Here is a 72,089-nt window from a genome sequence, read left to right on the forward strand (position 1 = left end):
AACATCAGCAGGTCCAAATGAGAGCTTCAATAATATATGAAAGCAGAATTTCCTCTGGTGGTAAATTATACATGAAAACTGATGGTGAAATGCAGAGCCACTGTGTAGAGGTACACACTGAAACAACTCCTTCTGGCTGACTGCACCTCTCCAAGAGGAAGATTTGTGTTCATGCTCCATGGCCATGCAAGCAGGGGTTGAATCAGGACATCGGTAAAAACGGCTGGATTTTCTGAGCGGTATGGAGATTTGTCAAGAGCAGAGTTGGCAACTCTCTATATGTGCATGTATTTTGATTAAGCAGACAACCTATGCTGTCATTTTTATCTGGCACTGTGCTTGGAGTTTGTCTTTGAGGTGTTGCTATACACTTTACCTCACAGCTGGCCTTGGATAGAGCTGCCTGAGGTGAGCCATTCATTGTGTCTCTCATCCTTGGCCTTTAAAATGAAGTCATAAGTTGAGCAGATGTTCAGCATCACTGCAGACTTAATAGGGCCCCCTACAGGTAGAGTAAAACAACCCGTTTTGACTCTTGGTGCAATAACAAAAATGTCCCTTATAAAACTACAGCCACAAAAAAGTGTATATTATTCTATATATATACAGTTTGATTCATGATAATCATGGCAACATATTTGTGTATAATGTCATGAATATCCATCTTAAGTTTCACTGACTTCTTTGAAGTTCAAAGTGGTGCATTTCCTCCCTGGTCTACTCTGGGAGGTGCCAGATGTGACCTGAGCAGAACTGTTGGCGAGCACACCTTTCATGGTAATGAGGTACGAGTTATGGGTTGCCCTGGAGCCAAAAGGTCTGCCTGGAACACAAAGAGAAGAGCACCTTGGAAAACTTGACTTAACCGCAATGCAAACTTTGATGGTCAAAATAACCTTTCTTATTAAAACAGCATGTGTTGGAAAAAAGTTTCACTTTAAATAAATTCATAATCTTCCAATCTGAAACTGATTGGCACTGTGTATAAATTAAATATATATGTACTCAAAGAGTTAAGCCTGCTCTTACTAAAACAACTGAGGACAGTTATTTCTACCAATATTTTCTGTAATCAGAGTGGTTCCAGGAAGAAGTATTCAGTGTTTGCTTAGTTATTCTCTGGTTAAAACCTGCAGCAGCACATCAACCTCTTGCACAGTGCAGGTGAAATTATTGAAAAATCACAACATTAACTTATATTTCAGAGTCCCACTGTCACGTCTTCTCAGACGTGACACTGAAACATTGTTTGACCTTTTTGTCAGCACCCCTGTGAAGATGGCACCACCTTCAGGCACAAGCTTGTACACACACAATTTATAGAAAATAACATCTCCTGACACTGGGAGGAGGTGTTGCATCACATGAAGGTTTTTAAGGCAATCAGATTGTAAACATTTTTTAGATAAAAGTTGTGAATTAAATAGTCTGTATGAATCACAACAAATAGCAAAGAGAAATAAGTTAAGTTAAGTTAAGTTAAGTTTAGTTAAGATAAGATAAGATAAGATAAGATAAGATAAGATAAGATAAGATAAGATAAGATAAGATGAGATTACAGGCAAAATTTATTGAAATTAAAATGCCACAGCTGAAAGTGCATTAAAACAAAGGAAATATAAAGATACAAAGACTGATTACAGTTTTACAATAAAAACTAGTATAAAATGTTTTAAAATGTTGTGTCATAAATAAACAATAAATAATAAAACCTATATATCAGATTCTAAATTTGCACCTATACGAAACTGCTGCACAAACTTCAACCCTCTAAGGGAAATATTCCTGACGTGTGCTTGTTGAGTGTTCTGACAGCCCGGACATAAAAACTCTTCTTTAATCTGTTTATGTGATTCCTGGTGCTTTGTACCATCTTCCCAAAGGAAGCAGGCTGAATAGGTGGTGGCCAGGATGAAGGTGGTCTTTGGCTATCTCTTCTGCTTTGGATCTTGTGGTGACAATGACATACATTGAGGGCAAAGGACAGCCAACTATCTTCCCAACTGTCTTTATCACCATCTCCAGCTTCTTCCTCTCAGCCACAGAGCCGCCAGCATACCAGAGAGTGTAACAATACACCAGCACACATTCAGTGGTGTAATGGTGGAAGGTCAGCTTCTCCTTCAGTCCTTTCTTCTGAGGAATCTCAAGAGGTGTAATTGCTGCTGGGCCTTCTTCACAGCTGCATTTGTGTGTGCTGCTCAGGAAAGATCTTCAGAGATATGAGTCCCTTGGAATTTAAAGGTGGGAACTGTCTCCACATACTCCTTCAAGGCTTATTAGGGATTTGTGGAATGCAGTGGAAGGCAGTGGGTGTTAACTCAGAACAAAATAAACTAAAACACTATTAGAGCATGTGAACCTCGTTCCTTTGATCAGTTTGGTAACACCCTTACATGTTTGATAAATTTCCTGATTGTACAGGAAAGTGTATGTAAGTGTGCAAACACAGTACTGTTTAAAATATTTAAGCTCTCAAGGTTCCTCTTATTTTTTCTAAATATTATTAAGGAAAACTAAAATAGGGTAAAGAAATGTGAAAAAAAAGAAAAAAAACGTAAAAGACAGTATATAAAGAAAAAAGTGTATGTTTAACCCTTTTACACTTTGCCCATTAAAAGAATAAGATAAAGTGTAAAGTAAGTTTTGAAGTTAAGTTGCTTTTTTTTTTTTTAATGAAGTTCCTTTAACAAAATTGACTTTTTTTTGTTTTTTAAAAAAAAGTTTTTTGGAGGATATTTTTACCATTTAAAACTATGTGTCAAAACGTTCTGTTTGATTTAATGGGAATGTGTGTCCAAACTTATATCTCTTGAAGGCACATATTTAGAACCACAGGGGAGAAAAGTCCAATTTGATCAAATCTAAAGTTTTTATTATTCATTTAACAAAATCTTTAAACAAAAGTAACCATTTATTTTTTTGTATTTTCACCATTTCTTCAAAATTATTGCAATGTAATCTTCTGTTGTCCGGTGTCCATTAGGGGGCAGGAGACCAGTATTAGGTGGGACACACCCTGGACAGGTCACTTGCAGGGTTAGCTTAATGAACAAACAAACTAAAAAGAGCATTTTCCTCTGTAAATTGTAAGATACAAGGAACCGACTGAAAAAGAGTAACAACAAAAAGCAGTAAATGCCAAAACAAGAAGTTTAAAAAACACTGGAGAACTTTTGCTCAAGGTCCATCTTAAAAATTTCCAAAATGATGGGTGGATCGAGACTTGCTGTTTGCAAGAAAAGGATTGATTCCATGTGTGATTTTACTCTAGGCAGAAGCAGAATATAATTCTTGGTCATTTAACAAAATGGTTGGTTGTTACAGTGTATGTCAACTGCAGGAAGCTGCTGAAATCATTGAAGCTACTCTGGTTATGTAGATTCTGAGCAGCCACCAAATTATGCTGGAGACATTGCAATGTGTGGATTACTGTCTGATCAGTAGCACGTCACGACCACATGGCCATGATTATATGTGTTTGTCTTAATGTAATATGACTGAAATAAGTCCCTACGGAAACCAGTGTTCTGCAAAAGCTATATTATACTTATTAAGCATATAATGTGATTTGGGATTGGTTTGAGCAGTGACATTTGCAAAGGATAAGAGGAAACGGGCTGGACAATGAAGGAGACAGAAGAGGGAAACAGAGGAAGAGCTTGACATCATCCAGATGCTTCGGCTCAACATCAGGTGTGACTGTTAGCCTGGAGAATCCTCAAATAACCACCTCTGCTCAGGATGCGGTATTAAAGTCATCAAAATATTTTGCCTGAGTCTCTGCTGAGAGACATGCTGTCAGAGCCATCATCATTTGCAGAGATTATCCCAGGTAGCATCAGGTCACCATTTGTTTTTCCAGGTTGAACTCCAGATCCCCACTGGCTTCTCGTCACAAAACCAAAAGGTGACAGCACTGGATCCTGCAGCTAGCCTCTAAAGAAAAGTCATTTAGCAGTAAGCTCGGACCGAAAAGTGACGCTGGCAGTTTCTCAGCAGCAGACTGAGGAAAACTGTCGGCTAATAAACTGTTTTATAAACAGGGTGGGAGACAGATTAATTTCATGTGAATAGGCAATGTTTAGAAAAGATATAAAGTCTCCATTTTCCCCGTGTTAACTTGTTTGTGCTGCATGCACCTCTATATATTTATTTGTTTAGGCTAAAGGGTTTTTAGAGTGGGGTCTTTTATTCCTAAGTAAAACAAACATGGAAAGAAACAAGGAATGAAAGAAAGAGAGAAAACTTCTTTTTTTAATTTGTTTTGAACGCCAGTGGAAATAGTAAAAACTGCAACCAGCCTTTTTCTTGGCTTGTTTTGCTCCACATTGAGTGGCTTGTGGGAAGAAGACAGAGATGAACTCCAGATAAACAAAGAAAACTGAGACTTCAGAACACACATATAAACCAGTTTTGGGTCAGAGTGAGCTGGCTGGTTTTATGACATACAACTGTGTAATTGCACAGTTCATAGAAGAAAATAGGACTTCTGTGAACTTTCTTTAGTTGCAAGAATATAAGAGAAAACCTTCCAAAGGCAAAAGCAAAGAAACTTTGGACATCTGGCTTAGTCACCAAAGTTCAATAAAAATGTTTTGCTTGATGTTGGATAAATAAAGCTTTCTGTGTATAGCTCCTTTGGCTCCAGGCAGTTTTTTTTTTTAATTCATCATTGATCAAATGTAAATCTTTGACCTCAGCGGCCCTTACTGTGCTGAACCCAGAGGGCGATCCATTCATATGGCCTTGAAACACATAATCTATGTGATATAAGCAGTTTCAGCATGAATTTGATTGGCTGAGTGTGTGTTTAGTTCTAACATCCAGAGTATTTTTCCTCATATCCGCTGCCCACAGCACTGAGCCTGCTATTATTTTCTTCAGGAATTTGATGCGGTTTGTAATCATTTGGGTTTAGACAACAAAACTCTTGGCAACACAATGTTACCACAACTGAGCTGACGTGGGTTGATATGAATGAATAAAAAAGCAAGACCACGCCAAGTTCTATTGCAAAATGTGATATTACTAAATGCAACAACTAAATTAAAGGGGAATTGAGTCTGAAATCTTTTTCTGCTGTTTTATCAACACAACCGGAAAACACAACACGGCCAGAATACATAAATATAGCAAATAAAGTAAACAAAATTAAATGAAAATAGAATAAACACACACAAATAGGCGAGTAATAAACACAAATTGTGTATTAAGCCTGCACTGTGGGATTTTAGACTCTCCCTCATGGCAGCGGAAGTAATTACAGAAAGAATTTAAGTTAATCCACAACATTGTTCACTTTTTTCTTTCTTTCTTTTTTTTTTTTTTTTTTAAAGAGGATAATTCTCCCTCTGAACATCTCTTCGCTGGCTGCTTGTCAAATATTTCTTTAATCCTTGCCATTATCCAAAACATTTCTGGGATGCTTCCCAGGTTTTTGACCATGGACACCAGCTGAATCAGTCACTGGTACCAAACCCATTTCCACCACTAAGGCAATGTATATCAGAAGCTGGAGCACTTTCCTGCCATGTTGCAGGGCAATGGAGTATGTTAAAATTGTAATGGGCCAACAAGAAGAAAAATTGGAGATACACACTTACAGTTATATTCAATTTAGATAAACATACTTTTGATTAAAGCAGAAACTTAGCGATTAAAGCAAAAAAAATTACCCACAGAAAACCCACACAACAATGAGAACATGTGAAGAGAGGGACCCAGCCAAAGTTTGATTAAGGAACCTTCCTTTATGAGGTCACAGTGCTGCCTTGGGAAAAAAATAAATAAATAAATAAATAAATAAATAAAAAAACAAAAACAATATATTATATTTATATGTATATTCTGCTAAATACGGGAATTTTTTTTTACCAGTAAACAGATTAGAAAGATTTGAACTGAATATTATCAGTGTAAAAGTCTATTTGAATCAAGAAATAGTTAGATCAATGTCAAGATTTTTTTTCTTTTAGTTTAATTTATGTATTGTTCCTGATGTTAATTTTGCGGTGATAGGTGCCAGCTTCCTGTGACCCTGAATTGGACTTATTAGGAAAATGGATGGATGAATTATTCCTGTTGTAATGATGTTTTGTTTGTTGACCTCCCCTCCTCCAGGCAGACCAGCAGTCCTGGGCCTTGTCAGCACACCTGCATTCAATAGCCACCGCCATCAGCATTTACGGTCTGGTGTCACACTCAGTCAGATGCCAGACGGTTGCAGAACTTTCATCTGTTTCAGACATCTGACTGTCCAGGACTGCTGCCTGTTTTTTCCCTTCTGTTTGGATTTTTATTCCCTGATATTCTTTATCAATTTGCTCAGTCTGTCTAGAGGAATAAATACTTTATTGACCCAAGTTTTGTTCTTTATGGGTTGGCATTTTGGGTCTTGGTTTCGATCTAACACAATCTCTCCACAACTGACACGGAAACAAAGCTACTAGCAAGCTTAAAGCAATCCTCGAAAACATGACAAACTTTTGAATGTGAGTTTCTGTTGATGGAAACAGCTTTCTAAAATTTACAAAGTAAATTGGTGTAGTAGTCACAGCAAAATATATAAACAGCCAACAATTCAACTTGCAAATGAATAAAGACAAATTATTACACCTCTAAGACTGAGCCTAAATCTGACTGACTCTTTGATAAATATATTATTTGTACCTGTACTTATTTCTACCATGATGTTTAAAAAGATTCACCTGTGAAAAAGTCCTGTAAAAGTGCATGTGAGAGATGAAACATACTTATTTGTGGCCAAAATCACTTTTAACTGAGGTTTGTCTCAAGCCTGATTTCAGTAATGACAACAATATAACGCTGTAAAACATAAAAAAGCCATAAAGAGTGATAAAGACATTGGGAGATACATAACAAATGCCACAGACTCTTTGTCACCTCAATGTTAGCTTAAACAGAGTTTTTGTAAATGAGTTATATACAGCACACTGTTATCAGCTCTGACCAGACCTTATTAATTATGCACCCTAGATGATTCTGACTGACTAGACGTTATCTCATCCACTTTGTTTGTAAGGTTTGCCACAAAAAAAAAAAACATGTGATTTTCACTGCTCAATTTAATGCCTAAAAACTCAGAAAGCAGCTATGTGAGACCATATTCATTATACCCAAGCTATATCTGGTTTCTTTTCTTTTTTCAGTGGTGATTTTACAAGTATAGGCTAACATTTTTATATGTGTTCTATGTCTACTGTCTCATTATCAATAAATCAGTCAGATTTTCTCAGGTTAAGTGCAGTTTTCCTCATACACACACAGTTGTCCATGTGCTGCTTCTGGATTAAATTGACATATCAAGAAACATGACTAGTTTCATTGATATGTCACATAAACACAACTCTTGTAAAACAATTGGGGCGGCTGTGATGATCGCTTTTGCAATTGGGGAAATTAGATGTTACTAATGTGGAAGGTGTACTAGGAAATGTACCGCACTGAGTCACAAATTCAAACTTGTATTGCAAGAAGCTCTTAAGGCCACTCCCACAGACACAGACTGTTAATGAGCTTTACTGAATCCGCTTCAGAGACTTGAACAACTGGATTGAGGGTCAGTGATCTGAAACTGAGACTGGCCTCTCACATAATGCAATGGCAAGTCATTGTTTTGCATGCAACCCTAATTCACCCACACACCATTGCTCACAATTTTAGATCACATCATGCTTTGTTAGTTTTCAGTATAATAAGCTGATATCTTCAGGCATAATTTCGAATAAGGCACAGCATACTGTGGTTATATCAGCAGAATCAAAGACTCAGATTTTACATCTGAACAAACATGTAAAAGTTAGACTTTATCAGAAATACTGCCTTTGGTCACATGAAACCACAAAGCTATGAAACACAGATCCCATATATCTATAACACTCAGAAAAGTGGCTTTTGCATACAGGCTCGTAAAATGTCCCAGATGTCTCAGATAGACCCTACTACAAATTAACTACAAACACAACTCTTTGCAATTGTTTTTCTTGTATTTATGTTTATAAATGTTTATATGCAACAATTACATTCCTGTCTTAGCAAATTTTGAATTTATTTTGAGTTAATAGTGTTGCAGTTAGTGTTGCAACAGGAAGTTGTTACAAATGTCCATAAAATACCAGTTTGTTAATCAGGAAGTGATTGTAAATAAACAAACATTGTAAAAGGAGATTATGGCAGGTCATTCCTTACAAAATGGCAATCATATTCCAGCATGCAACAGAGCATGGCCCTAAACTTTATATTCAGTGTCATTTGTTTTTGTAATATTTTTAAATTACCATAAGAATTTTTTTTTAAGTCGAACAACTTTAAATTATCGCATGAAATTGGATTTGCATGTTCCACCCTTTTTGCAGCCTGTGCCTATCCTTTGGCCCCCAAAACTAAATTTTCTATACTCGTCCCTGAACAGAGCCGCCAACTGAGCGTACCCTCTTTTGCCATATCCCCCCCCCCCCCAAAGGCATCCTCCATTCCTATAGGTGTCACTAGAGTCGAACATCCTCCTCCCCTTTCCACTCCACTCCTCTTCCTCCTCCCATCCAGTGAACCTCCGCGAAAGGGTGTGCATTTTGAAGGTTGTATGAAGCTATATGACCACTGCAGACCTGACTTGTCGCCACTCGGCTGGATAATCCAAGACAAGTCTGAAGAAGGAAGAAGGAACGGAGCACAGCGCATCCCTGCCGGCTAAAACGCCCCGCGATCAAGGTCTTTCCCACCTCGAGCGCACGCTGTGGAGATGCCGCATACTCGGAAATTAACATTAAAAAGTTAAAATACACATGGAAAAATGGGATGTTGGAGCTGTGCGGGGTTTCCTCAAGGTCAGCGTCTGAGATCCTCTGCCTCACAGAAGAGTTTGTTGGGTCGTCGGAAAAGAAGAAGTGGCGACGGGGGGGGGGGAGATGCTGCTGTTTCTCCGCCTTCAGCATCAAGAGTGACATCTTTCACCGGCTAAAGGACATGGATAGTCACTGACGCAGAAGTATGGAAACTTGTGAAACACCCCTGTGATAAACAACCAGGTTGTCTGCTTCTGCAAACTGTTGTCTGAGTCTTAGAAATAAACCCCTTTCCAGCATCTTGGCTTTCCTCGCTTTCCATCAACAACGGCCTGTGTCGGTGTGGCTTTACCTGACTACGAACTGCGCTGAAATCAAGCTAGCCAACAGCGCGTGACAGAACCGGCAGTTGGTTCGGTTAAAGGAGGAGAACCGACCGTTGAAGTTGGTCGTTCAACGGCTGAAAAGTTAGCGACCTGTCATAACACTACAAACTTTGAACCAAAATTAACTTCCTTCAACTTGCTTCGTGTTAGACTTTTTTTTTTTTTTTTTTTTTTTTTAAAATTATTGCTTTATTTGCCTTTATTGTAAACAACAATGCCCCTGAGAATAGGCTCACACTGCCCGAGCGGCTTCGGAAGGAGTTTACCGGAGCGGGGACTACTCCTGCTGGCGGTACTTGTGCTGCTGGAGGGCTCCGTGCTTTCTTTCGGAGCTGCCAGCTCCCCGGACACCAGCCATCGTGAAAACGCGCACGACACACACGCGGATCAGAGTCATAACATCACCGAGAAGAAGGCTTTCCCTGTACTCAGCTTCGAGTACGCACACCTCAGACTCCCATTTGAAATCTCACTATGGGTGCTTCTTGCCTCTTTAATGAAATTAGGTAAGTATTCTGCGGATGACGTTTGTTTTACAAGCTGCCAGTAGCTCAGCAGATTTCAGGTCAGCCCTTCCAGGAAGTACTTGAATCATGTCGTGTTATGTTGTACTGCCTAAAGATGTTTTCTTTGTATTGCTTTATAATAACAGAAAAACTGACTAACACAGCTTCGGGCACTCTTTGGACGCAGAATTAGGATTTCTTATGTAAAAATGTTAAAGAATAAAATTCCTAAATACCTAACATATGAAAGAAAACAAGCTAAGAAGTTGATTAAGATAAGGCAGCGTCTTAAGCTGCCATTGGCTCACAAAGGGATGAAACCTATTTGCTCGTGATCTGCATAAGATGTCAGGGTAATTATTAGGGAACGAGTTTGACTTGACTGGTTCAGTTCAGTCAGTGAGAGGTCAACCCGACAATGCTGGTCAAGCAGATTTCTCACCAGATCTGCCCAGACTCTTTTAGAGCTGTTCTTGTCAGAGTAATGACTAAGCAGCTTGATGCAGCAGTCTGAATGAGGGAGAGTGACTACTTGATGGGGGAAATACATGGGGGACCTCCTTTTATTCTGTCACAAGGCACCACCTTCTGTCATGTTTCAAAAGCAAAAAGCTCTCTGAGATAACCAACTTAAAAGATGAGTGCTCTTGTCTGTTTGCCTCACTTTAGCTTTTTGTGTCTTCTGTTTCCGAAGTCGCCTAATCTCTTTTCCTGTCTTTCTCCTCAGTCATCAGTTCCTTCTTGTGTTTTCAGCAGAACACTGCATTGTCCTCAGCTTTTTTTCTTTTCTGTCTCTTTCTTTCTCTGAGAGCCAGCACTCTGTCATTTGCCTGTGACATCAGAGGCCTGACTGGGCAGCAGCCTGCAGCCAGGGAGGGTACTGCCTCACTGTCTGGGCAAAAAGCCCAGCGTCTCAGGGGAAAGGACAAGCAGTGATGGGCCACCTGGCTCAGCTGGTTCACTTGTTCGATGCATCTCAAGGACATTAAGAAAATAGGAAAGTATAAAGAGAGGAAATTTGAAGGAGTTCAAAAGGTAAAGGAACTAGAAGGGAAGCAGGAAAGGAAATGGCTGATGGCAGCATACAATGTGGAGGTAAAGCCTCTGATTATCCCGGGGCTGCTGAAAATAGGCTCTTGGTAATTTAATGTGACTGCTACATGGCTCAGTCTTGGTTATTTTACTGATTCACAATGACAGACTTTTGATCTACTGTTGTCAAAGAAAATCCACAGTTCATTTATCTCTTAAACAGCTTTAGGAGCCTTGCTCTTGCACTCTGCCTTTTTATTCTTGTTTCTCACGCAGGTATTTTTATTGAATTGATTATACAAGGCCAATCTCTTCATATAAATCAAAATACAATGTAATTAAAATGATTATTTGTCATAAAGAGGCAAACTTTATTATTATTACACATTTAATTTTATTATTACACACATTTTATATATATATATATATATATATATATATATATATATATATATATATATATATATATATATATATATATATATATATATTGTGTGTGTGTGTGTGTGTGTATGTACAGACACACAGACAAGTATAGCGCAGAAATGAACAAATGTTCTCAATCTGTGCCTCAAAAACTAACTACCAGTTGAATTGTACTGTATAATCTTCATAAAATGAAAGGTGTACTTGGAAATCTAACTTCAGTTCCACTCAGGAAGACAAAACTACCTTTCAGAATCATGTTGTCTGTAATATATCACATATTAAAGCAGTACACTACATGAACACTGTCATTGGATAATTAGAAATCTAAGTTTAGTTCCCTCAGGAAGATAAAACAACCCTTTAGATGCATGTTGTCTGTAATATATCACATATTAAACCAATACACTACATGAATACTATCATTGGATAATTACTCTAGTTGTTCATTGTCTCATGAAGGGTGCACCACGGGCTGTCCCAGTGACCTTCTGTATTTCATTCTGACAACATAAACTAGTAATGCACTAGTAGACACACTTTGCGATAATTACATTGATATCTGTGAAGCTGTTTCTCCTGGTAACCCTCCCTCAGCAGAAGTTCTTCTAACACATCTGACAAATCCAGTTAGTCTCACCCCCCACCCTTTATAATCGCAGTTTACCAAACAGTTTGAAGAGTTGCTTCAGTGTGACACTCAAACGACATGCAGTACCTGACATCTGAATGTTGTAATGTTGGACTGCCACCCATTTAAAGCGTCAGAAAGAAGGGAGTGAACATCTTTAAATATGGATTCCTTTATAAGATATCGTCCCATTCCTCATTTCTTCTTTCTGTTTTGACCACAAGGAGCTGACTGTTTAATTTGAGCAACTGTTCTCATGATGTTTTAAAGATCTTTCAAAATCTTCCTTAAAGATAAATGACATTTTCTCTCTCTTTTTTGTATTCTTTAGTTTTGTTTGTTGAAGCAACTTAACACTGACCTTCAATTATTACATTAGAAAAACCTCAAATAACCCATTTAAAAAAGTATTTTTAGGCATCTTGGTACCAGCAGCCTGTTGCAAAGACAATTATTATAATTAAAATATTTTGATAGGAATAGAAAATTTTTGCACCAACAAGATTATTTACAAGTTGCTGCCTAAAAATAAAAAAAAATAAAAAACTGATGGAAGTGGATAATATTTTTGTTTGTAGCAATGGTTTTGTGATCTGTTCAAGTTAGAATTACTTTAGTAGCCTGATGGATTACAAATTTCTTACAAAATTAGTCTTAAATGTTAAGTCCGGTTTAATTCTGTTATTTCAAGCCTTGGAATTTTCAAAGATTTATTATGTCCTGATCAATACAGTTTAAGGAATATTCAGTGAACTTGTGTTTGCATAGTAGGACTCACCCTAAAAGACCTTCTCATACCTGATATGATAACATAATAGTTATCCAGGATGTTGTGTGTTCTTTGAAAGATAGACAGTTTATATCTGTCATCTGACAATCTTGAGGGTGGATTCACACTTTTCATTTACAGTAATTGTCAACATGAGTAATACATCACTCCAAGGCAAATTAACTGCAGTGCTTGAATCAGATATTCGATACTGTCACTGTGCTGTTCACAAGTCAGCACTTATAATAGAAGGTGGCATTTTGAATTATTGGAAGGATCAACACAGCTGTTGGTTTGTTAACGTCACAACTATTGCCATCTAACACAGATAACACAAGGGATCACCCTAAACACACTAGCGCTAGGCCTTGATGAATAATTTAGGCCACATAGTTTGCTGGTCTTGCACAACTGGAGCTGCACAATAGTTTTCATCAAACAATTATATGATGACTCAGCACTCAGAACATGACCTTGGTTTTTTAAGTTATTGTGCTTCATGTCCTTTCTTTGAAATCCAATATACTCCAACTTAAACAAATGTATCATTATTCACATCATCATCTTTAAAGAAAAATAGTTATTTTTTAATGGTTTCTGTCTGTCATGCTTGCTCAGTCCAGCTGATGTGGATGAGTGATGTGCAATTAGTCACCTGGCAACCGGACACCTTCTCTGGCTTTGGAAATTATGTGTGGCAAGTACCTCGCTGTGTCGACACAGGGTGCTCTTGCAGAATTGAGAGCTGTTACCCTTTGCTGCTTTTCAATATCACTGCTGTATAAAGACTCTCAGAAGGGAATTTGGCTCTCACACAGCAGCTACTGCTGTTGAGTCACCAGGATGAACTGACTGATCTTTTTCCAATGAATGAGGCATAAAATAACTTGTATGTTTATCTTACTTTCTCCATGTATCTACTTTATATGCATCTTGATTGCACTGCAGGTGTACACCAGGAGTTATTCTCAGGAGTTCATTTCCCTCCTTTACTCTATCTAATCTTCTATGATTTAGCTCTTCACTTAATGATGGCTGAGAGCTATGACTGTAGTACATTGGACTGAAGCCATAACTGCAGCAGAGTTTTAAGAACATGCTAAATGCTCTCATTAATCCTGGGTTGGATGCTTCAGGCTTCTTCCATTGAGCCTCTTGTCTCAGGTCTAAGATGTCTGTAGAGTCTTTACACTGAAAGGAATCAGTATTTGTGCTCAAATGCTTTTTTGTCTTTGTGCATCCTTATCCTCCACTTGTCCCTTTTGGTCAGCCATGAATGATACTGGGCAATTTGGAGTTCACGGCTTTGACCCTTCATTGAATTTGTGCCACCTTAAGACACAAGCTGTGTTCCATTTATACCCTGTGGCCCTGATGTTTGCTTGTTCTTCTTCATTTTCCAACAGTATCAGAGGTTTTGCTTTCCAAGAAGAATGGCTCACAGAAGGGATCATAGGACTGCTTGTATTCTAATACCATCGCTTGCTTTCCCATGCCACTCTCTGGGTTCACTTAAAGTTTTGTCTTTATGCTAGAGATTTGTAGTCAACATGTTGTGTTGAAAGATGAAGTAAGCTGCTGTCTGTAGCACCAGACTGCTTCTTCATGTGTTAGAGTGAATTTCTAAAACACTGACTGTAAAATGTCCCAGTGGGTAATGCTCAAAGTAGTTAGTTATAGCAATTTTAATCACTCTTAGTGCAGATACTGTCTTCTTTAACACAAAAAACCAGAAGCACATTAAACTGAGGTGGACTCCCACTTGCTTTTACTACGCTACTCTAGAGGTATTCTATCCGAGGAAGGCCTGTCACTAATATATTTTGTTCACCTGAGAGCCAATTCACTTTTCTAGGATAGTGAAGGCCCACTTGTGTAATCTGATGTCCCCACACCAACCGAGATGTCTCTAACACATTTAGACATGACTTTGTAATTGTGTAACACTCTCTTTGGAAGCTGAGATGCTGTGAATAGTAATGTGCTAATTTATCTTCCATTTTGAAGCCTGCAGTGAACACATTGGTGCTTGCTTCTGACAAAATGTAATGCATCTCAGGACAAGATGTGGAATTTTACAACGTGCTCATCAGACACACCTTTTTGAGAAGCCACTTAAGGTTTCTAGTTACCATGTGAGGGATCTCAGGACAGCTTTGTTCAGACACCTGGCTACTCAAATTCTGGGAGTTTGGGGAGGTTCCTGCTTTTTGTAGAGTTTTTTGAATGAATAGCCTTCAGACCAAGACATCCCTTTTTAATCTATGTTTCAGATAATGCCTCCCTCCTTGTCATTCGGCTGGAACCAAATTCCTACAGCTGCATGCAGCTGTGTAGGTTTCAGATGCTGGACTTTTACGCAGTGTCCAGATAAAGGCACATCAAATTAAAATAGAAAAATGAAGCGGACCTGTTAAAGATGTTTTTTGTGGATGTTTCAAACTTGAATGCCGGCAGAATCCCTGTAAGTCCAAGCAAGTACATAAAGAACTGTATTACTATTGAGTATAGATTAGTTGGAGCAGGCCTGAGCTATTCATTGGCACACACCCGCCAGCTATGGTGCTGCTGTACCTTGATCTTTCATCCATCTTGTTTCAAAAGGATTAAACTTTGTCGTTAATGTTAGCTCGACATGCTGTGGATATCATGTCATCTTCTTATAGGATCACAGGTTAAAATTTTGTTGTAGTGCCCTAAACAGCACAGAAGCTGAGAATAAAGATTGGCTTTCTGGACTGGTTAGCAGCATTGAAAAGTTGATTTGTTATGACACAGCTCCATACCAAAATAATCTTTAATCAGCACAGGGTGAACTCAGTGCTATAACATGTCATCTTTTTTTTTTTTTATTCATTTATTATTGTATTTGCATTTGTTTGGATTCAGACCTGGCTGCACAGCTTTGTGATGCAGTCTGATTAGCACAGAAAATACTTGGTATGTTGCTTCATGTTGTATGAGCAGTTGTGGCGTGTAAGTACCTGCTCAATGAGTATGTTTGTTCTCCAACAATCAGCTAAAAATATTCTGGTTTTTTTTGGATATATCCATGTAGAGCAAATATATTAGATAGTATCAAACTCTGGTTTATACAAAAATGAAAATGCATTTAAGAGCCCTTAAAAAGTGCAAGTTGTCACATACAGGTATTCTTTAGATGAGTGAATAATGTCAGTGCTTTCCTTTTTTAAAAAGCAGAAAAAACTGCAGCACGGCAATGCTACAACAAATACCTGTGCAGCTGTGTCAGAGACTCTGCTTCCCAGAGTTTTACAAAAATTGCTAAATGTTTCAAAAGAGTGTCAAAGTGATATAATAGTGTCAGTGATGGCAGATAACTGTTACAAGTGGGGAACATCTGATTCACTGATAGCCAGTATTATATTATCCGTACATGATTGTTAGCCCTCATGTGAGCTTTCCGCCTCACTCAGGTTATACTTGTGTGTATGTTTTCTGTTGCACTGTCAATGCTCCGTGGGGATATTTGTTACATTGTGACCTAGAGCTTGACACATTCCCATACTGCAGTTGTGTACAGTAAATATAGCTGGGAATGGACGGCACATTGCTATCCCTTTGAAGTCCTCTTTCTCTTTTTGTTTGTCATTGTTGTAAAGGCCGCCTGTCTGCCCACCTCATTGTGTATTTGTAGCTTTGACTGTGCTTTTGGAATTACTGGGTAACTTATTCTGTTGTGTTGAGTCTGAAAGATGGATTTTCTTCTGAAACGAAGGAGATTGTGTTTGTTTCTGAGGTCTAACAGCTTGTGAAGACATTAGTAACTCGCTTGTGCAGAGCTTTGTGCTGCACTGCCTCAAGCAACTATGGCAGATTGCAAAAAGAAATTATATTATGTGGAACTCCAAAACCAGATTAACTTTTAATTCAGAATGAGAATAGTTTTTACTTTTGTTTTAAACTTGCTGATGTCAGTTTTTTTCCTTTATGTAAGGTGAGTGTGGTTTAATTAATGACGAATTGATTAAAAAAGTGATATGTCTACAGTAAATATTGTGAATCTTTAAATATTTATTTAAAAAATCCTGCAATTTCTGCAGACTGAATGATAAAACTCCAAGACTAGAGGGTTAGTTTGCGAGATATAAACTGAAATGAGCAAATGTGGACAGGCACGCTCTGACATGTCTACATACTGCAGTAAAACAAATAACAGGACTTTTCATGCTTTACGTGTTTCAGGAACATTATCAGAGCTGACTGCTAATGTTTGCACTTAAAAGTAAAATTGATTTGTGTGTGCAGTAGTTTGTGCATGCTTTTTAACCTGGGAGCTCTGCATCTTCAAACTTAAATCTATAAATCCTAGATTAGATTCTGTTCTGTCACCAAGGTGTGACATGTCACAATTGATTGTCTTTGGAATGTTGTGTTCACACTTTGGGGTTATCTTTAGCAGTGTTGACCTTCACAAAGTGTGAAGACCAGTAAGAGCACTTCCAGGTAATGTGTGCGTGTGTGTCTACTCAGAAAGATTTCCAGGCACAAATTTAATTTATTCATTTATTCAATTGAACCCTGTAATGTTGTGTGTTTGTGTGTATATATGTATATATATATATATAATGGAAACTGCTTTGATTTTATATTCTGCTCAATACTTAAGTTTGTCCCCTGCTTTGACAAACATAATTGACACACACCAAGGTAATTCACCTATTTTTGATGTTTTTTGGTCCATTTTCCCAGGTTTCCATGTGGTTCCTCGTCTGTCCAGTATTGTTCCAGAGAGCTGCCTATTGATCGTACTTGGCCTGTTGATTGGAGGGCTGATCAAACTAGCAGGAGAGCAATTCCCACCTGTGCTGACCTCAAATTTGTTCTTCCTCTACCTTCTACCCCCCATTATCCTGGATGCTGGCTATTTCCTGCCCATTCGTCCTTTTATGGAGAATCTTGGTACAATCCTGATGTTTGCTGTGGTGGGAACTGTGTGGAATGCCTTTTTTATCGGTGGCTTGCTATTCGCTGTGTGTCAGATCAAGACAGCTGGCCTCATTCACATTAAACTTCTGCCTTGCCTGCTGTTTGGCTCCATCATCTCAGCTGTGGATCCTGTGGCTGTGCTTGCTGTGTTTGAGGAGATTCACATCAATGAGCTGCTTCACATTCTGGTATTTGGTGAATCACTGCTCAATGATGCAGTAACTGTGGTAAGTAATCAAAACTGGTGACTTTACGTTTATTAAGTATTCTATTTTTTTTTTTAAATTTGTTTGTCATTGCCATGGTACTATTTTTTAAAATAATTTCTTGCCTCCTTTTTAAGTTGTTTTTTCTTCTCTTCTCACCTCTGCTTCCTTTCTTAAAGGTCCTATACCACCTTTTTGAGGAGTTTGCTGGCATTGGTACAGTGACAGTGTTGGACTGCATTCTTGGAGTCATTTCCTTCCTTGTTGTTGCATTGGGAGGTGTTCTAGTGGGGACCATCTATGGAATCTTGGCTGCCTTCACTTCACGTTTCACCTACCACATGCGTGTCATCGAGCCACTTTTTGTCTTCGTGTACAGCTACATGGCCTACTTGTCAGCCGAAGTTTTCCACCTATCTGGCATCATGGCGTAAGTTTGAACTGATCTTACAGACATGTGCAAAGAGACTTTCAAAGCACAGAATGGGAATTGACCCAACATAGATGATTGAATACTGTTGTCATGATGCTGATATCCATCCATCCATCCATATATCTATCCACCCACCCATCCATCCATCCATCCATCCATCCATCCATCCATCCATCCATCCACCTATCCATCCATCCATCCATCCATCCATTATCCTATCTGTTTAGTCCAATCAAGGGTTGTGGGGAAGCTAGAGCCTATCCCAGCAGTCTTTGAGCTATTATTGCTGGCAGTATTTAACCTTCCAGTGTGTGATGTTAAAGACAGATATTCTCACAAATTGAATGTCATATTATTAAATATTATTAATATAATATGATAATATAATATTCATGAACCTGAAAGTTGTAGCCTTGTGGTTACAGAGGTGGGCTTAGGTCTGGAGACCTAAGGTGGGTCTTTCAGCAAGGCACTTAATTTCCTAAAACCCCCTCTACATGCACTAACATGACAGCTCACTGCTCTATTGGGATGGATTAAATGCAGAGCCAAATTTCCCAGTTGGGATCAATATTATTTATTATTTATGAATGTTTATTGATAGTAAAGAATAACATTGAAACAAGAATCAACATGTTCATGATATACCATTTTTTGTGACATGTTTTCACCTGTCACAACATCCCAAACACTTAACTTCCAGCTGAAAGGACATTAGATGCTTGTTAGAACAACCAATGTAAATCACAGACTGTATATTTAAATGATTATCTCATTAGATCCGCTAGCTATATGATGCATTTATATTGTTTCAGAAAGAAATAATGATCCTGAAATAATTGGATTGTTTTTGATGTGGGTTGTGACTGTTTCACTGATTTTTTTCCCCCCACATTGAGTTTTAATGGGTGCTGTCTCCAAAATCTCTTTTCACTCGCTCTGATCAGTGATGCTGATGGTCAGGCTGAAAGCATGATTAAGCTAATAGGAACCCTCAAAGACATATATTTCATCCAATCAGGCTTCAAGGATCACACTCCAGCTCCACCATCTTTTCCTGGTTGACACAAACCCTAACTGGGAACCATATTAGTCTTTTGTTTACCCTGTAACGTGATGCAATTAAGGATTTATATATGAATGTGTTATGTCTGTTTTGTAGCAGCTTTAAAGTGATTCCTTTTGTATATCATGTCTTTTTACATATGGATTTTTCTACAGTGATTAGTCATCTTGGTTTATAAACAACCTTTGAGCTGCAGCAAAATTATGTTTCAGTGTTGCATCATGGCAAACAGCACACAGTATACCCAGTGGCATAATGAATCACTCTGATCTAATACTGCCAATACCAAGACTGAATTTATTGGCACCTCAACATTGTCTGAGGTAGTATTTCATCAGCTCCTCCAGTACACAGTAATCTATTTTTCTGGTTAAGGTTGTTGATGATGCTGACAGTAGTTGCTGATATATCAAGTCCTTCTCCTGTGTCAGGGCCAGTGCAGTTTCAAGGATAATGAATTTTGGTGCCTGGTGTCGGTGCCTTGTTTCACTTCACATAAAATATTGTTTTGTTTTGTTTTTTTGTTTTTCATCTCATTCAGTATGAAGGTGGAAACAAACAGTACCTTTAAAGCTAAACCATAATAGCTTTGAAAAAGACATGGGAGTAAATATTGAGCAGCTGCTGCAGCTTAGGACATATATAACAGCTGGTTTTGACCTCTGCATGAGGCTTGTCTAAAGCAGTAAAAAGGCTCCTAAGCAGGCACTTAACTTTCTCATGTTTTCATTTCAGTGTCCTGAAGTTGGTCCCTTTTTAGCTCCATTGTTATAATGTGTTTAAAATAAAATGATTTTTGCAATTCACATTTGGAAAGATGCAAATGATTAAAATAAATTCATGAATTTTATACATTTATCCAGTTTAGTGTCTAAGTTAACGTGTACCTTTTTCTCCATTCAGGTTAATAGCATGCGGAGCGGTGATGCGACCCTATGTGGAGGCTAACATATCCCACAAGTCCCACACCACCATAAAGTACTTCCTGAAAATGTGGAGCAGCGTCAGTGAGACATTAATCTTCATCTTTCTTGGTGTAGCCACAGTGGAAGGACATCACTCCTGGAATTGGACCTTTGTCATATGCACAGTCATCCTGTGTCTGGTTGCACGAGTTATAGGTCAGCCTCACCAAACTCTTTCACATAACTTCCTCACATAAATGCAACATTTCACAAAGGTTCATTTTACTTCTGTAATTAGTATTAAAATAAGATTTTTATGTTAAATGGTTCTTTTGGTTTAGTCATCTCTCTGGATTAGGAAAATTGTTTCCTTATTTTCAGTGAATGTAGAACTTTGTAATGACTTGTTAATAACATTTTCTCAGGAAGGCAACTAATTTCACTTACTGGACTAAATGTTTTGTTGTGTTGCATCAAACTACTGTCTCTTTGTAAAAGGAAGTGCTGCTGAGGATTTTCTTGTTGACTTGAGGATGTCACAAGTCTCTGGGGGATTTACCAAACTTACGGTCTGGTGTTGCGCTATAGGAATGTTAAAACCGAAAGAAACAAGGCCTGCTCTGTTATGTCATCCACAATTCCTGATAACAGAAGGGCTTGTGATAAAAAAAACAACAAAAAAAACCAACTAGGTCAAATACTTTGGTGATATACAAAACCAGATGCTGTGTAACATGTAAATAAAAAAAGATACAGTGATTTGTGAATCTTATAAACCCATATTTAATTCCCAACAAAAGCTAAACAGCAGAAGCATTTCATGAAAAATATAAACTCATTTTGAATTTAATTGCTGGAGAATTTATCAAAAGAGTTGGAATAGGGTGATGTCTATCATTTTGAAACATTCCCTCTTCTTTAACTGTCTGTAAACATCTGGAAGGTGAGGAGACCAATTGCTAAATTTCTGGGAGAAGAACTTTGTCCCGTTCTTGTCTGATGCAGAATTCAAGCTGCTCTACCGTCATGGGTTTTTGTGCTTGATTTTTTTTTGTTTTGTTTTGTTTTGTTTTGTTTTATGTTTTCTGTGTGAAAGTCCTGGTCTGCAGAAAGGCCAGTTTAGCTCCTAGTGTTGTTCCATGATGTTGGAAACAGTATGTAGTTTGCAACAGTCTTTCATTCCCAGTCATGTTACTGACCTTTTGCCTGTTAACCTAATTGCTAGTCTAATTCTCCTCTAGCGGTTTTTTTTTTTTTTTTTTTTTTTTTTTTGTGCCTGTACTTCTCCAGTCTCTTATAATTCCTTTTCCAACTGTTTTTAAATGTGTAAATTTAAAAAAATGATCAAAAACTTTCTTTCGGTATAAAATAAGGGTTCATGAGACTTGCAAACTGCTGGATTATCTTTTGCTTTCATGCTTTTACTGTAGTGAAATACCTCAATTCTGAGGGAAAGTAAAAAAAAAAAAAAAGTCAGCAATCCATTACACTGAAACAAAATGTATATTTGACTGTTTATGTCCTTGGAGTGGATTTTTCGATACTTTGTATGAAAGATGGAACGTCACAAATCATTCTTTCTGTACTTTCAATTAAACAATTTAGAAAGGACCAAGATATGATATGAAAACTTATAAATGATCCATATTGTGTCTTTTTTTTCTCAGGTGTTGTAGGACTGACCTATATTATCAACAAGTTCCGCATCGTCAAGTTGACCACCAAGGATCAGTTCATTGTGGCCTATGGTGGACTTCGAGGTGCCATTGCCTTCTCCCTCGGTTTCCTATTAGATGAGAAACACTTTGAAATGAAACAGATTTTCCTCACTGCCATAATCACAGTTATCTTCTTCACTGTCTTTGTTCAGGTAAGAAAGAAACGTTTTTGTTGACGCTTGTTTAAACTTTGCACAGAGATTGTTCCAGTTCCCGTTTTATTCCTCTCATGCATCTCGTTTAGTCACTCACCTAAATTTGTCTTGTGTAAAGATGTTGGGTTTGCAAAGTACCTTTTGGTGAAGCACATTTGCATCTAATGAATATAGTTTGAATTTTTTCCATGTGCCATGCTTTGAATTCCAACTGGGCACCATAACTCATTGGAGCTTTTATCTGCAACCAACATCCAGTAAAATGTACATTGTTTAGTTTTCGTATCCCTTCTTGAATAGTATGGAAAATTTTAAAAACTTCTCAGTATTTTCAAGATCCGGGTAAGTATTGAAAGACTATAGAAAGCTACTTGTGTTTTAAGGCTGGTTTTTCAAATAGCTTAAATATGAAGCATGAATGCAGTCACACAATGTTGCTTCTTGAAGCTTCAGGTTGAGTGTTTTTACTGTCACTGTCTTGGTTATTGAACACACATTTTAACTGTGTGTGCACTCAGGTGGCAAAACAGGTTGCTCACCTCTCAATGTTTGGAGTTCAGTTAAGCCACTAAGCCCTAAGTTGCTGAATGCCAGCAGCTTGCATGGCAGCTGTGTGACTGAAAAACACACTTTAAACTAGTTCAGAATAAAAACTCTTAGAAATAATTATAATAATATGAAAACCTTTATTAGTCCCTTGGTGGAAAATTTGCTTTGTTTCAACAGTTCTGGTGTGGTACGCAGAAGCACGCAGGTGATATAAAAAAGAACACACACATGTATAAATAATATGTGCAGTATATGTACATAAACATGTATATAAATATGTAAACACAGTTTACAACTGGTCGTATTTGTCCTTTGCAGAGCATAACCCTAACCCATAAACATACAAATAAACCAAGAAGTCACATAACTAAGACCAAAAAAAATAAATGTGCTCATTGTTAAAGTCCATAACATTAATAAACATCTAGATTTTAGTTGCCAGAGGTAAATAATAAATAAAGAAATACTAAAAGCATTACATTTAAAAAAATTAGGTATGGAGAAATGTGAAGTTTGGATGCAAAACATGGATATAAATCCTGTTTCTAAGGGGTATCAAGTTACTGTGTTTTAGATAAAAGGGGTTTATCATTACACACCTGAGCACAAATGAATGAGTAATTGTGCTGAACTTGATAGGGCTGCTGGATCCATTTCATTTAATTCAGGTGTATTAAAGCAGGAATCCGATGAAAATATGATGGATTGACACTCTTAAAACTCCAAAGTTTTATTTGTTTTTATGGTTTTTTTTTTTGTGTTTTATGTTGTCTTAAGTGTTTGTATTTTATTATAAAGCACTGTGGTTTTTATCTTGAAAGATGCTAGATATATAAATATTTACTTACTGACTTACTTACTCCTGTAGGATCAATATCTAACAGATATGCATCAAATACAAACATCACGTATTCACAGTTTGTGCAGTAATACGCACGTATACTCAATATTTTAAGTGAACCCAAAAATAAAAGATGCACATGTACAGTTTGTGATTGGTTTTGTGTACCACAGCAACAGATAAATTGGTCTGAAGGTGGAAGGAGTTTCAGAGACGAAAAAATGTTTCCTGTCCCCAGAAGCAAAATTAGAAATGTATTTTATTTACATACGCTGCTGGACTCAGCTCTTAATTTTCTCATGGATCAAGTGGTGGATGGTCGTGGTTTTTTTTAACTTGCTGGTTGTTGTAAGTATTCATTTATGTAGCTGACCAGATCAGTAGTTTTATGATGTCAGTGAAGTAAATATCTTTGTCTTTGGTCACTTCTGAAATGTCTGTCTTGAATTTAACACTCCAGAATATCCACATTCATTATAGACTGGATTACTCTTTGCTTGAATTCTGGTTAAGTCCCTCTGGTTGCAGTTTTTAGTCTAGATTACAGTGAAGTCAGATTGTTTATTAAACATTGCTTTTTTTTTTAGTGAAGTTAGGATGGTTACATATTTATTTAGTCATTTCATTTCCATCCATTCATCCATTGAAAAGAATCCATTTATTCTAATGCAGACTGAAGGGGTGTGGGGGTGCTAGAGCCTATCTCAGCAACTGAGATAAGCTCAAAACAGGTTGTCAGTCCATCACAGGGCTTATTTCATTCCTCTACAATTAAATGAATGGACACTTTCAAGATGTTCTCTTTATAGGTACTGACTAATTCTTTCCGTAATGTCAAAATATCACATAGCTGACGTAAAGGCTGCAGTTCTTTTATTGCACTAATCAGCTTAATGCAGGCAATTTAATGTTGAACTACACTCTTATGTATTCAACTATTTTTGTATAATTGTAATGTGTGTGTGAAAAGTGTGGCACAGTCAAACAAATTACCGTACTTCTGGAATCTCTGTCATCCTTTTCATGAATACAGTCATCCAGATGACTTTATCTCCTCCAGACACAGAATGTTACACTCAAGCTTTAAGATGCAAAAAAGAGCAGGTGTACACAATCACACACGCCGCAGATGAGTTGAGCAACAGTTAGTTTGACCTGGCTTTTGAATGAGACCACAGTCCTTGTCCAAGTGTACCTGCATAGAGGAGGAACAGAGTTATTGACTGCATTATATCTGACTCTGTGGTCAGACTGGGGTAGGTTGAAAACTATCTAGTGGTTCTAAATTTGTCTGTGGGCGAAGGTAAGTATACCTGAATTCACCGGACAAATGTCTTTTATTTACTTAAAGATTGATTTTGATGGACGATGCTGCAGGTCAGTGGAAATTCTTTAATAGACCATGAATCAATATGGAGTCACAACCTCAGGCACAATTTCAGACATGTTTAGCAATCTCACAAAAGACACAGAAAAATATGTGAATGAGAGCAGCTTTATTGGGGATTTTTGGAACCTTGGATTATTTGAGTTTTGAATTGTGTAAAGACAAGCATTTGAGTATGGAGAAAGCATGTTTATGTGTTACACATTACTCTGACAGACATACGGAAATCATAAAACCCCTTGCTGATAAGAGTTTTAAAGCAACTGTACCAGTGCGGTGATAAGTACCTATTCCTGTCTTGGGCCAAGGTCGAGAGATATTTGCAATGAGTAATGCTTTGTTCTTGTCTTTCTTGAAGGGCATGACCATCAAGCCCCTGGTGGAGCTGCTGGCCGTGAAGAAAAAGCAAGAAGCCAAGCGCTCGATTAATGAGGAGATCCACACGCAGGTACAACCCATCAAAAACCAGTGCCTCCATGTGTTTGCATACAGAGGTGACTCCAGAACTGTCAAAAAATATTTCAAATGTTTTTGTGCACATGACAACTTCTCCATCGTTTCATGTGATACTTACAAAAAAAAAAGCTGGAGATCTTTCATTTTCACCAATCATTTAATACCGAGTACGTACAAACCTCCCTGTTTTATTTTGACACTATAACAAATATATTATCCATAATATTCCTAATAAATAAGTAGCTGGATTTGCAAAGGATTTGAAGAAGTGATAAATTTACTATATGAATGATGAATTATTGTTTAGAGATGTGCTATTACAGCTGTAGAACCATCTTCTTTACTAAAATGACAATACTTCAGATTATTGCCTAGGTCTTTGTCTCCACCTAGTGGCCATACAGTAGCACGCCACATAAACTGAGCTGACACGAATCTCAAGAATGTTTTCATTAAATCTCTTGTTGGTTTATTTTGTTACACCAGCTGTTTACTATCTGGTTAAATGTAACAAATGTATTTTTTAATATAAGAACAAAGTAGTTATAACTACCCACAATACACTCATCTCCCTCTGGAGCTTAGTGATGAGTCACCGGTGCTCGAGGCAGGAGAAGCACACTGATCAAATAGCTCCTTCAGTGTAAAACACCAGAGGTAACAGCAAGGAAAACATTGCATCGGCCCACAGTATGGCAAAAGAATCCAGATGGAGAGTCACTCAGGCTTCTGACACGACATTTTTGGTTTTGTTTGTGTGTTTGTTTTAACTGTTCTATTTATTACAAGTGATTATTTGAAAAACCTGTTCAACGGGTCACAACATGCTGTGTACTCTGTCAAGCATATAATTGGGATTTAGCTTACTGTTTTCTTTTGAAGGTGGGAATTATATAACTACTCACAATAGAGCGCCACTCAGATATGCTTCCAGCAGTTGCAAGGACATCACAATATGCTGCACATCTGGGGTATCTAAAGTCTGTCCTGTGTGGCAAGTTTTCAGTGTTTCCTTACAAACAGTAAACAAATTAAATGGAACCAACAGCCTATGAAGTTCTGACTCATTCATTTGAGTCATATGTGTTGTGTGGATCACAGAAACATTGAAATCCTGCAGGATTGTGGCCCTTAAGCTGGACACCATTATGTATTGTTTGTATTTTGGAATATTTTTGTTGTTTGTCATGTTTGTGCAGCTGTGTAGAAAAGCGCTTCCCCTTTCAGAGCACATACAGTTACACTCTATGAATGATGATAGTTGTGCATATAAAGCAGTAGCACATTGTTTGTGGTTTTGTGTCACGATTATGACTGCACTAACACTGCATGTGTGTGCACGTATCAGTCAGACATATTTGGTTCATGTACAAGCTCCACAATTAAGATTTTTGTAGTGAAAAAAAATATTTATGCATGTTCAGAAAAGAATATATTGATGCGTTGATTTTTTTTTAGCTTACTTGTCATCGGCAGGCATTGAAAGCAGAAACTTTCCATAGCAACAGCACTTTAAAAGGTGACATGCCTTCATTGCTTCATGGCAGGTGCTGTGCTTATATAAATCATTTACCTCTGACAAAGCAGAAATTATTGTGTGCTTCCACCTAATGACTTGTTACTATGGCAACACTGCTTATAGAAGACATGTATTCTGTGGAGCACTATGCGCGAGTGTGTGGGCGTATACAGGTGTTAGTGCGTGCGTGTGTGGGCGCGGTTAGGTGTAAGTGCATGTGGGTGGCGCAAAGTTTTAAAGGGTACACTCTCACTTGGGGAAATGGTTTTTGGGAGAGGCAGCTGGGTAGCCGTAATTTTTGTTGACCGTTTTTCGTTTTTCGCTTTTCTCCTTTGTAATTTGCTTTAGCCTTTTGTGTATTTTCTTCAATATTATTCCGGTTTATTTTCTGTCAAGTCATCACAGCACGTTCTCTGTATATATAAAGCAACGCTGATCCCAATAAACCATCTTAACACGCAACTGGATCCAGCATATCTTTGGAAGGACGAATGTTGTAGTGTAGGACAAACAAGGACCCAAGTGCAGATTGGATGTGGATACTAGGACAGGTTTATTGTTCTCCTGGGCAGAATGGTAGGTGGCCAGGCAGGCAGGTTGGCGGGCAGGCAGGCTGGTTGACAGGCAGGCAGGCAGGTCGACGGGCAGGCAGGCAGGTTGGCGGGCAGGCAGGTTGACGGGCAGGCAGGCAAGACTCATGCACTGGTGACAGAACAGACAGTTGTGAAACAAGCAGTTTAACTTCTTAAGCAGAAATGCTGCAATGGCCGAGAGCTGTTACCACAGATGAAACAACAATCAGGCGATGACTGGTGAACTGAGCTGGCCTTTTATCTTGCTGCTGCTGATTACCCGATGAGAACCTGGTGTGGACTTGATTGCCAGGGAAACAGGCACACCCACTGCAGCACAGGTCAGAGCAGGAACCACAACAGTGAAGCGCGTCACCAATATTACAGGACCCAACACCTCTCAGCGGCTTTAGGAAAAGGAAGCCGCAACATTTGTCAACAAAAAGGCATCTATGAAAAGCTTCACGCTGCGCACCTGCCAAAGGAACGGGCCAGTGGTAGGAGAAAAGGAGCAGCTAATTGCGCAAAACGCAATTCATTCATCTAAATACAGGTAAGCCAAGCCTGTTTCATGATTTTGTGGATTACGCTGAAAGCAATCCTGCTGTTGATGCCGCCAAGCGTCTTATAAGGAATGAATGAATGAAGCGGACATTTTGCGCCAGAGGAAGCGCTACTTCCTTATGCCTGGCCGTGATTGAAACGGAATGGTGCGCAGCGCCGATGTTGTCTGGATATCAAGTTGTTGAATTGTGAAATCTGAATGTAAAAGGCATGAACCTCAAATATATCTCGGAACTTTGAATGTTGAGTAATGTGAAATGAAGTTTAATTAAAATGAGTCAAGCAAGCACGGGTTCAAACATGATGGAAAATGAAAGAGGGACAAGGGAAGTTAAACTCACCATAAAAGCTCTGGAAAACAAAATCGAACGACTCCAAAATGAGCGTAAAACTGCTACCAATAAAATCAAAGCATTAATACCACAAATTAAATCTCAGATGAAATTAAAGGAAAATGGTACAGACATTTCTCTGGGACTTGAAAACTTAAATGTACTGTGTGAAAAGGCCCACTCAGCACACAAGGAGCTGTTGCCATTACTTCCAGAGGAGGAAAAGGAAAAACAAAATGAATGGTTTTCCACCATTATGGAATATTCGGAGGCATTTACTGATGCAGTGAAAGACTGGCAAAAGGAGAATTTGCATAGAAATGCAGAACCACCACCACCACCAACTGCAAGCCCAGGCAGCGCTGACAAGCTGAAACCCTCTCATGAACCTGAAGCAGACATTCAAGTGGAACCTGAGGACAGTGTTTCAAATGTAGGGGGTAAAAGATCACATTACTCCTCCACAACCTCAAGATCCTCTGCACAATGGAAAGCGGAAGCAGAGCTGGCTGCATTAGAAGCAAAACAAAAACTGCTTGACGAAAAGCATGCACTTCAAGAGGAAGAAGAAAGACTATGAAAAAGAAAGGAGAAGTTTCAGTTGGACAGTGAAATTGCTGAAAAAATGGCAACTCTAAATTTGCTAAAAGCCAGAAGCAGTATCGTCAGTGGAAGTCACACATCAAGAGCTTCTGACGGGATGAACTCCTACCTGGAAAAGAAACAACATCCACAAAAGTCAAAACTTCTTAATGTGAAAGCATTAGAATTTATCCCATCGCTGTCCACAAAACCAAAGAGGAAAACCTGTGACGACGCACCTCCAACAGTAGAGCCATCTGTTCCTGCACTGACGCAGAATGGAAATGCATTTTGTGATGACAGCAATGGCATGTTTGATATAATGAGAAAGCAGAATGAAATAACATCACTTCTCATACTACAGCAATGCCTGTCTGCTCTTCCAAAAAGAGAAATCCCAGTATTTGATGGCGACCCTCTTAAGTTTTACTCTTTTATGAGAGCATTTGAATATGGAGTGGAATGTCATACAAATAACAACTATGATCGACTGTATTTTTTGGAACAATACACAAAAGGAAATGCAAAAGAGCTTGTGAGAAGTTGCCAATATATCGATGCACAAAGAGGATATTTCAAAGCAAAGGCGCTATTAAAGGAGCGTTACAGAAATGAGCAGAAGGTGGCATTGGCTTATATGGAAAGAGCATTGTCTCGGCCACAAATTAAACCAGAGGATGTGAAGGCTCTTTCGGAATACAGTCTCTTTCTCCGCAGCTGCTGTAATGCTATGGAGGACGTGCAATACCTACGTGATCTGGACACACCATCTAATATGCTGGACATTATAAAGAAATTGCCATACAGGATGAGAGAAAAATGGAGAAGTCATGCCTGCAACCTTCAGGAGAAATCAGACAGAAGAGCAAGGTTTATTGACATTACAGCCTTTGTTGAAAGGCAAGTGAAAATACTCACCGATCCAGTTTTTGGCAACATACACGATGCACCAACAATGCATAAAGGAGGAAGCAAACTCAAAGTCCAGCTCCACCCTGGAATTAAAGGGACAAGTTTTGCCACAACTGTAGACCCTGTGGAAAGGAAATGTCTGTCTGAGAATAAGAGCAAAGATACTCACCAAACAAGCAGGCACATATGCCCCTGCTGTGAAGAAGGACATTCACTTGAGAAGTGTGTGAAGTTGGAAAGAATGGCTCACAAAGACAAGATGAGATTCTTAAAGGACAACGGATTCTGTTATAGCTGTCTGTGTAAAGGACACGTCAGTAAGGAATGCCGTAGAAGGATCTCTTGTTTCAAATGTGGCCTGAAACACCCAGCTGTTTTACACAGGGACAATGTGAGTATGCTGATCAGACTGGGAGAAATGTCATGCAGTCTGTGGATAACACCCTGGTCTCGAGTGGTCTTACAGGGGCTGGAGAGCAGAACTGCAAACTTCCTATCGTGCCAGTCCAGGTCAAAGCAAAGAAGGGCAATAAAATTATCTGCACATATGCTTTCCTGGACCAAGGCAGCACAGCGGTATTCTGCACAGAGGACTTGTTGCATAAACTCCATCTCACTGGAAAAAGGACCAACATTCTCCTGAGAACCATGGGTCAGGAAAGAGTGGTGAACAGCAATGTGGTCCCTGAGTTAGAGGTATCAGCACTTAATTGTGACAACTTTATTGACTTGACGAGAGCCTACACACAGTAGTCAATGCCGGTATATCAGAGCAACATACCTACAGAAAAGGATGTGAGAATGTGGCCACACTTAAAACACCTCACCTTACCTCAGATTGATGCAGGAATTGATCTGCTCATAGGAACCAATATTCCTAAAGCCATGGAGCCATTGGAGGTGATCCACAGTGTGAATGATGGACCTTATGCCATAAGGACTGTACTGGGCTGGACAGTGAATGGACCACTGGCAGGAGGAGGCAGTGGGCAGGCCATTGACTGTGAGTCAGTGACAGTAAACAGAGTTTCCGTCATACATCTGGATGAGCTGTGGAAACAACAGTTCAAGAATGATTTTCCTGAAACTGCCATGGATGAGCAGCCAGGTCTGTCCAAAGAGGATCAAAGGTTCCTGGAATTAGTGAATACGTCTGTAAAGCATCTGGATGGTCACTATCAGATCGGTCTGCCTTTCAGAGAGCCAGAGGTCATTATGCCTAACAATAGGAAAGTGGTGGGACAGAGGTTGCACTACCTGAAAAGGAGGTTTCAGAAAGACTCACTGTTTCACTCAGAGTATACCACCTTCATGAACGACCTACTTGCGAGGGGCTATGCTGAGAGGGTGCCTGAGAAAGAGTTGAAATGTTGCAACGGCAAAGTCTGGTACATACCACACCATGGCGTCCATCATCCAACTAAAGGGAAGCTGAGAGTGGTGTTTGATTGTGGTGCCAGCTTTAAAGGGAAATCACTCAATGATCAGCTACTTCAAGGCCCTGATCTAACTAGCTCACTGATAGGAGTTGTTACTCGATTCAGAAAGGAGCCTGTCATTATCATGGCAGACATCGAGTCCATGTTCCATCAGGTGCGAGTCCCTGCAGAGGATGCTGACCACCTGAGGTTCCTGTGGTGGCCGCAGGGGGAGCTAGACCAAAAGCCAGTCGAGTTCAGGATGAAGGTACACCTATTTGGTGCAACCTCATCCCCTGCCTGTGCCAATTTCGCACTGAAGAAATGTGCCGAGGATTTTGGACACCTGTTTAAGGAGGAGACGGTTAATAAAATCCTGCATTGTTTCTATGTGGATGATTGCCTTGCATCTGTGTGTACTGAGGAGGAAGCAGTCACTTTGTACAGGGAACTTGTGGCTCTGTGTAAAAGGGGTGGATTTTGCCTTACGAAGTGGCTAAGCAACAGGCCAAAAGTTCTAGAGCATATTCCAGAAATGAACAGAGCTAAAGGAGTCATGAATTTGGATTTCGAGCAGCCATCCTTGCCTGTAGAGAGAGTGTTGGGTGTGGAATGGTGCATTCAATCTGACATGTTCAAATTCAAGATTGTGCTCCAGGAAAGGCCATTCACCCGCAGAGGGATTCTTTCAACACTGAGCTCTATTTACGATCCTTTGGGGATGTTGAGTCCTGTTGTACTGGTTGCTAAATTAATCTTAAGGGACCTGTGTAGAAAAGCACTTGGCTGGGACGAGCCTATACCTGAAGAAGTCTCCAAAAGGTGGACTGACTGGATACAAGGTCTTCATCTGTTGGACAACTTCAGGCTAAACAGATGCCTTAAACCTGTGGATTTTGGAGATGTAATAACAGCTCAATTACACCATTTTTGTGATGCCAGCCAAGATGGGTACGGTTCAGTAACCTATCTGCTGCTGCAAAACAAGCACCACCAGAGTCACATTGCCTTTATCATGGGGAAGTCATGTGTGGCTCCGATGAAAGCAGTTACCATCCCCAGAATGGAGCTTGTAGCAGCCACAATGGCCAGTCGCATGGACACTTTGTGGCGAAAGGAACTACACATCAACTTACAAGACTCTGTATTTTGGACAGACAGTGAATCAGTGTTAAAGTACATCAGGAACAAGACAACCAGGTTCAAAGTGTTTGTGGCAAACAGAGTGGCTGAGATTCTAAAATCTTCTCGTCAGGATCAGTGGAGATATGTGGACACAGGGTCAAACCCAGCAGATGCTGCCTCCCGTGGGGTTAAGGTGGAGAATTTCCTTAAGGATACAGCCTGGGTGTCAGCGCCTCACTTTTTAGGCCTGCCAGAGAGTGAGTGGCCTGCGAATCCTGAGGCAGGTGAGCAGATCTCGCTGAATGATCCTGAAGTAAAAAACATCATCTCAGTGAATGCTGTGAAGACTGAGGAAGATCCAACTACTCACCTGATCCATTACTTTTCCTCCTGGACTCGTTTGAGAAAGTCTGTGGCGTGGATGCTAAGGTATAAAAAATGGCTGTTGTACCGTTACAAGAAAAGAAAGGAGCTGCAAACAAGCTCCCGCCTCACCGTGGAAGATCTTGAAGAAGCTGAGCTTGCAATAATAAAGTTTTTCCAGAAGAGATGTTTCCCAGAGGAGATCGAGAGTCTGGAGAAAGGGGAGAATGTTAAGAGAAGCAGTCGTCTGTTTGCATTATGTCCAACATTTGAAGATGGCATCCTGCGAGTAGGAGGCAGACTCAGTAGATCATCGATGCCAGCAGAGTCAAAACACCCTGTCATTCTGGCTAAAGAGCTCCACATCTCCATCCTCCTGCTCCGCCACATTCACCAGGAAGTTGGGCATGGAGGGAGAAATCATATGCTTTCCAAGCTCTGCGAGAAGTATTGGATTACTGGAGCGAGTACCGCAATTAAAGGTGTTTTGTCGAGATGCACCATCTGCAGAAGACAAAACGTTTCCCCTGTTTGCCAGCAGATGGCAGATTTGCCAAAAGACAGAATACAACCAGACCAGCCACCATTCACCTGCGTGGGAGTGGATTACTTCAGCCTATTTGAGGTGAAAAGCAGGAGGAGTATCGTAAAACGGTATGGTGTACTGTTCACCTGCCTCGCATCAAGGGCTGTCCACATCGAAGTAGCATCATCGTTGGACACGGATTCCTTTATTAATGCTCTCAGGCGCTTCATTGCCAGGAGGGGACAGGTGAAGGAACTGCGTTCTGATAATGGCACGAACTTTATTGGAGCTGAAAGGGAGCTAAAGATGGCAATTGAACAATGGAATCAGATGCAGATTAATAACTTGCTGCTACGGAAGGGCATCAAGTGGACTTTCAACCCACCAACAGGATCCCATCATGGAGGAGCGTGGGAAAGGCTCATTCGATCCGTGAGGAAAGTGCTCAATTCGACTTTAAAAGTACAACATTTGGACGAGGAAGGTCTTCAAACTGTGCTGTGTGAAGTTGAAGCCATTGTGAACAGCAGGCCAATCACAAAAGCATCCACAGATCCAAATGACCTGGAGGCTTTAACACCTAATCACCTGCTGCTGCAAAATAACTTACCTTCATTACCACCAGGTATTCCAGCCAACCGATGTTTATGCTAAGAGGAGATGGAGACAAGTTCAGTATATGTCAGACCTTTTTTGGAAACGGTGGACTAAAGAATACTTGCCTCTGATGCAGGAGCGCCAGCGTTGGGCTGGAGTCAATCGGAATCTCATTCCTGGAGATGTTGTGATCATTGTGGACAGCACAGCTCCTCGAAACTCTTGGATTATGGGACGAGTGTTGGAGACTTTTCCTGATAAAAGGGGATTGGTCCGCCAGGTCCGGGTTAAAACCAAGACTAGCTGTTTGGACCGACCTATTACCAAGGTGTGTCTGTTGATGGAGGCAGATAGCGCATAAGGACCCACCTGGTCCTCTGGAAAATTAGTGACTTTGTTTTTGCTGTTTTTTGGACCGGCGTGACCATCTATTGACTGAAGTGACTTTGAGCCTATTGGTCAAAATGGTGACCAGAAGAAAGAAAATTGCTATGTTGTATTTTCATAGACTGTGATACTCTCATGCCATTTATATATGTGTGTATATATGTATGTATGTATGTATGTATGTATGTGTATGTGTATGTGTATATATATATGTATATGTATATATATATATATATATATATATATATATATATATATATATATATATATATATATATATATATATATATATGTATATATATATGTATATATATATATGTATGTATATATATGTGTATGTATATATGTATGTATGTATGTATGTGTGTGTATGTGTATGTATAAATATATATATATATATATATATTTGGATTGGTTATGTGATAACTATGTCTTCTAATTCCATGTTTGTTGAATTACTGTAGAAATCAATAATTAGGGGCTGGTGTATAGAAGACATGTATTCTGTGGAGCACTATGCGCGAGTGTGTGGGCGTATACAGGTGTTAGTGCGTGCGTGTGTGGGCGCGGTTAGGTGTAAGTGCATGTGGGTGGCGCAAAGTTTTAAAGGGTACACTCTCACTTGGGGAAATGGTTTTTGGGAGAGGCAGCTGGGTAGCCGTAATTTTTGTTGACCGTTTTTCGTTTTTCGCTTTTCTCCTTTGTAATTTGCTTTAGCCTTTTGTGTGTTTCAATATTATTCCGGTTTATTTTCTGTCAAGTCATCACAGCACGTTCTCTGTATATATAAAGCAACGCTGATCCCAATGAAAATAAACCATCTTAACACGCAACTGGATCCAGCATATCTTTGGAAGGACGAAGCGCGTCACCAATATTACAGGACCCAACACCTCTCAGCGGCTTTAGGAAAAGGAAGCCGCAACACTGCTTGTCAGACTGTCATCTGCAGGCTTAGTCAGAGCACCGGGGTGAACTGCAGGGCCGCAGTGGTCTGAAAAACAAATGCATTGCTACATTTCTCTGGTCGTCTGAGCGGTCATGCCACTGCTGGTAATAAACTCTGTCCAATCAATCACTTGGCTGTCGCCGTTGCTGCTGCTGCTCATTTCCTCTCATGGATTCCATTTTAAAGTTTGTCGCCTGCTGTTTTTGATAATGCTGTAGGCAGTCTCATCTGAGTTGGTGTTTTCACTGTTAGGCATGGCAACAGTGGGGAAGAAGAAAGGACAAGATAAAGTCAGGGTGTGTGTGTGCTTTGCTGGAGTGTCTTTAATGAATATTAATCATCAGAAATTATGATTCATACACCAAAGAATTATTGCGCATTTTCACTCTAAGTGGTGTACTTCTATACAAGGGGGGAGAAAACAAAGACGGCCATGTTTTGTGCAGCTAATGGCACTTACACATTTACTCGAGGGTTACCAGATGCTTTAACTTTTGTCAGATTTTATATCTGTTAAAAATCTTCTTTTTTAATCTGCAGTTCCTTGATCACTTGCTGACTGGAATTGAAGACATCTGTGGACATTATGGGCATCATCACTGGAAAGACAAGTATGGCTCTCGCATGAAAATATGAAACCAAGACAGAACGTAGTCTACACAGTTTTCATTGGAGGTTAAATATTTATCTTAGATCCAAGTGTTTTGAGGATAATGATAGTTCAAGCTCAACTGAAAAAAACAAGCAAATTTTCTACTTTGAGGAACTAAAAATGAAAATTGCTAATTTTCTGTCTTGCATAGCCTTAGAGACTAAACAAAGTGATGCTTTAATGTTTAATCGCTGCTAGCAGTGGCTAATTCCGTTCATTCAAGCTGTGCTGTTCTTTGTAATGTGAAGACTCCCCTTCATGTCTGTTTTTTTTCCCTTGTTCCTGTTTTCATTTATCTTCTTCCCTCCTCTCAGACTGAACCGCTTCAACAAGAAGTATGTGAAGAAGTGCCTGATAGCAGGCGAACGCTCCAAGGAGCCACAGCTCATCGCTTTCTACCATAAGCTGGAGATGAAACAGGCCATTGAGCTGGTGGAGAGCGGAGGGGGAGTCAATCTGCCTTCTGCTATTCCTTCCACAGTTTCAATGCAGTGAGTACTGAACGAGTCTCATGCTATTTAATATTTATGTGATGCATCTTTGATGGAGTTGTTCAATTCCACATCAGTCACAGGTTTTACCAGTTAGGGTCATATTTTACCTCTAACAATAAGACATAAAGCTACTTTTTGTGATGGGCTAAATGGAGCAGGATGTCGTTTACAGCTCTGTCTCTCTGCCACATTTCACCCAGCAAATAATGAGGAGTTTTAAGACTGTTAGTATGGTCAGTTATGCTCGTGTCATATAGTTGTTAAAAAAGACATCATGAGAGTAGAATTACATGCTAACAGTTCAAACCAAAGACATAACTTCAGTCTATGTGATAAAACAATGAACACAGTGAGAACAGAAATACCACAGCTTCACCTTGTCAGTGTTTATCACACGTGGTGAAACAGGAGTGCCATCTTGTGTGGAAAGCAGACTGTGTAACATCTTTAAATTGTACTGAAATGTGATCCCCTACTACTGTAGCTGCCCACCCACCACACATGCTGTTTTTCTTCAAAATGAACACATTTAATAACGTTTATTTTAAAGAGTCACTATGAAGGTGATAAATCATGATCTTAGATCTTGTTGTTTTTTTTTTTTTTAAGTATTATTATCTACCAATGGCCAAAGTTGTTTTATTTTTTTTATGTTGAGTAAAAATTGACGCCAACAGAGTTTAGGAGACCAGTTTTACAATGTTTGGATCAAAACATGATCCTGGGGGATAGTATGACAGGTTTGTAGGAAGGAAAGATGATCCATAGAATGTTATAAACAAACCCAGCTATATAAAATTCATTCAACTCTGCAGTCTTTGCTTTTGTCTTTTACAGAGATTAGCAGTATAATCTCAACACGTTTAAATTAAGTGTCTCTCTTTAAATAAAAGGTTAACTTGTTGACTTACTGGCCATCCTGGAAATAGCAACACCAGTTCAGCATTCATTTTAGATAGCTGTGGATCTTTTTACAAACGCAAAACGCAACATATTGTATTTGGATTTACCCACCGGTCCACGATGCCAAATCTCTCACTGCTTCTCCGGCTTAATTTATTAAGGAACATTCAGCCCAAGAAGCCTCCTGCTCCTGCAGGGAGAGTTCTGCCACGGCTGAGCAAAAGCCGAGAGGAGGAGATCAGGAAAATCCTCAGGACCAATCTTCAGAGGACACGACAGAGGGTAAACCTGCTGATAGTCAGAAAACAATATATCATTTATGTGATACCACATCAGGCTGCCATGTATCACCGGATGCTGCACGTTATTATTAACATTCACGTTACCTCCATCATATTGGTTTGTATTAATTTTTGAATCAGATCAAAGATAAATTTGATAAAAGAAATTTAAATGAGTAAAATCACTGGCTCCACGTTCAAATGAAAACATTTTCAGGACACAAAAAGACTTTTGTTGATGGTAATTTATGAGTATATGTTATTGCACAGTTCCAATCTCTTTAAGTCACATTTGATATCTCTTTATTTCCTAGCTTCGCTCCTACAACAGACACACTCTGGTGGCTGATCCTTATGAAGATGGATATACAGACTTGCTTCTGAAGAAGCAAAAGATGATTGAGATGGAGAAAAAGGTAGGCATCCCTTGTAAAATAAAGACTGCCTAAATCAGGAAGACTGTCTGGAATATTGATCCCAGCAGGATTGAATGAAGCATATCTTGTAAAAGAAGTTGGGGATCATTTAAAACTTTCAGGATACACTTACGGTATCACTCTTTCTGGATGATCTAAGAGCTGCGTTTAAGCAGACGGCCTCTGGTAAATCATGAAAAAGCCAAAGTGACACCTATCCGCTGCCAAGCAGATAAATGATTTAACCAAAACTATCATTTGTGTTGTAATAAAAGTCCACATTCAACCTCCCCGACTGAATTTCTCTCCACAAATAGGAGCTGATTTAACCCCACAGTTGAACAGTCGTACTACTGTTTTCCATTTCATCAGCCTGTAATTGCAAAATGAAATTTACTCTTGTTCATGGTAAATTGAATGTGCTGGAAGCCACTGTAGACTAACGGGGGGAGGGGGGTCATCTACCTACTCCACCGAAGCAGCATGTCAATTTAATGAAATTATTGAAGGCATTGATTAATGGTGACTCAGTGAGCACCGTCTGCCTGGAATCCAAGATCACTTCAATGAGGCTTTTTCTTATTAAGAGTTTGCACGTTATTAGGGTTTTTTTTTTTTTTTCTTTTATCTAAAAATAAAAAGTATCCTTTTTGGTTTTTTTTTATAGATAAAAGAGATGAATAACTACCTGACCTTGCCTGCTGCTCCTTCGGACTCCCCCACCATGCGTAGAGCCAGACTGGCCTCAGGTAAATACTTCCACCGTAGCTTCCAAAATGCTACTGCTTTGTACCACTTTAAACACAAGATTGCTCCCCATGTCACAAATGAGACCCAAAAGGATCAAACTGAATATTTTGTCTTGTTCACAAGCTAACATTTACAAACCAACAGAAACCCAAGATACACTGCTTCTTTTCACACCTTCAGCAGCAGATATTTCCTCACCAATGGAAATATGTTTGCATGTGAACCAGTGTGTGGTTTCATTTTAGGCAGAGATACTCATTTCAAACCTCATAAGCGGCTAACAGGAAACAAATGCTCTTCAGGTATGTAGTGAGTGTAGACAGGACCCTTCAGCAACTAACATGCATGCTTGTAAACTTCATTTATCGCTTCCTAATTCAGGAATTTTTCTATTAAAACTGGTGCGGTTCCTTCAGATGAGCCTGTTACCTGTGGGGAGCTTTAGTCAGGTTTTTCTTTGGAAGTGTAAACTCAAAGGTGGAGGAGTCCCAGCATGTAATGCACCATAAGCCATGGTGTCTTACATGAACTATTTACACTGGAATGTACATGCACACTGATAAAATGATGGTATGATGTTTGAATCTTTTTTAAAAGTTAAAGTAACTTTTTGTGGCGTCATCCTGCTGTAGATCCGCAGGCTTACAACATGGCACCGATGTCAGATGGGGTGCCGACCATCCAGGTGGACCTGGCGTCTCCACAGTCTCCCGACTCTGTAAACCTCATGGATGAGTTCAGACAGGCTGATCAGCAGGGGCAAAAGGAGGACGAAGCAGGCTTGATGATGAAGCCTCCTGCAGGCTCAAGTGGAACAAACAAGCATGGTGAAGAAAATGAAGCGAGAGATCAGCAGAAGCTAATGAGGTGTCTGAGTGACCCTGGTCCCAGTGCAGACGAGGATGAGGATGAACCCTTCCTGCCCTAAGATACGGACCACAGACAGAGGTCAAGCTGCGCACCTTGGCTTCACTGGTTACATGACCTCTTTGGTTCGATACACCAAACAAGCCAAAACAGCAAATGCTGTGAGAACTGGGGATGAAACAGAAAAAGGAAGAGCGTAAAAGACAGAGCCATCACTTAGTTATTCGCTTGTTTCTTGTTTCTTTCGACAGGAGTTGGACAGCAGCTGCTGGGGCTGCTATCTGAGAAATGGGGGAGATTATGTCTGAGACATTCAGAAAAGAACTATGCATTACCAAAGGTTTGGACTGTTTTAGTGTCACACAATTTTATCTTTCATTTAGTGTCGATTGTTTTTTTTCTCAATGTTGTTAAGTTTAAATTTGACCAAAATATTAATGTTGGGAACGCTAGTCCTAAATGTGACCACCAAAAACCAAAAGTTTTCGCTCTCAGTCATAGAACTCCAGTTTGTGTTTCTTCTTGTTAAAGTTGCTCCATACAAAAACATTTAGATGTAGCTGTTAGAATATATTTGGCCTTATTTCATGTCAAACCTTTTCACTTGGTGCTTTTTTTTCTCCATCTTTTTTTATATCAACATAATTTAATCAATTTTCCAGAGTAAGTGGATTCTTGGACTCAGTGTCTAAATACATTGAATGTATTTAGACACTGAGTCCAGGAATTGCCTGGCCTTGTTGCATAGCTGTGTGGAGGAGTTTTATTGACTTTAGAAATCCATCCTACCACTCAGTTTATTCAGGGTATTCATTGAGTTTTAAACTATAAGCAGACCCAAATTAAAAAGCTTTGTTGCACATGTTTTGGTTTGCCATAATCCATTCTTCCTCATTACTTTTCTTTGTAGAGGTTTTAGGTTTTACCTCAGTTTGGAGCACCCTTTAAAACAGATTCAAGGGTGGAGTTGTGGCCGTCACCGCACACTTTATCCCACCTCATATTTAAAATGTGTCTTTAGCTTGTCCAAAAATGTTGTAAACCCTCTTGAAATCTAAGACAGCAGGCATGTCATGGCAAAAAAAAAATGTAATTCTATGCAGTACAGACGTGTAAAATATATATAATCTTCTATTTATGAATGCCCTTTAAAAGTCCATTTATCTCTAATCATCACTAAAATCAAATATGGGCATTAAGAGTCATTCAAAACTATTTACCAGAATTTTGCTAATTCTTCTTGTCTTCTGTTGTGGACATGTGATCTCTGCTGTGGGTGATTTATGTTTAAAACACATCAAAACAGGAAATATTCCTAAACTTAATTCCAATAAAACAACTCTCATCTGATTGCTGTAAAAAGTGGCAAAAAGATGAAGAGAAAAGTATCCTTAAAATTATGTATAAATTGCGATTCTTTTATATGTTCAACACATGAACATCAGCTAAAATTTCATTGTTGTAACAACCCTGCTGTATATACTTGTTCAGCATATATGATAATTAGTGTGAAGTATATGTCTTTTTTTACACTGCTTCTCAGTATATTGGTATCTGACACTGTAAATTAACTTCATTAATGTTATGATTTATACTCAGTTGAAGAGCTTGATGAAAGAAGGACACCTTGTGCCTCAGTTAAAATTCATTTTTAAATTGGATTTCACACCCACATGTATGTTTTCACTTGATTCAGTGCCCTCACAGTGGAGGGTGAACTTCAGCTTTGTAACCCAGTCTGACTGAAGTAGCTCAAGTGAGTCATTGTTCCTGTTTTCTGGCTGTTAGTGACAACTGATTTTTTTCCTGCTCCTCTTTCATCCAGCAAGCTCACATTACAGCTTCAGTTAAAGAGCAGAGAAAGCCAGCAGGCTTGTTCAATGCTTCGCAGTCCTCTTTTTAAGGATCTGTAACTGGTTTGCTGTGGTTTTTATGGAAAGGGCTGCAGGGCATTTTGTTTGATTACACATGAACTAATGTAAATATGTAAAACAGTGGAATCTCAAAGTGCTTGTGTGTGTCCAGAGGGTTTGCTTCTACTTTTTCTTTTTTTTTCTCTCTTTTTTCCATGCCATGACAGCATACATGCTCTCCAGTTTCTGAGCTGGTAAATGCAGCTAAGAGCTCGGATGATTAAACCTTACACATCTGAGCGAAATCATTTACTTTCAGAACAAGCAGGCATAGTGCAGACGATCAGACAGGAGAGGTGTACTGACTGTGTTGTTTAGGACAGTTTAGAGTCAAAAGGGTTGTTTCAAACCTTGGCTCAGGGGATTTTCTCTAAAGCTTGAGGCTCCTTGAGATGAAAAATAAAAAGAAGCATTGAATGAATGAGTGTAAAATGGGGAACAGTAAGCTGTGCTGCAGGGACTTGTTCTTTGTTGTCTTTTCAGATTCTCTATGATCTGGACAGGTCTGATAAGTGTTGTTTACGAGAGATGCGGGAAATGATGCTTTTTTCTTTTTTTTTTTAAACTCTTCCTGCTTGTGATTGCGTAACTGTGTTTAAGAAATGATAATCTGCCAGGGAATGTCCATACTACATGATTGTTTGGGGATGGGGATCAAATGAAGGGAATTAATATATGTATATATATATATATATTTATATTTCAAAGATCTTTCCAAAAGATTACATTTTCCTGTTTACTTAACATGTTCCAAAGACTTTAGTTTTTAAAAGATAAAAGTCAACACTATTTTCATAGTTTTCTTTTTCATACCAAATGCATTTTTTTGGGGCAAACATTGTCACACTGCGTAATGTTTGGTGCAGAAAACCTATCTGAAGCCATAGAGCCTATCGAAGAACTGATTTTATTGTATTCATATGTAATGTAACTGTAACGTTATGTATGGATCAGCATCGTCTTTGATTTGTTCAAATCAAACAAAACCCTTTAAACCGCCTTATTTGTCCTCATGAGAATGCTTTATATCAGTGGAAACACTAAAAGTTTTCCATCCAAAATCTTTTCAATGGTTGTTGATCTTTGCTGGAAGATGACACCAACACTGTGGCCTCGCCTGCATTCACCAGCCTTCTTTTTTCTTTTTTTTTTTTACATGCTCAAGTCATTGTTGATTATTTTAGCTATTTTTTTTATGCTATATCACAGTTCTTTGCTTGTATGGTCATGTATTGTATCTGGAAGTGTGCATTGTGTCACTCTGAGCAGAAGTGTCATTGTGGGTTTTTATATTCCATTATATATTCACTTGACTGGTGGAGTTCAGCCTTTGATTCTTTGAGTGGATACAAAAATCGGGTATTGCCGTTAAACAAAGTTAACTGAATCCATCAATAACAACCAGATCCACTGTGTAAATTGAGGTTAAGTGTATTGTGGTGACTTTATCCAGTCAAAATATCTATTAAAGCAAAACAAATAATACTATTAACATGCAGTGCTCACAATGAGACACACACTAACATGCCATTAACATAACAGGCCTCGCAGTGTCATTCCTTCCCTGTGTGTTGACTTCGTCTCCCTAGTTCACCTCCTCTTCCCTCCTTTTGCCTGATCCAGCTCCTGTTGCATACCACTCTCTTACTAACACTGAGCACTTTAATTTAGCTATACCTTAACTCAAATCTAATGTTAGAGAGAGCAATAAAACGCTTTAATTGTAGTCTACACATCATTCATCAGGTGACACAACATGGGGAAAAGGAATGTGCTTTATGATGGACGTTATTACCAGGAAGGCTTTTGTACAAAGAAGCTGGGAATTAAAATCTTAGTGAATGTCATGATTTTGTGACAGACTAAATAACCCCCCCCCCCCTTTTTTTTTTTTTTTTAGATTTTTTTTATTTGTTTCCTTTAATTTAATGTGTTGTTTGAATGTGTGTCAAGCAATTCATTCATTCTTTTTGGTTTAATTTTCACACACATGGGAATACTGTATATAAGAAAAGAAATTTAAATGTATTAGAAATTTAATATGTGATGTAGAAATCAGAATCTGAATAATATAAAATCTGCACTTTGTTGAGTCATTTTCCGCTCTCAGCATGCCACTGCAAATGACGTATGTTCAGAAATATACATTAAAATTTTACTTCAAAACACTCATATCCATGCGTCGTTATTCAAGATTTGCTTTGCATGACATAAAAGTGCAGAAAAAGGGAAGCTGCATTCAGTTTTATACACTCACAGAAAGCAAAGGAAACATGATTTGCCTTAAACATTAATGGTATTTAACATTACAGAGAATTCATGTATATAAAATGTGACTTCAAGTTCTAATTTAGATAAAAGTGTGTATTCAGACCCTTCATAATGTGCTTGGTTAAACACATTTAGCAGGAATAATACTAGAGGAGACAATGTTTGATGCTTGAAAGCAAATAATCGGGCGTCTTGTGTCAACAACAACTCAAACATTCAGAAACACTCTTTGCATTTCATAATGGGACCCTTTAGAAAGTCTTACATTCAGTACATCATCCAGACTTGCTGGGTAAAGTTACACAGTTATCCATTCGCCTCCCCTCTCTAGCTCCTCCTGACTTTTAAAGTATCAATGTGTAAAAATGATTCACTTCTAGTGCTAAAAAATGGTCATAGATGATGCCAAGCACAGTAGTAAACTGATGGTGGTCATCATTAAAATCTTTCTAAACATAAATATGTATTCATTTATAGCAATGACTACACTACAGATGAATCATGGGTATTATCTGTGCTTGAAGGGATTACTTATCCCAAACACTTCTCTAGCACCAGTTCTGAAATTTTAAAGTTCTGTGTTGTCACTTTATTCAGAGATTTATTCGTCTCTTCAGAAATTAATATGCATAACATCTATGAAGTTTCTGTAAAGTTCATTTTGTTAAATGTGTAAAGTAACAGACCAAAGTGGAACCAAGGTACCTTTTTGAATCTGCAACATCAATTTCCTTACTGTTACTTTTAAGACTTCAAATGCAAATCACAGTCTCTAAGTGTGATCTTAGCCATATGGGCGTACAGGAATATGTATTAGAATATAGTGAGAAAAAAAATGCAAAGCCAAATCAACTAAAATAATTGTATTCAAGTAAAAAATCTTTAAAATCATGGCATTTATCAGTCATGTAGTGCAAACTGAATTAAAGTTGCAGTGACATTTCTAGCCACAAGGTGTCGCTGTATAGGATAATTAAAACAAAATTGGCAAACAAAGATCAACTTGTAAAATAGGCTTTATACTTTGTTGTGAGGAATAAACTCAGAATGAACTTTGTCTTGTTAAAATGTTATGACATTGTTGAGCTTACATGCGCAAGAGAGACTGAGAAATATCCAGGGAGAAAAATGTTGCCACTTGGACTAATGTTGTTTATTCCAGCTTTCCGCTCCAGTTAAATGCAAAACAACAGTGACCCTGTGGGCTCCCTATAATGAACACTTTTGGCTGACAAACATTTTTTTGTATAATAGTTTTGGAATGGATATACTCGGTTTATCCACTCATTTCTATGATTGGCATTTATTGCATTCTATCATTTTCCAGCAGGGCAGCCGGGTGGCCAAGTTTATTTAACATCTGAGAAATGTAATCCGAGTCTCAAATTACAAGATTCATTGTCAGCTAAGAAAAAGCCATTGTCTTATTTAAATTAGTTGGCATTTAGTGGATACCCATCCAGAAGAATTAGCAGTAAGAAAACATTAAGATAAGGGTAAGTTCTAGACAAACAATGCTTGTGCTGTCCATGAATCGATCATCTCACTGCAGCTGGCATTTAGAGAGCTATGCTACTCAAGAGCTGCAGAACATTAACCAAACTTTGTGTATCCAAGGAGTGTTTTACTCTGAGGCAATCACTTTTTATGTATGTATTTCAGCTCCAGCTTTGATTAAATGGTACATGTTGTGGAAAGACAACTGGCTGTTTCCAAGCTTTGTCAGCCACAGCAGTTAAACTACCCATTTAGATGTATAAGGCAGGGGATCCGAAAATAATCTGTTGCATAAATCTGCTTCAGCAAAAAGGCTGTGAATGCCAGAGTTTTATATTGCCTCTTTTTTATAACCTTATTACTCATCCAAATGAACTTTCAGCCGCAATGTTGTGGCTGAGAACCGCTGCTTCAAAGAACTACTGTGCATATGAAGGCTGGACACTGAAAACAAAGCCTATATGACTAACAAACTTTCTACATTGTCAGTTTGGACTCTTGTTGACTTCTTATATCACTTAGCAATGAAAGATGCTTCTTTTGTTGATTATTGATGGGCGATGTTTGTTTTCTACATCTTCATATTGGTGAAGTTAAAGCAATTAAAGAGCCATGAGTTGTATTAAATCCCAACATGATCATGAATGCATGAAAACTAGCCTTACTCCGACTATTCTAGCCTTGCTAACCTAGCAGAATGAATTTCTCTTTATTGGTATCATGTGTAATGACAGTGTAGTTTGTATTTGCTTTAAGATTCATTAATAAAAGGCTGCTTTGGTTTATTCTTTGGAATAAAAATAGTATATGATCTTTTCTAATTCTGTCTTTCGTCAAGGCCATCAGTTGCTTGATTGCTCGAAATACCTCGGTATTGTCTGTACCATGCTGCTTGGTACATCAAGGCAATGTTCAGCGTTTTACTTTGCTCAGTCTGTGGTCTATAGGAGCCACCTGCTTTTAAACTGAAGGACAACTGCTCCATCTTTAAAGCTGAAGCCACTCCATGATTGAATTAAATAACACACACACACACAAAGCCCTGTTCAGTAATGATGCTTGAACCTCCATCATTCTGGTTGTTGGATCAAGCTATAGAGCTGTACTTTGCAGTGCAAACTGACCTCAACTCTAAACTGTAGGGAATTAATAACCTGGCTTTCCCAACCCACTTTAAGATCAGGTCAGAGTGTGTTGCATTTCATCTGCAGCTGCAAGCTAAATGTGCATTAAAGAATGTTCCCTTGTTTCTCAGGTAGTTTATTCTGAGGATTAAATGCTCACTTACAGTTGCAATGAAACACCATATAGTTAACAGCCCTTTCATTGTTGTAAATTTACACATAGCTCTTTCAATGGATTGATGTGAGTCCATATTTATTTCTATTTTGTTTTAGTTCAATCACTGTGTCTGATTCACTGTGAAATGGGTTTCTGCCATGGCAGAGAAGCTTAAATTAGTCCTGTTTGCATGAGGGCTCTTCTGCTTATTTCCTCCTGATTGCTCTTTACTGTTTAGAGTGGCTGCCCTTTACATATAATTATAATGTTTGTTTTGAACACTGTTGTAGTCTGAACACAGTCACCAATTATTTCTCTGAAGAATTTTGTTCTTATTTCCCAACTTCACTTTTATATAATGAGAGTGCTCTGTTTTTAATATGTTTTTTTTTTTCTTTTTCTGAGGGATCAATTTGAACCCAAACTTGTGCAATTACAAGTTTTGATTCAGCACCACTCACGCTTTCTCAATCTGCATGAAACCCACATATGCGCCAGCAGGTGGCGCTATGTAACCATGCTGTTACCAAGCTGCCTAACAAGCTCTGTCTTCAAACACCAACCTCATACCTCTTTATTTGTAATTTCACAGTAGAAACAGTTTGTACACTGAAAGCATTCTGGCATGTTTAATCAGTCTGTGTATGTGTGTGTGTGTGTGTGTGTGTGTGTGTGTGTGTGTGTGTGTGTGTGGGAGGGTTTGTGCTTGTCTGTGGCCTCATTCCATCAGCTTAATGGTGTGTTTGTTATTGCCTTCCCTCTCATTTACATGGCCCATATACCTTATCCACTGTATGGCTAATTGTTGTGTTTAGGCCATAAAAACTTTGAACGGCCTCCTCACAAGTGAATATTCTGATTTCCAGCCTCGACAGCTGCGCTTTGAAAATGTTTGGTTGCACAACAAGAAGTGTTTTGATTATGAATCTGGTAGAAAAGGGTCACTGCAGGGCTGCGTGCGCGCAGCGGTTTGGTGTTTGTTTTGTCTATAAAAGGAACAGACAAATATAGCTGCAGCGAGGCAATAAAGCAGAGCTTATTGTTGTGCTGATGGCCGGCAATTTGCACTGATGGCTGATCTGAGCCGTGGTTCATTTCTGTTGGAGGAGGGAGGCAACGTGATAGTCGAGGTCCCCATCTTTGTAGAGGAATAATGCAACGTGGCAACGTTTGTCACCCTGAAAAGTAGATTTTCCTTTAAGCTCTAATGATATTTTATCCTGCTGATTTACAATTATTGTTAAAAATGTCCCCTTTTTTTTTTTGCATTTCTCTAATAAATGTTTCTACACAACAGCATGTTACTTGTCAAATTTAGATTTTGCTCACGGGCTCTTGGGGCCCTGGGGCCTGCGCTCTGTCTGCCCTAGGTGGCCGGTGCCCGGCGGGATCGGCCCTTGCCGGCCTTGGCCTGCTGGGGCCTGTTCCCCCTGACTGCGGGGGACTCTGGTTGGGCACCTCCTTCGCCACCTCCTGGGCAGATGCATGGCTGGCTCTGGAGTGGGGGGGTTGGGATCTGTACCTGGGGGTGACTGTCGGTTACCCGGGTCTCTGGGTTCTCCTGGCCTTCCTCTAGCTGTAGGCGGGCGGGGTCACATTGGCATGATCACTCTTCTCTAAACACGTTCCACTCTGAATGTTCTGCATGAATGTTCTGCATGTGTCACAGTCACTGAGTCATCCAGCAAGTTTATTCACTAACAGCAGGTACCTCTCTTTCTGTCTTTTTGACTTAACTTGCTAGTTTCTGGTCCTCATGATTGACAGGTCCTCAACAGTTTTGTTCTCCACGAATCTAGAGTTGGCTTGTGTGGGTGTATATATTTATGTGTGTGGGTGGGTATGTGTGTGTACTTATGTGTATGTGTATGTATGTATGTGTATGGATATGTATATATGTATGCATATGTGTGAGTGTATGTGTATGTATGTGTATGTGTGTGTATGTGTATGTGTATATGTATGTGTATGTATGTGAGTATGTATATGTGTATATATGTATATATATATATATATATATATATATGTGTGTGTATGTATGTGTATATGTATGTATGTATATCTATCTTTATGTATGCATGTATGTGTACATGTGTGTGTATGCATGTGTATGTATGTGTATATGTATGTATGTATGTATATATGTATATATATAATGTATGTGCGAGTGTATATACATATATATGTAGGTGGGTATGTATGTGCATATACATGTATGCATTGATTTCTTTCTTTTGTTTTTTTTTTGTTTTTTTATGTTCTCTTTTCTGTTCTCTTTCTGCCCCTTTCCTGTCCTTTCCGGTCGGGTCCAGCAGCATAAACTCTGTAATACAAGCTATTATCCAAAACAAATTGAAAAATAAAATAAGAATCAAGAAATACAAGGGGATCATTACATCTACAAAAGTTCCCCTTGGCAAAATAAATTTGCTCAGCAGAACACAGCATCCAGAACATCAGTCTGCTTGCTTAAATGCTGGACAAGACAAAAAAAAAAAAAAAAAAATTTAGATTTTGCATGTGGAAGGTGAAAGTAAATCCCTGTCAGCTTGCTGCCACGTCTAAATTAGGTTTAAATCATGATATCAAGGCTTCAGGAGTGAAGAAATTGCATTTGTCTCATAATTCCTCTTATTTGAACTCAAACTAAACTTTATCTGCAGGACATTACACCGTAAACTTTCTGAGGCCTTTTGAACAAACTTAACTGAGTTACATCATGCCTGCTGACCTAGAAGTTTGCTTTGTCAGACCTTGTAAATCTGGAGCATCAAACACTGGGGTCGGCACCCCCATCCCTTAAAATCGATCTCAGATATTCTTGGCTTTACATCAAGGATCCTGCCAGGTCACACTTTCCAACGTCAGAGAAATAATTCACGAGAGCGCTTAAAGAAACAAATAGCAGGCTTTGTGACATTATCAATCAGGACACACTGGCACAGGCCGATGCATCTCTGCCTGTTGTTTGATGTATTAGACTGAGCAGAACACAGGGATGGACTTTTTCATTGGCATCTTGTTTGATGAATAAAACATCAGAGCAGGTTGGAACAGAATTGAATTTTTGAATGAAAGCGCAAAAAATGGTTATGGCTTGCAAAACATATTACAATCCATGACCCTCTGCAGAAAGTGATTTAAACACAGTCAGCTGTTTCGGCCTTGGCCTGCAAACATTTACAGAAACTTAGTCGCCATCATATGACGGCTGCACAAATTTTAATCGTCAGAGCTAGTAAATAAGCTGGACTCTCTTTCATTACAAAACACACTCTCACAGCACGTCCCAAAGAGGGCACAAAATGATTGCTTCAGCTCCCAAATGCATGCTGTTTGTGAGAAGGCTTCCCAAATGAGGAACTATGGCTTGCTCTGATAACAGAGCCCAGCTGAGGGATGCATCCTGTGCAAACATTATTACATGCAGCGGCAGATTCCTCTCACTGTGCTTGCTGTCCAAATAATGTTTGGACATGAAAGATCCGGGTACCAGAATGTAGAGCAAAGCGCTGATGACGATGCCTTGTGTGTGTTTGTGAATGGAGCTAGTGTTGCATCAGTCCACAGTCCCTGCAAATGACATTTCAGCAGAGGAAGCAAAAAACACCATCCAAGTTGTTTTATGAGGTAGGAGTAAATGTGAGACATACAAGAAATGGTCTTTGTCAGAGACATTTATTTATTTTATGTGAAAAAAAAAACCCTTTGCCTTGGTTTCACCCTTGCCTGTTGGTAGCAGTGACACTGTATCACCTTGCCCATCTATCCTGGTGATAAACTAGGCTGTCACTAGCCGGCGTCGCTTCATGCAAGTTCAATGAGTGGACTCATGTATAAGTCGGCCTTTTGAGAAACTCAGACTTGATATATCTGTTAAGTTGTTGGTTTGTTGTTGTTGTTTTTTTTTAAAGGCAGCATTTGTCTTTCATTTGTTTGGATTGGAACAAAATGCAAATGAATGTTGTTTTCTTGTTGTTTCAGTGGCTACAAGAGGAGCCAGGCCTGATGCAATCAGGTAGCTTTAGATTTTATCTGCTTGTCGATAAATGTTCATGTCATTGCAGGTATTTTGTGAAGTCATTGCTTTAAGTAAAACCGGTATTTCATTCGCCTACAATATACCAATAGTCATTTTTCATTTTCTGCTCCATATTTACATATAAATAGTGGTCATTCTATTAGAAACACATGTGTATATGAAGTCCTAATATGTTCTTATATTGAAACATCTTACCTACCTATTTAATTTGTGACAACATGATAGCAGACTTAAAGTGGCAGCAGTGTGGTGTATGTTGCAATGAGCTGATCTAATAGATTACATAAGACTGACGCTTTGTAATACACAGAACCAACACAAAGCCTTGACTACATAACAAGTCAAACACAAGATTCTGTCAACAAAATGTCTTTTTGTCGCTGACAATGCCTTTTAAGTGTTCTACAGATGTACCTACACTCAGAGGATTGAAAACTTCAAAACCTGATTCAACAGTTCTGGCTTCTTTTTCATCTCTGTTCTAGAAACTACAGACAGCTTATTACACTGGCTCCATCAGCGCTTCGGTGAAGGTTGATTTAACAGTAGAAATGCATTGAAAAATGGAGGAAAATACAAATGACCTTAGAAGAATTATTGCAACAACAGAGCAAAAATAAAGCGATAACATGACATAAGAGCTATGGTTCAAGTTCATCTGGTGTTCATCCCACATTGCAGACAACGCCAAGGATGTCCTCAAAGTGGTTAATCTACATTAAACACAGTAATTTTAAGCAGAAACCCACCTGGTGCTATTTGGATAGTCAATAGAGGTGGGAGATGGGTTTTAAATTGATTTCCAATTATTGAAAACAATCCAAGGTTTAATGCCCCTGAATGCATGCTGCTTTCAGAGGCATTACTAGAATAGTGCTGTGCAGGCTCTTCACTAATGGCCAGTTTATCTCCCCATCTATCTTATTTAATCTCCAGAAAACACTGTGTTTACAGTTCACCTTCTATCCCACTCAGTAAGTATGATGTAAACACTTGCTTTTAAACTTATTGTGCACACCTCAACCAATGCATTGAGTTATTCAGATCTGTTCGATGCCATGATTGAAAGTAATAACAATAACAACAACAACAACAACAACAACAACAACAACAATAATAATAATAATAAAAATAATAATAATTTAAATGCACTTTAAAATATTTTGTAATGCAAATTGCTTCACAGTTATAAGACAAACAAGGTTAAAAACAATAGTTCTAAATTGATCTATATTAAAACACAACAGTTCTAAAATAAAAGTATTAAAATGGCAATCAATTACCAGTTAATATATAAAAAAAACATAGAAGCAGTCAGCTACAAGTCCATTTGTGCAGGACAGCTTGAAACAGGTGAGTCTTTTGAAGGCTGGAAAGGTGAAAGTTAAGCTTATCTTAATCTTGAATTTCAACATTAAAGCTTGCCTGCAGCTCCAGCACAAGACTTTTTAACAGCAGTGTGTTTTAGCCGCACCCCAGAGAACCACAGTCCTCAGCAGCTGATGCTGCTTTATTGATAGAGGTGTTGACATGCAAGCTCAGTCGCCGCTCAATCATGGAGAGGATTTCAGATTCATCTCCATGGCTGAACGAATTCCATCTGCAGATAAAGACAGTGTAATATAGCTGAAAGCTCCAAAAAAAGAAAAAAACCTGGTAAATGGATCTTATTTTCCTTTGCTGAGCTGAAAATCATCAGCCTACTTTGCTTTTGTACGTGTGGTATAAGCAAGTGAATTCAAAATCTGTCAAAACAAGCATAAGGACGTGGCCTACAATGAGTGTATGTTTCTCAAAATTAGAGCAATCCTTGGTTACAATGAGTTGCTTTACCAAGCAGCAAGCACTGACTGCCATCCATGACTCATCATATTTACAGTGCAGACTTTTGCTCAGATGACTGTTGCATGGATAAGGGCATCTAATCAAAACTGAACCCTGATAACTCTAAAATATGTTTTGACAACACTTGCAGGTGTTTAGAAGATATGCCCAAACAAGACAGCATATTGCTCAAATGATTTTGAAATGCAGTCTCTCTGCCAAACTGTGAGGGTATATTTGGATTATATATATATATATATATATATATATATATATATATATATATATATATATATATATATATATATATATATATATATATATATATATATGTGTGTGTGTGTGTGTGTGTGTGTATGTGTGTGTGTGTGTGTGTGTGTGTGAACTAAAAATAATTGCATAAACAGAGCTTAATTTCGGCCCAAACCTGCGCAATTAGCCAAAATATTACGTCACTTCCGGTAACTTGTTTCGATGCTTTAAACTTTACGGCCTGATTAAATTACTTTTAGCTTTAGAATGCAGCTGAGGTAAGTGTTATGGTACACAGTAGGTTGGTCGTTTTTGTATACTGTATGCTTTACTGTTTGACCCAACAATAATCACGTGAGGGTGAACAGGTGCGTCGAGGCTCGTATTTGTCAAGAGCCAAACAAATAATTGTAGGATAAAAGTAATTCATGGTGTCTTCATGTAGACTTACTTCAGAAGCTGATTTAAAAACTAGGTGGTCTGTAAAACAGACAAGCTTATAAAGTGGATTAGCTTCTTTTATTCTCTATATGAAAACGATGCTTTTTGCGTATTTGTCGCGTTGGCATGCTTTTGAGACATGTGCAGCAGATGTATTAGCTCGTCCAGGATTAATCAGGCTCGTTTTCCTCGGGAGGGGTAGATGGCATCCCGATGCTCGGAGCCATTCAGACTTCTCTCTTCCAGACCAACCGGCTTTTGATAAGCCGCTGTGAATATCCATCAAGAAATCAGACCCAACCCACTGGATTGTTGAGCAGTGGACCATTTCGTGCCCCCCCCTCCTCCTCCTCATCCTCTTCCTACTCCTCCTATTCCTCTTCTCACCCTGCTTCCACTATATGTTCCATTTCCAGCCCTCTCCTCTTGCTTTTCTACGCAGGCGGACGTCCACCGCACAACGACAGCGCGCACCTCAGAAATCGAGGCACGGCGGCGGGCACCTGGGAGCATCGACGCAGCAGCGTGTGTGTGTGTGTGTGTGCGCGCGTGTGTGTTGTCTGCCTTTGTTGGAAACTGGCGGACTCGATGGTGGATTTGTTTCTTCAACGGATTTGGATCGGGGCTTAGGATAACTTCGCATGGGACAAAACGCGCCTTCTTTCACGTCTGCCAGCGATTTGTTTCGCCCGGCTTGTTGACGGCGGTGGAGAAAAGGGGGACAAACGGAGGCTGCCGGAAGGAGCGCAGATGACAGATACAGGAGACATGAATATACACGCGTTTCTGTCCACCAGCTGTAACGGGATAGCGGAGGACAGAACAGCTCGGAGCAGAATTGCTTAAAAAAAACCAAAAAAAAAACCGCGATCTTTGGAGCTTGTGATGCTGCAACCTGGCTCGGTGTGAGCGGAGACACGGAAAAAGATGCGCCGCTGTTTGCTTGAGGTTTTGCACAGTAGGGCAACGCGATATTGACGATCTGCACAGGCTGGAGAAAATGCACTGAGCCAGAACTTTGTTTAAAGGACCGAACAGACTACACATTTTTTTTTTTTTTTTTTTTAATCATCGCTTGCAGAAACGTTTTCATCAGCGATTCACCAGCGGATTCTTCTCTTAAAAGAAACAGCGAAGTGCCACATAACCCCGAAGCCCTGAGCTGTTCTACGATTTGCAGGTTTAACACAAACCCCCGTTCATGTCAGTGCTTGCCATTGAAGACGTGGAGTTGGCAAATAGTTTGCACAATTTTGATGTAGGCAGGCGTAACCACCGCTTATGCAAATCCGATCAATAAGGAGATAAAGACAGCTGCGGTTGCGTGTGTGTTTCTCTGTAAAAGTCACGGGGTGTGTTTGGAGTCCAGAGTAGTTTTTTTCCCCCCACAAGCCTGCAGGTAGCAGAGAGAGGAGAGACTGTCAACACGCGCCTCGCCGGTTCAGCCGCGTCTCAAGAAAAGTTTCAATGGTTTTCCGAAAGTTGCCCGGTGTCTCGGCATCGGGAATGGGTCTACGTCTGTCCCAGAAGTTCGTCTTTCTACTTTTTCTCTCGGGTTTGGTAACGCTATGTTTTGGAGCCCTTTTCTTTTTGCCAGACTCTGTTCGGCTAAAACGCATCTTTCTGTCCAAGACGGAGATCCAGCCGGTCACCGTGGGCTCCGGGTCGGAGAACGATGTCAGGGAGCACTTAAAAAGACCCAAGGACCAGGATCAGCAGCGGGGCATGACCCCCGGCAAAGGAGAGACGGGAAGCAAGCTGAAGAGCTTGAACCGTAAATCTTCCGTGTCTCACGAAGCCACCGAGGAGCGGCTGGCCGGAGGGAAGGCGCAGGAGGACCTGACTCTGTCCGGGTCCAAAACGGAGTCCGCGTCGGAGAAAGCCACCTCCACTGATCGCGGTGCCAGCTCGGATACCTTCAGCTTCCAGAAGTTCCAAAGGTGCCTGCTCAAACCTGCGCTGGGGAGGGACAACGGGAACCCGGCCGATCCGAGGACCAATGCGCGCCGGGAGAAAGTCAAAGAGGTGAGTCTGAGACCCTCCTGTGGGGGTCATGAAGTCAGACCCTGTTGATGTGGGAGATACGCAAACATCAGCTGGTATACTGGCTCGTAACACCTGAAGTGCAACAATCAAATGAGAAGTTGAGATATTTTAAGCGTGCTTTATCTACCAGGGTGATAAAATGATCAGAAAAACAGTGTGAGTGCAGTTTCTTTGTGGTTTTGATGATAAAAAAAAAAAAAAAAGAGATCGAATATGTGATGTCTTGACTGGTAGCTGTTCATGCTGTCAAAGCACTACAAAAAATAGCAGATAAATGATAGCCTCCCTTTACTCCTAAATAGAAAAGCAAGTTATTATAGCTTCTTCCAATCCTGTGTTGGATTTGTCTGACAATATAATCAATTGCTTTACGTAAGTGGTGGGTGAGTTGTTTGTGTAGCTGCTGTCAAACAGACTGAGTAAATCCCTGTCAGTCATATCACTTTGTTTCCGTTTGCTCACTACCTTTTCTAAATTCGAATCAGATTTCTCTTGATTTAGTCAAAAGTTGCTGTGTTCAGGATCTGAGTCTACAGCCTCTAATGATCAGAAACACTAGTGGCAGGAAGAAAAAAAAATCAAGTAACCTTTTGTTTTTGCGTGTGCATAGAAAAGTACAACCTGGTACAGAGTACAACATCTGTTCTCTGTACATGAATGGTTAAATCCGGATGTAGATGTGGCACCTCCATCTTGCTCACACAGTCGCCAGCAAATGATGTTCCAGTTCAGTGAGACTCTCTGGCCAGGAGCTCTTTGAGCTGTGTGCCAGCCATTGTTGAGCCCTGTGGCACCAATAAGATCTACGGAGTGGGACCGTCTGTGGATCACACATCTGTACCCAGTGAAGGCAAGTCAGGCTGGTGCGGAGGTGGTGGGGTGCGTTGATGAAGCAAGTCATTGGCAGGGGGTGTACAGATGGGTTTCAGCCGTGGCATGTAACATCGCTAAGTCCTGTTGTCATTCTCACTTCCAGCCTGGTGTCTCTCTCTCTCTCACTGCTCACATGCCTCATTCCTGGAGGTGCTGGGCTTCATGCTGACTGAGGCATCAGAGGACGAAGGGTTATTCGCCTTCGTGCTCTGAGCTCCTCTGACTCATAGTTTCTCCACTTGATGCTCTTTCATGTGAATGTCAGCGCGACTTTGTTTGCCCGACGTGTCTGGCTGAGCTTTGCAAAAAAAGAAAAAAAAATTCCCAGTCATTGTCGTCTCAGGAAAAGTTCTGTTCAGTCACGTCCTCTTCACCTAATTATCAATGCAGAACATCAACCGTGTTTAGATAATGACCAAAGATCACCAAAGAGCACACACAGACGTGCTTACTTTGCATGCTTTCTGCACAGTAATCCTGTTTTTTTCCCCCCAATTGTTTTCCACAAGAATGTCCACCCTCTGAAGCCCGTTGGCAGTGCTGTAGAGGGCTTCTGTTTTGCTGCATGTTCACATTCATGCTGCCAATGCAGGCTGACACATTGTGAACCTATGGTTTTACATTGGTAAGCCCAGACAAAAGCAAAGTGTAACTATAGGAATAACACCACAATGTTTTGTATTGTCTTTCAGCAGTGTAGATGTATATTTCTGTAAACATCAAAACTGTGTCATGCAGAGTTTACTCTCGTCAGTCTCCCAGCTTTTTGTTGTCGTCCACAGCCAGAGCAGTTCTGTAAAAGCAGTCTGGTTTTTTCACTGTGATGGAATGCAGAAAGAGGGTACCCCCCCTCCTTTTTTTTCTTTTTTTTTTTTTTACAAAGCCAACAAAAAGGGTCTGCTTCAGCCCAACGAGTCCCTCAATGCCCAAATTGTGAATGGGCATCGTTTTTCACAACTGCCAACAACAAGAAAGCAGACTCCCTACCTTCTTCCTCTGTGTGTTCATTCACTGCCAAGACAGGGGCAAACAAGGGACAATGACGGCCTGATCACACATCACAAATGTTAAAAGGTAGCCCTCAGGATACCAGCAAATACTACCAAAGTTGCCAGGGTTCTATAAAGCTATGCCAGAGACTCCCTGCTAAAGTTATTCTTCTCCAAAAAGTCTGCAGCAGGATGAAGACAGGGGTCATTTTCAAACAGCCGTTTCTTTTTTTTAATTCTGTGACATTATTGCTCCTAGTCGCCTACGGGGCCGTGCTTACAGATTCATCGGCTCTGGTTGAAGAAGTTGGACAGCAGGAATTGCATCATAAAAATGCATGCTAAGAGCAACAGGTCATGTTTTTAGGCATGCATGTTTTGATGGCAGTGTCCTGTTAAAGCTGGAACTTGGAGTGCTGAAGTGAAATACAAAAATGCAGAAAGAAGGAACCGATAGAATAAAAATAAACACAACTGCAGTGCAAAGAGGACATCAGAGAATGGCTCTGTAGCTTGGAGGGCTGAGGCTCATTCACAGGCTGAAGCCTTCCATTTCTCATCCGGCTGCCGGTTGCCACAACATCACATGCACCAAAGGAGAAGTGTGCATGAAAAGGCTGTGCCTGTATGGCCTGAGATTTGCTCTCTTCTTCGCTCTCTGAATGTTTAACAGAGATATGCCGACGCAGTCAAATCAGAGCTTTCACTGGAGGAAATCGAAATGTACTTCTAACATATGATGTGTTTGAAAGGGGAGAAGGTAACACAGGGAGGGAGATGGAGCTGACAGCTGAGCACTGCAGACCCACTGCAGTTTCTTGTGGCAGAGCCTCGTCCAGTCAAGCAGTATGTCTTGAGGGCTCCTTTGTCCTTTGTATGTGTGAGTGTGCCGGCATTCACTTGCATGATTGAAAATGTAGGGATATGATTTGGAAATGTCCTGTTTTTTGCAGCAGCTTATGTTGAGCTTTGGATGAGATCTGCGGTAAAAGCAGTGCTCTTACACTCATTTTCCTAATTATATCTGTGATTGGTTAATTGGACTGAAACCCACATTTTAAATCTTCTAGGAATTATTGAATCTACGTTGATGGCTGACATTTTAATCAGATTGAAAGCTCATGAATGGCGATTTAGCCATCAACTTGGCATTTTAATTATTAGGGTTAGATCATCATACAGTTATGAGTTAATTACATCATTCTATCTAGTCAATCATTGGTCCAACATGGAGTTTAACCTTATCAACCTGTTGAAACACAACTCGGGGCTTTTTTGTGATGTACATTCTCATCTGATGAAACAGGCTCATATTCAGACCTGCGGCGACGGAGCCCCACATTGTGAAGCTGATGAAGCTTTGCAGTCACAGTTAAAACTGTAGGCTGTCATGTTACCACGGGAACCATGCAGTCAGCTGGAGATGCAGAATATCTTTGTGATATTTGTCCGTAGTTCCAACAAATTGTGGTTATAGAGCGTTGACACAAGATCTGATGCAGATCAGATGATCAAATATCAAGAAACTTTTCATGGGTGTGATTAATTTTAGGTTGATTTGGTTAAAGGCCCAAGTGACCGGAAGCAAGAGAGGTGCCTCAACCAACATTGTTGTGCCGAGTTGGGATTATTGTTGTGTTATGCAGGCCCAACGCAGAGAGCCTGGTTGTGTAGTGTTTGTTTTACATCCATCTTCATCACTGTCTAGGCTAACTGTGGTCACTTGATTGTGTAATTCTTGGTACAAAATGTTGGCTGTAATGAGGCAGAACGTTATTTCAGGGGTAACGATTAGTGTTCAGGTCAAGGTGTAAATTGAGGTTATGTTTATGTTTTGGCTTAGACATGAACTGAACAATCTTATGTGTGTGTTAATGTGTTTGCATGCAGCCTGTAATGACTTGCAGCTTTTTCAGAGATCGACTCCATCTCTTGTTCTTAGAAGGGAGGATTTCTGAAGAATCTTAAGAAGTATGAATGCTGCAAAGATCTGGAAGTAGGGATGCACCAATGCCACATGTTTCCAGAGTAAAAGTACTTGCATTTCAGTTCTTGTCGATATTTAGTACCTATGAGGATGAATGCCATTCCATTTAACTGCTAATGAGTGTGGAGCAGATGCTAAATGGTTCATCCATCCTCCAAATATAAGGCTTGAAAATGGTCAGAATCTTCGTAAATAATGAGGAAAAAGTAGCTTTTGGTGGATTCAGTTCACCATTGTGAGGAAACGCGTACAAGCCCAAAAAGGTTCTTTCACTGAGATGTTGCCAAGTTCTTATTTTATTGTAATGCATAATGACGTTCCAATAAAAAAAAAAAAAAAAAAAAAAGATGTTATGTAAAGGAGAAAAAATGAAAATAAAAGGAAAATATAAATGTTAATTGTGATTTCCTCTGAAATTTAAGGTAGTTGTAATTGTTCATAGCAAACACTGGTCATCTTAAGGTCCAATAATCTGTAACCCCAGCACTAATCAGGAAAACAGTCGGGTTTGTCAAATGCTTGGATGAACAGCTCTGCTCCAGTTACCGACCAGGACCGTCTTGCTGTGTGAGGCGAAGTCTGGCAGAGTAACCCATCTTGTAAAGGGAAGACATAACTTTTCTATATTCCTTTCTCTGGTTGTGCATCTCCAGAGTGAATGAATGACCCTACTTAAAGCAGCGAACCACTCCAAGCCTCCCAGATCAGATATCATATCTTTACTCGGGTTGTAGTTTGAGGGTCACACTGTGATGAGCCTGGTCTAGTTTGAGAGCGGAATAGAAGACTTCCTTCCCCAAAGCCTCTTGCAGATATTGTAAAATGAACTGTGGATGTTCAGTTCACTTGGGGGAGACCAGTAAGGCCTCTACTTCTCCCTTCCAGGACAACTAGCCTTCAATTTCTTGTCATCAGTTTCAAGCTAAGTGCATTAAGTTTTTTTTCCTCCTCTAGCCGCTGGCGAACTGTGTCAGCATGTTCTTCTGGGGACAACAGATTGTCGTGGTGGCCAACAACATTTTAGACTCCGTCCAATGTGTCATCCAGTAGCTGGAAGGACGTGTGGATCTCAGAGAGCAGGACTGATCTGTGGTCAGTTAGGAGAGCTATAATATTGCATTTGCCAACATGACCGTTAGTCTCGGACCTTTCACCTGGTTTAGTAGTTTTCAGAGGCGTCATGAGCAGTGATCCCAATTCTTAATGGCTTTAACAATTAAACCAAAGAAGAACTAGAAACGCACTCGGAGAGCGCAAACCTCTGCCAAGGGCCACAGTTCTCCCCATATTGTAATTATTTGTTCTCTTGGTATGATTCCAAAGACCTCCTTTTTTTCATATTCTGGATCATAGTACCCAGAATGATTCCTTTACCTAGATCAGTCTTCGATATATATATTTTACAATCTGTTTGAAGCTTGTCCTGTATTTTTTCCTAAGTGTTCCAACCATTTTCGTTGGAGTTACATTCACAAATGTTGAAAATATCCCCATGTCACAATGTTAAATAATCCTTAAAAAAAAATTCCTGGATCCAAACGGTGATTGGGATCACCACCTAAATCAAATCACTTCTTCCTTTAAAATTGAATGAAAATCAGTCCGTAACTTTTTGAGTTATCTTGAACACAAACAGATAACCCAAAAAAACAAAAACTCCAGTAAAAACACAAACTTCTTGAGGGAGCTAATTTAAAAAAAAAAAAAAAAAAGACTAATTCTGTCAGGAAAAAACTTAGGTGGAGTACTTTACCAAGGGACACGTAGCTGTAGTGGGAGCTGGAGTGTGCTCTGTCACTACTCCATGCATGAGCTAGTAGTCTGTTGTCACGTTTACATGAGAGTTTTAATTCCTCTTTAATTCCAAATAAGTTAAATCTGGTTTATCTGATTAAAAATGATCATGTAAACATTTAATTCTGAATGAAAGAAACAATTTGGAATTAAACTTCTGAAGTAAGTGACTGGTTCATTCACATTTTAAATATGGACTGATTAATTCCTCCACATTGTAAACGTTAATTCTGCTTTAAGTATATTCTGGTCGTTCTACGCATGCTCCTTACCTTGTCCTGTCCCAATGACGCACACATTCTGTAGTCTGTTGTCCTTCTCCTTCTCAGCTGCAAAATAAAGTGAAGTAGTATCCTTGTGTCAAGCTGGTTCTTCAAAATTATCACCAAAATAACGATGGAACTGGTACTTATTATGTAGTTTTCCACATTACGACCAAAAAGACAAACCGGAAGCGAACTGTATTTATTTCCCTTAGACGTCAGCACATCACGTCCGCTTCTTGTCCAATCAGAGCCCTTCCCAACCCACTGATCTAAAGCGGAATTAAATAAGGACGTGTTTCCATGTGAACCTCAATTCAGAATGATTATTTCCATGTAAACCTGCTGGAGAATACTTTAACTTGCAGATGAACAGGCTAACAACATTTGTTGTTTGCAGAATTAATTGAATGCTCGGTATAGACCAAATAATTGGCCTCTGATTTAAAATCTTATTTGATTTTAAAACAGACCTGATTGAGACTTCTGAGCGTCTTTGGAAAGGAAATATTTGTGAATTTATGTCTGACTTTGGGAGTTTAATGATAAGGTTTGGGAAAAGTCACCTGCATTGTATAACCATTTTTATGTTCAGTATTTTTATTCCTTTTTTAAAATTCTACTTTTATTTCCTTTCAAAGCCAGTATTATAACTTCCACAGGCCGGCACACAGAGCTTTAGAAATGGTCGATCTTGTAGCTGCATCGGTAGAGCTTGGCGATGTTCTGAATAAAATACTGCTGTTAAGTTGGTGCCTGCTGGCTGGCTTGAAGTGCCGTGACCTCCCTCCACTCCTGATTCCCCTGCTGCTTCCTCTCCTCTGAATCAGGTGTGCCAAACAACCTTCAGTCTGAACTGGGAAAATGGTTTCCTGCTGAGTGAGAAGAAAGAAACGGAAGATGAAAATAAAAGTCTTACAAAAAGGCTCACACACTCCTGGTGTTCGCACCGCGCTGGAACATTTGTGCTTTTCCTTTCCTCTGCAGATGCTGAGCAAATGTCAGCGGCTGGTGTTTGGAATGTAAGCTCATCGTTGTCTTTGTTCTGCACGTGTGCGCACGCGTGCATGTATGTTGAATAGCCTGGCCGGCCAGGTATTGATATATTGTGCAAGCCAATGTGCGTAGAGGCGAATATCTTGAACTGCTCAGTGCTGCTTGGCATGGATGCAGACCTTCCCTGCCAAACAGAAATGATTGAGTGACCTGTGTTTGCAGTTTATTCGCCTGAATGTTGCAGATTTTGAGGTGGTTTGACGAAGTGTTTTTATGGAAATGCACTAAAGATGTTGGCCGGGGTTGTTCAGAAGAACACACTGAGTGAAGTTATGAAGAACCAGGATGTAAACCCAGGATGGTTGGTGTCAAGAGCAGTAGAAAAAAAAGCTCTTTACACTGAACACAGCTGTAGAACAATGTTTTATTTATGTATTTTGTGATTCTGTGATGAAAATTGGACATTTTCTGGATAATTATTCTTTTTTCGTCTTGGAAATAAGTGTTTTTTTTTTTTTTTTAAATGGACAATCTGGGATTAGCAACATGGTGTCTCGTTATGGACACCAACAGATTTCTGGACGACATGTTTAAAAAAAGGCAGACGCTTTGGGAAAATGGTCTACTTTTGATATCTGGTGGAAAAACGCTGGGAGTGTTGGACTTAGATGTTTATGGCTAATCTTGTGTTGCTTACTGGTCAGTTTCCTTGTTATTGAGGCTCCCTGTGAAGTTTTCTTTATAGTAATGTTGCAGAGTTGCAGGTCTAGCAGTTATGCTTCACCAGATAAGGCTTTATGTGCAGAGTTTGAAAGTTTTCTATTTGCCTGTGTGTGTTTTATGCAGGTTCTCTGCCTTTGTTCGACTTAATTTCCGACTTTTCTTCACTGGCTTTGCTAGGAAGGAATTTGAGATGCTCTTAGTTTTGTGTTTGTGTCATTTAGCGACTGCTGTCACATTTGAGCAATCACATCCTGATCTAATGAACTTCTTTGCCATTTGTTGTATTTTTTTTAAACCACTAACATCTTGCATGAAAACAGCAATTTAAAAAAAAAAAAAAAGTGTTTTTAATTTTAATTTAATTTTCACCTTTCCTTTGGGGACGGATTGGAAATGTATGTTCTGTAGAACAATGGTGATGTAAAGGGATATCAGAGCCCAGCAGAACAGCTCATTTTCTATTGGTGAAGAAGACTGATTAAGGTAGAGGATAACAAGTCGCCCCCCCAGGCACTCAGTGCAGGAAGTGATCAGGTGAAATGGAGAAAGGAAAAGGAAGGATGTGAGGAGAAGAGGGGCAGATGTTAACTAACATCCCTTTGCACTCTTTGCAGTTTTCTGTTTGCATTCCCTTCATGGAGAGGCCATTTGCTTTAGGGCAAGTTTCACTGTTGAGACATGCTTTTCAAGAGCAGTGTGTAGTTTGTGTTTTTTCTTTTGCAACACCATCCATACAAGACTTTGAAGATTGTTCCACAATGCACTCTGGCTGCTTTGTTCAAGCATATGTGTGTATTTTAGTGTTTGCATTTACCTACCATTCTTCCTTACATGCCACATTTGTTGCTTTTTATTTGGCATAAAATCGTAGCGTTTGTGGGAACAAATTCTGCTTATTTCTGGTAAGGGGGGTAAATGATGAGAGTAAGTGTGTCCTAATAAGGAGAGCTGCACAGAGAGCATTTGTGTTGTAAAATGACACTCAGCAGTTTTGCAGTGACACACACACACACACACACACACACACACACACACACACACACACACATAACTCGGAGCTTTTCCTTTTCTTGATTTACATCATACAGTCATCAACAGTCTGCAGATGTTTTTACTGCGGTTTTCTCTCAAACCCTCCTTGTTTTCCCCCTCTACTTCTATATTTGCAGTTATTCATTCAGGCCTGACTGGTGTGTTTGCTTGCTGTCCAAGGTCCCTCCTCTGTTTACTGTAACCTGCAGGTATTTCATAAGTTGCCAGGAAAAGCAGAGAGCAATGTCCTGTAATGCATTTTGTCACATCTTGACCCCCTGCTGAAACAGAGGAGCTCAAAATGCTTTGTGTGGGCTTCATGCTTGGCTGTATTTTTCTTGAAATGACTTTTCTCAGATTTCATCACCCTGACTCAGATCTTTTTTCCACCATCAGTCTCTTTATTGTTGTGATGTTGCAATAGGTTCCACAGAGGCCCATTTATCTAGAGGTCGCAGCACAGCTGACATAATGGGGTCATGCTGTGTGTGTATCTTAATCGTGTCTTCCATTGGTGTTTGATTACTGGAAATGCTGCTTTTAGCTTAACTTTCCTCAGTTTTTCCTCTGACTTGGTCATCGCTTGCAGGAACTCTTTTATTGCTCCAGCTGAAAGTATTAGCTCTGTATAAACGAATGGAATAAGGAGAGGGATGTTTGGCTTGTCTTTGAAGACGTGGACTTTGGGAGCATCTTACCAGGTCTTGGCTTCAACCTCAGCTGGGGTGGCTGCGTCTGCTTGTTACAAATAAAAAAAAAAAAACTGAGGCAGTCAACGGTCTAGGGATGGCCGTGTTTGCTGCATGCTCTGCTTGACATCCTTTGCCTATAGGAGCTGAATGAAATTGCCCCCACTCTCCCCTTCCACCTTCTTTTTGTTTGGCCTTGCTGCTCAGGAAGATTCAGCAAATAGGGAAGAGGAGAAGGCGGGCGAATGGCCTAGATGTAACCAGCAGACGATCTGAGCCCCTAGCTGAGCTCCAGCCTCCTGCCTTTGTATTTGCCTAATTGGTTAAAACCAACATGCGTGTCTGTGTTCATAGGGTAATGGACAGACATTACAGTGGGCCGGGGGGGGGACCTGGCATGCCCTTGAACCACTTCCTCATCTTTTCACTCTGTGCTTGTTTTTGTTCAGTTTCAGTTATTGTTATTTTTGTTTTGTTTAGGAAGCAATGTCTCTTCAATATTCTCTTCTTTCGCTTTCTTCCTCTCTGCTCCTTGGCTGCGTGCGGCCCCCGGGCGCATTTCCTGCCAACCTTCCCCCCCCCTTTTTTTTTTCTTTTTTTCTTTTGTACCTCCGTAGTGCCAGTCTGAGCCGTCTGGCTGTTGTTGTCGCCGACTGGCCTGTCTGCATTGTTGTTATTGTTATGTGACACCATTTCAACCTACTTTCGAGATGGCTGGACAATGCTGTCAAGCGTTTGACCTACAATTTAGGCGGATCCCCAGAAGAAAACTTTTACATTGCAGCTTTTACTGTCGTAGGTTGGATTTTTTCCGCTGGAGTGGGGACAGTGTCTTATCAGACCGTTTCTATGGTCAGCACAGTACTGTCTAGTTTTCTGTGGGTTAAGAGGAAAATGTGTCTCCCCAGTGATTTTCCCCTTCATCAGCATGAGCAGGCAAATTGCCATTAATTAGCTGAATGCTTACAAGACCGTTTTGGCCTGAGCTGGGTGTATTTGTTCATTATTATTGCAATTAAGTCTCTAATCAAATGGCAGCAATGGTACTCGGTGCTCATTAGGGAGCCATATAGATTTCTCTTGTTTCCATCAAGGTTGGATGATGGGCTCACCAGATAATTGCAATTTTCAACCACAAGTCGGCAGAGAGGCTGTAAAATAACAAAGAAACTGATTCGATAGTCCTCTAATGATTGATTGTGTGTAAAAACAACCACTTTGCTGACCATTAGTTGGATGAGAAATGTGTGTGTGTGTGTGTGTGACAGGCTCTTTATCATATTTCTTGCATATTAATGTTATACTGGACAGACTTGTTGGTTTGTGGAGGAGGTGTAAGCATGCAATGACAGTACAATAAATAACTAGAGTAGTATTTTAGATATTTATCCTTAATGACAGAGATGGCAATGCAGTTCAAAATTATGTGAAAACTTTTGTTTTGTTGATTGATATGACAACAAGTTTATTTCAGCCATTATTTCTCATTAAAACCCATTTTGAGACAATATCAGTCTTTTTTAATGTATATAATTTTTCTCCCTGTAGTTTTTCCTCATTCAGAGGTGCTCAGATGGTGATTCAATACGCTTCAATAACAGGAAATGGGTGTAACGCCATTTTTAGAAGTGTCTGCTGCTGACTGTTTTGTAGGACCGCAGATGTGTTATTTCAGTTAACCAGCTGTGACAGCTTGTGGCTGAACTACTGTTGAAACTGTGGATGATAAACCCATGATGGATGTGACCAGTTTCCAGAGAAAGGAAAACTCAAATGTGCTGCTCAGTTTTGCTTCCAACATGAGTAAAATAGGAATTAAAGCAGAATTGTTGCAGATAATATTGAACCGAAACTGATGTTTCACTGGTATGAAATTAAGTTTAAGGAGGGGATATGTGAGAATTTCTAATACTGGGGATTTACTGTGTTATTCCCCCATGCAGGGGGTGGCCAAGACTCAACATGAAACAGATCCATCTTCCGCAGGTCTCAAGCAGCATGTGTTTCTAGTTTCTACATGCAAGTTATTCAGAAAGTCTTCGGTATATATGGGTTAAACATGTCATGTACATGCTATTAAAAAGGAATAAATACAGCAGAATATTATTAAATTAAACTTTCTTTAGCAGTAGCTTTGTCAAAAAACTTAACGCATAAAGAAAAGAATAAATTGGGTTTATGGAGGAAAATGACACTGCAGTCGTGATGGTTTAAATTACAAGAATTCAGTCCAGGTTACATCTCCATATTTAGGTTTCAATTAAGTTTAGATATAAAATTCATTGATTTTTGAGGCATTGTTGACATGATCCAAATACAAACGAAAGCCTTGTTAAAAAATGCACTGACTTCTACAGTCTACTTTTGACATATTCCACTCATTGAAATGAGTGTGTGCAGCACAAATTTGCTTATTCAAAGATTCTGATTGACTAAACTGAGCAAAAGCCCAGTGCTGACGTTAACTGTGAGCTGGTCGGTTCCCATCCATTGTGAGCAAAGAAGTCTGTGACTGTGGCAGACCTGGATGACTGTGAATATCTGTAGCATTTTGTTTTTGGAAAACGTAGCAATTAATGTAACAGTTGTGCAAATAAAACAGATAAAGAATTGTTACTTTTTTTAAAAATAAGTTTTATAGGTTTTTATAAATTTCCAACTCTCTGCACAGAGAGGTAGATGTTCACAGACCTGTATTAGGTAGCCCTATGTCAGCTTCCTGTTCAGCCAGGGAGTGTTTTCCAGGAAGAAACGCGCCTTCTCCATTTAGTGATCTCTCTGTTAAGAGGAGACTAGCATAGAGAGAAAGGATAATCTCAGTTGGGTGGGAGATGCACCATGCTCTGCAGAAAAGGTTGGAAGAATGTCAACATGATGAGGTGGCTGTGGCCAACTTCTCTTCAGGGAGGGTCCTCATGGATTAGTTTTCCTCACCAAATGGTCAGTTAAGTAAATATCTGCAACCAATTCTTTTATTCTTTCTTTCTATTTATTGATTCAGCTGTGTGCATGTTGCAGGCTACAAACAGAAGGACACCAACTTGCTTTTTGAGTAAACTGCAATTAAAATGTGCTCTTTTATGAAGCAGGATGTAATGTGACATCCAATAGCAGGACAAGCATCAAACTGGTCACCAGTCCATCAGAGGCCCAAACAAAGACAGATGACCATTCATGTAGGCAAAAGTATGACTTCTACCTGTAAAGGAAGAAATGCAGGGAAACTGGGAATGAGATCTGGTCACTTTGAGTTCGCTCCAATTCAGTATGCAAATTGTAGACGGCAGTTCACGAGATAACGACAAAGTAGAAATGTCCAGTAATATAATGGTGATGAAAGTTTATAATAAAAGAGCCTTAATTATGCAATAATACAGCGTGTTTGATCTGTGAGGTTTTGATGAAATTCTCTGTTAGAATGGCATGAAACAAGCCCCCCAGCTGAGGTTTCAAGTAAATTTGCTGACTTTTAAAAGTCAACATACATACAGTGCTGTATTACCAGTCAACATGTCCTTTACACTGGCTGGATGCCAGAGTCTCAACTTAACACAGAATTGTTGCTATCATAGTTGAACTGTGATTGGTTAATATTGGCTGTACCAGTCTGAGGAGTCCAAATGGGGAAAGTTGAGATTTTGCCAGAGCAGCTTTTACTTCATATGAAAATATTTAAAGACATGTGTAAAGGTTGACACTCGATACAGCGGGTCTAAGTTTTGAAATGTGGTGGATGTTCAAATCTTTTCCCAGCAATTAGACAGATGTGTGGAAATTTCTCATCTAAGATGCATCTTGATGTGTACACAAACAATTCTGCATCAGTGCAGAGAAGGATAATTGCTGAAAGTTTGCAGAAAAAAAGATCTCATCATTAGTTGATTTTTTTCTTTTTTCCAGCCACAGTGATTTAAAAAGTACTTTTAATACTGCCATTATCTTTATATTTAGTTTAAAGGGATGCTTCTCTCAGCGAGAAACATTTCCATAGGGGTTTAGAGTGTTTTAAAAGAAGATATTTGGACATTGTGCAGATTTGTGTGTTTACAGGAGAGCACCAACAGGATAACAAGCTGTAATGCAGTACTTTATGTAACGCAACTAGTACAAGGAAATATGTTTGCTGTTTTTACCCTGAGTCTACAACTCTATAGAGCCCAAATAATCAGCCTCAAAAATAAGTTGTCAACTTTGTCCTCCGGCTCTAAGAGGAGAGGGAATCCCTTAATCTGTTCAGTTGCAGAAAACTCCTCCCTTTGCCAGCTTTTAAAGACCTTGGAGCCAAAGCGCTCCCATCATAAACTTCCCTTTACAGAATCAGTTCTACTGCACTCTGTAGTCAGATTACAAGCTGGATAGAGGACTCTGCGAGTGAAGCTGGTTGAGCTGCCGATCGATGTGATATGAGACTTTAAGAATCAATAGACTTATGTAACATACAGTATTTTAGCCGTGAGGATAGTCACACAGACACTGGCAGAGTTTTACATCAAACACAGCTGTTGGATTATTTTAAAGAGTATGAAACATCAGATTTATTACTTATTTTTAATAATGAAAATGTAAATGTGTGGTGATATTGTGATAGCAGGATAGATCTTCAAATCACTTTTTCTTGCTCTGAACCTTACACTGCTGCCTTATGCTGTTTTTTTTTATCCCATTTACCTTTACGGTCTTAAGTTATGGAATCTTTCACAAGTGTGATGTTATCTAACTGGTAGATCACTGTGGTGCTTGTGACTTAGTTTTCTTGTAAGAAATCACACATGTTGCAGTCAATTTCTTTTAAAATCTGGAAGTTATTGTACTAGTTATCAGCACTTTGCTTTCTGTCTGGATTTAAAATGCAAAGCATCTGTCTGTGAGCTATTCTTTTTTTTGGGGGGGAAGTTTTGCTCTTAAAAGGGGACAAAGGCTCATGGAAAGTTTAGTGAAGGTAAATGAAAAACAGACCCATCTGTAGGGGGCATGCGTGTGGGAGGCTGAAGGCAGCACTGCTGTATTTTCCATGTAAAATGAGATGGATGCTTGCAATTAATTCTGCAGTGACCATTAGCCGAAGAGCCGAGACCAGCAGAATCAGCAATGGGAGACTGGAATAGTGCTGCGCAGTGTGCATGTTTGTGCTTGTGGCTTCATGCATGTGTGTTTTGCTTTAAACACAGATTGCTTGGGGAGCTTTGAGGCCCACTGAATCTTTACAAAAGGTGACTATATGCTGACTAGAGTGAATGAAACCTGACAGGAGCACTCCACATCTGTTACACATTCTGCCTATTATGCCTATTTTTAGGTGCACGAAAGCATGGAGCACGTATATAGTTGTCGTCTGTCGATCACTTCACAACTTTAAAAACAAAAACCAAAAAAAAAAAGGGAGATTTTGCTTCATGTGGAGCAAGCAAATACAGTTCTGCCGGAGCCGAGGTGAACAAGATGTCAGCTTTCAAATATTTCCAGATAGTTCATGGGGCCTTTTTCTTAATAAATTATTGGAATATAAATGTGCATAAAGTACAAATTTCATCAGCTTTTCTCTGTTTTTATTGAATAGACTTTTCTCATGTAGGGCTGCAGAAGAAGACAGAAATTAATGTTTGTGCTATTTTTTTGTTTCATATGGTGACTGTTTTCTGACTCCTTCAGCTTGGGACTGATTCTTTTGGGTCCCTTCTTAGTCAGTTATTCATTTACTTGTCACCGATTTTTCTCAGAGAGAAATCTGAAAAAGCATGAATTTGTTTCTTTAACAACGACATCAGCTTTGTTTAAACATTTTGGCCTCAGTGCAAACAATCAGATATCTGATAAACCAGATTAAAACAATTGATCTTTTAATTGTTAAATTCATAAGCGATGCAAGCTTTTGCATTGTGCAGAATCGGCTCATTTGTGTTTTGTATTCTGTCTTGCAGTAAGTTAAAGTTCATACTTTTGCATTTTTTCCCAGCTTGAATCTGAAACTGTGCCTACAGCAACACTTTTATCACTCATGCAGAGTTCTGCTGGCCGGCCAGGACGGACTTGTTTCTGTGGGGAAGTTGACACACCACTGAACTCACAATGTGAACAGAGCTAAGAAAGCAGAAAAGCCCAAACTATAACAAACAAAAGCCTGATGTTGGACTCAGGCTGCCACAGGCAGACCAAGCCAACAATAGTGCAGCTTGTACATAAAAAAAAAAAAAAAAAAAAAAAGCAATATTCATATTTAGATATTCTTTCTGAGTTTTGGCATTATATGCCGTCTCATTTTATCCCAACAGCATCTGTAAAGAGATGGGTGCTTCTTATCTTCTGATTTTTGTCAGAATGAAAACACAAACTACCACGGGTGGAGGCGAGCCCATAATGTGGCAGTGACACACAATCAGGCAGCTTGTTGCTATTAGCCTCTTTCCCACTGTAGGAACCATTTGACGTTCCTGTAACCTTTTCAGTTCTTTGGCGCATTCGGACAGATCGGAACTTAGGGACCATGCCCCTGAGTTCCTATAACCATTTCAGCGCCTACTCAACTTCCGGGTCTTTCCTTAGTTCTGTAGGAACGCATCTGACGAAGCAGGCTGACGTAGGTGATAGCTACGCCCTCGCGCTGAGCGCCGCTACTTAATTTCCGCATCGTCAGACCCCGCCATTTTTAAAAACCACTGTTTACGGAAGCATGGAGAACGCAGCTGATAAGTGGACGGACGACGAAGTCAGAGCCCTGCTGGCCGTTTTTTCAGCCGAGGAAATCCAGAGGGGGTTCGAAAGCGCACAAAGAACACGATGGCCTTGTCGCTCTCCATTTTTGCTCCTTTGTGGTGTTTTCCTCTTCGCGGTTTGTTTTGTTGCTGAGTGGCGCTAAAATAACACGTCACTGTCGCAGATGGTTGCGTCAGATCGGTAGCGATCGGGTCTCCGACTCATGTCCGAATGCAAAGTGACGCGGTTCTCTGGCGAAGGACAGTTCTTAGAACGCTATTAGTTCTCAGAACGCAGTTCTTAGAACGTCTCTGTCCGAATGAGACTATTGTCTTTAGTTGTAAGGTTTGGTTCCTGAATAGATTCCTCTGTTCTTGTGGATTGTGTACATGCTGTAACTTTAGTAGGAATGAATGAGATGTTTTGTGTGGAAATGTTTTTGTTAATCACATTTTAGATTTAATTTAAAATATTTTTTTAGACTGCTTGTATTGTGCAAATGTCAGATGAAAGAAAATATTTACAAACAAAAACTAAAACTCTTAAGCAGCATATGAGTGACGTTGGTCTTGTCACTTTGTTTCCTCTATTTGCATCTCAGGCGGAAGGACGGATGGTCTTTTTTTGCATTGAAGAACTAATTTGTCTAATCTTTCCCAGAGGTTCCTGTAGCTAAAAACATCTGGTACTTTAGAGAAAAACAAAGCTCGAAGCTAAGAGCTCTGGTCTTGTAGCTTTCACGTTGTTGGGTTGGCACTTTTCTCTCTTTTTTTTTTAACTAAAGTCGGCACCATCCTTAAAGTCTTCCTGTATTATTAGAAGCATATTACTGTGTAAAATGCTCCTTTTTTTTTTTTAACTGCATCTCCTAAATGAGTGTATTTGGAGGTTTCCTTCGTGTTTCTAAAAGAAGCGTTACTAGTGTGAAAAAATGACCTACCACTGATATTCACCATTAATACATTGTGCCGTACGTCTCTTCTGGCCACTTGGGATTAATCCATTTTTGGAGGATTTCTAAGGGGACACACACTGGGTGATTCATCTACCCCTC

The 72,089-nt window shown here is 39.6% G+C and overlaps 2 protein-coding genes across 2 annotated transcripts in view; both read left to right on the forward strand.

Annotated features, from left to right (window-relative positions):
• Positions 1-9,407: 9,407 nt before the first annotated feature.
• Positions 9,408-39,493, forward strand: slc9a1a (solute carrier family 9 member A1a; the record flags this gene model as incomplete). Its single annotated transcript, XM_079241424.1, has 12 exons — positions 9,408-9,699; positions 17,271-17,734; positions 17,893-18,143; positions 20,116-20,333; positions 21,785-21,987; positions 25,126-25,215; positions 35,610-35,680; positions 36,036-36,212; positions 37,280-37,400; positions 37,714-37,815; positions 38,483-38,564; positions 39,198-39,493. 12 exons carry the CDS (start codon positions 9,408-9,410, stop codon positions 39,491-39,493), a joined length of 2,367 nt encoding a protein of 788 aa, XP_079097550.1.
• A 14,927-nt stretch (positions 39,494-54,420) lies between these two features.
• Positions 54,421-72,089, forward strand: part of LOC306756299 (mannosyl-oligosaccharide 1,2-alpha-mannosidase IA) — a gene marked incomplete at both ends in the record, with an annotated part of 194,272 nt that continues 176,603 nt past the window's right edge. The window contains one exon of the mRNA XM_079241025.1: positions 54,421-54,978. Within this exon, the coding sequence (XP_079097151.1) occupies positions 54,421-54,978 (558 nt within the window). The remainder of the gene's footprint in view (positions 54,979-72,089) is intronic.

The sequence above is a fragment of the Telmatherina bonti genome (genome assembly GCF_933228915.1).
Source record: "Telmatherina bonti genome assembly, chromosome: 5".
Lineage (NCBI taxonomy): Eukaryota > Metazoa > Chordata > Actinopteri > Atheriniformes > Telmatherinidae > Telmatherina > Telmatherina bonti.